The sequence below is a fragment of the Chinchilla lanigera genome, unplaced genomic scaffold (assembly GCF_000276665.1).
Source record: "Chinchilla lanigera isolate Chin_1 unplaced genomic scaffold, ChiLan1.0 scaffold00012, whole genome shotgun sequence".
NCBI lineage: Eukaryota > Metazoa > Chordata > Mammalia > Rodentia > Chinchillidae > Chinchilla > Chinchilla lanigera.
Window position 1 is genome coordinate 8303053 of NW_004955413.1, and position 72089 is coordinate 8375141.

Here is a 72089-nt window from a genome sequence, read left to right on the forward strand (position 1 = left end):
TGACCTTCCATATATTCTAAATATTTGTCCAATGTCTGAGGAGTAGCTTAAAAATTTTTTTCCCATTCTGTAGGGTATCACTTCACTGTACTATTTGATTCTTTTGCTGTACTGAAGCTTCTTAGTCTAATATAATCATATTTGATAATTCTTTTTGCTATTTCTTCTGCAATTGAGGTTCTGTTTTAAAAATCCTTCCCTACACTTTTGTTTTCAACTGTTTTACATATCTTATCTTCCAGTAGGTTTAATGTTTCTGTTTCAATATTTGGATCTTTGACCCATTTTTATTTTAATTCAGTATATGGTGAGAGGAAAGGGTCACTCTTCAATCTTGTCCCCCCCCTTGAAAAGGCTGTCTTTGTTAAACATGTGCTTTTGGCCCCTTTGTTGAAGATCAGATAGCTGAATACGTCAGGGAAAGTTCCCACATCCTCAGCTCTGTTCCGTTGGTCTAGGTATCTGTTTTTGTTCCAATACTGTGCAGTTGTTATCACTATGGATTTGCAGTATAAATTGATATCTGTTGTTATGCTTCATTGATCACAAAACTATTGCTCCACTTTTTCCTAGAAGTATTACCTTTTCTACCACCTTAAATAATTTTTGAATAGTATAAAGAATTGAAGTTCATTCTTCTACACTGTCATTCAGTTTTTCAGAATCTTTCTTTGAAAAGAATTTCATTAATAATCAAATGCTTATGGTTTCTTTGATGAAAGTGAACTCAAGAGACATAACTAGATAATTTTTTCTACCTATTGATCAATTTGTATATTCAAACAGAATTAAAGAAAGTATTATGATGTTACAGTCTTGAAATCAGGGAAAATTTTTAAATTCAGTACAATTTATTTTACTAGTCTTTAAACTTTATGCATATATATTTGATATCATATCTAACAGGCTAGCCTAATGCAAGATCAAAAATGTTCCCCTTTTGTTCTAAACCTTTTATAGTTTTAATCCTTACATCTAGGTCAAATATTAATTGTGGCTTAATATCATGGGTAGTCTGAAGTATGGGTATCAACTCATGTCTATGTATGTGGATATTAAGGTTTCCCAAGTGCATTCATGATGAAAAATCATTACTTCTTCCTAAACTGCCCTGGTACCTTTGTCAAAGCCAATGAAACATGAATGCAAGTACTAATTTCTGGACTCTCAGTGGTGTTTCTTGGTTTATAGTTGTATTGCTTGTGCTTAGATGTACCTCTAGAGCCTTCTGCAGTCATAGATGGGGCTTTTGTGGGGTTGGCTGGATCTAGAGTGTGTGACACTGGAATTGATTCACAGTGCAATGCTAGCTTCAGGGCACTAGGATTAAGGGTGTGAGTGCTACCCACCCTAAGCAGGCTGGATGAGATCAACGAATAGAAAGATGCTATTAAGGCCCTTTGTTGCTATGGCTACCTAGTGGCTCCCCTGAACTCACACGGGTTGTCTCCTCTGTGACACCCCTCTGTCATTTGCCGCTCGGCCTTGGAGCCAGACAACTCTGGATTAAAACCTCTACAAACTGTGAAATAAATAAACCTTTCCTCCTAAACTTTGGGTGTTGAGTATTTTGTCTTACAAACAAGAGAAAAGTAACAAAACAGTATGTCTGTTTTATGAATACCACACTATCTTTATTAATATATCTTTGTAGCAAGATTTAAAATCATAAACAATAGCGCTCCAGCTTTGTTCTTTTTTCTTTTGACAGTTGAACACTTTGCATTTCTGTATATACATTTAGAAAAAAAGTGCTTACTTTCTTTAAAAATCAAGCAAAAACCCAATTTTGATTTGATAGAGACTTTTTAATGTATGTATGTCCACCTAGAAAGATTTAGTTCCATTTCAGTTCAGCTGCTGTTTATTCCTTGCAACTATCCCTGACAGATTAGAAGGGTACCTTTAGCCATTTATTTCTTTTGTCTGAGTTGTTGCAGAATGATAACTTTCTTTTACCTCTTATCTTACCTAGTATATTTTATGTGTCCATGGAAGTCCTCGTCGGTAGCTTCTTCTTTTGAGATTTTGAGGATTGAACCCAGAACATACAACATCTCAGGCAAGCACTCTACTACTGAGCTACATATCAGCTCTCATCAATAACTTTTAAATATAAATAACACAAGGTCTAATGACTAATTAATACTTCATTCTGCCTTATACTTCACAGGAAAAGTTAGAAACACCTCCTATAGTTATTATGCATAGTCCTATTAGAGATCACTCAAAGAGGATGTCACTTTACTCCATCTTTTATTAATGATAATAATGAAGGAGAGAGTAGTTGTAAAACCAAATCCAAGATCAAAGCTGTATCACTGGAGAAAAGGGTTTTCTCTTCCGGCAGTCTGACTCCACACACCTCTCATAAACAGTCACACTATAAAAACAGAAGAAATAAAATTCATAACAAGGTAAATGTTAGCACCTATTAATTTTAAAAGTTAAACCATCAAAAATGAATTAGGACAAATGAAATGAGTATTTACCTATGGAGAAAGCTTGAGTTTACCATGAAAAATACATTTTTTAGATAAGTATTAGTTAAGAAAATTTTATTATTAAATTAAAAATAGTAACACCTCCATTTACAATTATTTTATTTCACTAATAATTTATTTTGCTAACAGAAGCATTCTACAAAATTTTCTTCTGTTAAACTACTCTATAATGAGTAATGAACAAAAATGCAGCCATCCTCCCCAAAATTGTGGAAAGAATTAAGTTCATGAACAGAGGTACCACGGTAATTAATATTGAAATACTTATGAGTTTTAAGAGACTAAGGCTACCAAAGATCTAAAAACGGGAGATTGGGCTGGGGATTTAGCTCAGCGCCACAGCGCCTGCCCGGCAAGCACAAGGTCGTGAGTTTGATCCCCAGTACCGGAAAAAAAAAAAAAAAAGTAAAAGTAAGAGAGAATGCGGTTCTGCTGAGCTTAACCCCCAGGTCCCCATGGGCAGACGTTGAGGCCAAGAAAAGAAGCAAAAAAAAAAAAAAAAGATAAAAACGGGAGATTATGTTTGAATAATAACAATGGCCTAAAAATTTAGAAAGGGAAAAATGGGCTTCTTAACCCTACATGGCCTACATGAAATTGATATTATGGAATAATAATTCCTCTCCTCTGTGAGAGATGTGTGTGTGTGTGTGTGTGCGTGTGTGTGTGTGTGTGTGTGTGTGTGTGTGCCTTTCCTCAACTGTCAGTCTACCCATCTGTATGTCTACATAATTTTATGTCTTCATGCATGTGATTAAATCATTTAAAGCATAAAGTTATACATAGGTACTAGATATTAGTTGTCAGGTTTTAAGGTGTTTTGACTTTCTGAGGGTGCCCAAAACAAACTTTCAGGGTTTGGATCCTATTGGACTCTTTGTGCATGAGTCTGGCATCAGAAAGACAAATCTACAGTGCTGCTGCTTCATCAAGTGATGTAGATGCTCTGCATAGCTCAGATCTTGAGATCTAGAGTTTTACTCAGAGGCAACTCTAGCAGACAAACACAAGTATAGAGAGGTGAAGTAATGAACATTTTTCATAAGAAAGAAAGAAAATTGTCTCTATTTACATTCTAACAAGTGAGAATGCAGCTTTCACTCTAACATCAGTTATGATATATGCCAACCATGGCAAGCTGTATGAATAAGAGTCAATTTGAGCCATTTGGAAAAACAACCGTTTTCCATAAAGGGAGCATTGAACTCTTCCACTAGCATTCTATGCTGTTTATTTCCTTGACAGTGGTATTAGAAGAAACGAGAACCTAACTGCCCATCCTCAAGTCAAGAGTGCACAGAATTCAAAGGCAAGTTGCAAAGGAAGCATAAACAGGATATTAGGACTGTCTTTTTTTCCTGTATATTCACATATAGCAAGTGTACTACAAAACATTCTAACTCTCATTATTGGCAGAATTTGTTACTGGAAACTTTTACAATGTCTTCATAACATTGGTGAACTTTACTGACTGGATTAAGAGAAAAAGAACCACCTTGTGAAAGGAAAAGAACCTGCTCAAAAAGAAAGAACAACTGGGATGCGTGAAAGGAGAAAAGAAAGAAGGGAAAAGAAAATAGATATATACATAAGATAGATAAGATAGCTGTACTACTGACTTCTTTTAGTTCATTAAAAAAACACTTTGTGCATGTATTGCTTGATCAATTATGTACGCTTATGTCTTCAAATCTGAGCACCTAATGTGAAGATAACAATGTGTGATATATTAGCCATTGTTAATCTCTTATTATCTTGTTTTGAAACTCTGTTTTTTTTTCTTTTTTTTCTCTTTAAAATAAAATTTAAAAACAGAATCACCTCAGTTCGTGGGATTCTCACTGCTCTGGCTGTCTCTAGCATTTCATTCTTTGGGTAGTTTTCCTAAGTTGGTTTTTAACTTTGTTTATTGCAGATATACATAGTACTCCAATAAGAGTTATTCTTCTCATTGCCTGGATAATAGCCAACCATTTAGCTCTTTGTGTGCCACTAGCCTCAGCAAACTTTATTTGCTTAATAGCCAATTTCTATACTTTATTTTTCTTCAGCTAAAGAGGAAAGTTAACAGTTTCATTTTACTGATATTGTTGGGAAGTTTGGTGCTGTTGCTTTCAAATCTTTTGATGATACCTGTTACCAAGACAATGAAGATGAAAGAATGTGAAGGAAATGTAACTTGGAAGACAAAACTCAGTGATGCTGAAGACCTTTTCTGTGTGACTGTATTTATGCTAGTGAAATCCATCTGCTTTCTTACACCCCTCGTGTTTTCTACTTTTACTCTAGTCCCTGTGCAAGCAACTAAGGAAGATGCAACTCCATGGCAAAAGATCCCAGGATTCCCGCACCAAATCCTTGCAAAAGCTGTGCAAACTGTGGTCTCCTTTCTTTTGTTATTTGTTGTATACTCCGTGTCTCCAATATTAACAAGCTGGGTCTCTAGGTTTATGTTAACGGAAGATAACAGAATGTAATACAGCTATTGCTCATTTCTTATCACTTTGTCTGAAATTCTGTATTATTTTTATTATTTTTATGTTATTTCATTTATGTCTGTGTGTTTGTTAATATGTTTTGGTTCTTCTATCTTTAAAACTAAAATTTTTAAAAATATTAGCAAGATAGAGTCTTAATTGGTTCCAAAATTAACTGATCTACTTGCTTTACCAGACCACTCAAATATTATATTCCTTGAGCTATTGACTTATCCTGATTTTGGGAAACAAGAAGCTAATGAAGAAATTTCTTTTGGTGGTGTTGGAGGTGATGTTCTGGCTGGACAAACAGAAACCTTCCAGGTCGGGGCTGGGGATTTAGCTCAGCGGCAAAAGCGCCTGCCTGGCAAGCACAAGGTCGTGAGTTCGGTTCCTGGTACCGGAGAAAAACCACAAAAAAAAAAAAAAAAAAAAAAAGAAACCTTCCAGGTGATTTATCAACGGAGACATAGTATCACTTTTACCAGAAACCCAAGTGATGGAGTCTTTAACATTTAGTATGTTATTCCACTTTTTCAGTAGTGCATTTGAGTAATTTCCAAAGACATTTCTAGGAAGTGTTTTATGTATACTTATTAAATAAAAACATATATGTGTTTTAGTTTCAGAATTCCTGCTCAGAATACAAAAGAAACATTGTCAGTAGCATACCCTTGTCCATAATAATTTATCAGAATTGTGAAATCCAGTACAGTCCACATGTTACTCTATGTCACTGATGCTGAATGTTTTAGAGTTTCAGTGATACAAACAACCCACTGTGGTATGTGTGTCATATGTCTGCCACTGCCATTGTATGTTGTCTTCACTTAATTAATTTATGTTCGCTATTATGCTTTATAATTAATTGTTAGCTCATGTACTAGGCAAATCATTGCAATTTTCTATTGTCCTTTGTTAAACAGAGAGATAAGATAAGGACAGAGTTATAGAGAGAAGAATAGAGATAGAAGTAGAGATAGAGGTGGAACTGGAGGTGAAGATGGAGATGGAGACAGAGACAGAGATAGATATATACATGCTCAACACACACTAAAATATAATTTGAACCTCCATCTCTTGTGAATGTCAAGATCATTAAATTTTAAATCACATGTCTAAGATATATATTTCATGCAGATTTTCTTTCTTCAGACATTATTTCTCTTATTTTACATAGTGAAAAGATAATTACTATAACATGCACATAATATAATACTAGATTTATATTTATAATAATTGTGGTATGCAGCTATTCATAAACAGCATAGAGGAGTATTATATTTGATACAAGTAGGTGACAAGCTTAGAAAAATTACATATCTATAATAAGAGGAAGGCAGGATCATAATAATGATTCAATTTTACTAAGATGTGTTCCCTGTACTTCTTGAAAAAAACAAAGACCTGTTTTGAACCTGAGACCTCATTTTATATTTTTAATATCCATATATTGGACTCTGAATTGTCAGTCATTTCCTTTATTTTTCATTTTTTAAATAGATTTAAAACTTAGTATGTGAAGGTTCTAACTTTCCCCATTGCAAATATTTGCTCACTATAGCAGTAGTAGAAAAATCCTCAGACAAAATTCAGAAAACATTCTTTGATCAATAAAATAGCATTTATTAAATACTTCTATGCTTCATAGGGAATTCCATGAAGATCATGCTTAGCGTAATCTTGTATAAAATGTGGAAATGAATGCCTATCGACAATCATTAATGGCAAGTTCCACTTTAAGAATACAATACATAAGCTTGTACAATACCTGAACTCTATCTAAGGAAGTTATGATATTATAAAATTTGAAATTATAAAACTACATGATCATTATACAAAAATTAATATAAATCACTCCAAAGATCTATATGTTGACAGATTTATTTATGTGTTTATTATCTTTCTTACCAGTACATTAGAAGCACCACGAAGCTGAGATCATGTGTGTCTTGTTTAATGTTCACTCCAGAAATTAGTATCTGGAACATGGAATATTTGTCAAAAGTGATATTTTATTGAGTAAAGAAATAGATGCATCAATGAGTGGTCTACATGAGCATTGGTAAACCACCAATAATAAACCAATCACAGAATGAGCAAGTTGCATGGATTTCCTAGTTTGACTCCATGTAGAGGTTGCAATCTGTTCAAACCAAAGCATTTCTGACAGTAAAATACTGGCTATTCCATAATTCTACAAAGAAAATCACCAGAGAATTGCCTTGATGCAACTATGTCAGGAGTTACAAGTTCAGACAATTTGGAACACCAAAACAAGATGGCACTTATGATAACATAAGTAAAAAACACAAGATATCTTGGTAAATTTACATGTATTTTAATTGGGAATAATGTATGATTATGATATTTTCTAGTGCCTATATTTTACTCAAGTTTAGCAAATCCTATGAAACAACCTACGTTGAGGAAGAACCTGGAGTAACATTGTAAGACACTATACAGGCACAAGTAATAACTAACACTTATGAACACTGACATGCACACATAGCCCGAAGACAAATACAAAAAGAACTACCTCCCCACAAAAAATATGGTACAGCATTGTTCCTTATGGTGTTATTTATACTGGAGTCAATTGTTGGATGCTACTTGATAAAAGGAGGATTACAACAAACTCTTATTTTTTCAACCCAGAGTTCTCCACCTCTATCCTGCTGTGATAAGTGTAGGCAGGACACTGAGCTCTGACTCTTTGTGGTCATGGGTGGTAGTGAAGTAAGTCTGCCAATCTCAGACTGGATCTCTCCTTCCAGCTTAAGGTCTTCTGTACCTGGGAAACACGGGTTAGAAACTTTGCAATGGCCACAAATATGTCACTGGCATGGTCCGTGTATAGGTTCAGAGTGTGGATCAAAGCTCTATGAGTTTGTGAACTGCCCTTTGGAGGAATAGTTGGACAATGTCAATGCACTGCTGTATTCACTCTGAATACCTCTCATCAGATGGGAGTGGCTTAAGGTGTACACAGTATTAGAGAACATGGGTACCTCTTGCCCTATTCCTTGAAAGAACACTCAGCCTCAGACACCTTCCCTCCAAAAGTCCCCACAAGGCTGAATTTAGCTTCTCCTCTATTTAAACCAGTATAATTTTGCGCTATTTTTCTAACCCACCAATATTCTCCCCAACCAGAGTTAAATCTTGCACATAGTGGAGGCTGATGTCTTTGCCCCTATCCTACGAATTTAATTTTACCATGTCGCAGTCACCTGTTTTCCCAGCTTTAGATATTAGGTTGGGTGTCCACTTCCTCTCAGTAGCACAGAAAATTAAGGGATTTCCTATGCCTAGGGAGAAGAAGTTACTCAACAGTGCATCCCATCCCACTTCTTCCCTTGTCCTTCTCCTGCTTGTTCTCTAAAGATAAAAGTGGGGGGCTCTGACCCTGTCTACTTGTGGTGTTTTGGATGAATGAATAGTCCAGAGCGACATGTGAGTGCAGCCTGCCTATCACCTGTAAAGATGTTTGCTATTATTTTTTCAAAGCTATTTGTAACACACTTTTCTTGCTATTCTATGCAACATATACTTATTAAGACACAGTATGTGACACTTCTATTTCTAGTACATTTCAGTTGCATCACTGTCTCCTTTCAATCTTATCAGATGGCTTGTTGCGTTTTGAAATCTCTGTGCACTGATCACCATTGGCAATACATGCAGGTAATTTAGTTGAATAAACACCTTTATTCAAGACGGACTTGTGTACAAGAAAATATAATATCTCTGAGTGTATAGTACATTTCATGTAAAATCTTGGGGAAAAAGTTTGTTTTCAACAAAAATTGCACTATAAACAATTTATTTGAAATCAATGATTATGTTTTCAGCATATTGAACATTTCATTTCCTAAATATTTCTTTCTTAAAAATCTCTATTTTATTAATGTGCACAAGCTTGTATACCAAATACCACAGTCTGAGTGTTTAAGCACAAAAATGTATTTCCTCACAAATCTAGAGTGAAAGTCCAAGGTCCAGGCTCCAACAGGATTGGATTCTGGAGAGGCCCCTCTTGCTTGTGTGTGGAAAGCCACCTTCTCACAGGCCCTGTTCTCTGTGAGTTCACACGATTTCCTTTGTACCTGTAGGCTTTTACTCCTCCTGAAGACAAAAGGCTTACTGCACTAGTGCCTCCACTTAGAACTCCTTTTAACATTAAGAATATCCATAAGTGCTCTGTCTCCAAATATAGTCTCCTTTGGGGTTAGGGCTTAAACATTTGGCTTTTGAACCAAATGATTCAGTCTTTAATAGTCTTTGTAAGTAGGTCCATGAGCAGTATTTTCAGGGATGAAGTGTGTAGAGGACATAGTGCCAAACTTTTTATGTAATAAAACATATTCATTAATTTAATGTGAGAGGACAAATTTTGTTCCATAAATATGCAATTATACTAATTATACTTGCATTCCTCAGCACTTTCAAAGTATGAATCAATCACCTTCTACCACATGAGCTTTTAAAAACATTTTTCATATAATTGGAATAGACTTTTCCTGTTTCAAAGATTACCCATTATTACTCTGTGGGTATATTTTGAATTTCACTTTGCCTCTGATGATTTCAAATTTCTCATATTAATACATCAATGTGATTACTTACCAGTGATTTCATTCAATATAGGACACACAGCTTGATAACAGCTCATTATTAAGTGCATGACTATTAACATATTCTTTTAATTGAGAAGAGGAAATATGTAATTATTTTCAGGAGTAACAATACACAGTAGGTACTCTTTTGAAAAAGTTTCATCAGAAAAGAGAAGAGAAATATTGTCTCTGAAGTTAACTGTGAAAGAATTAATGTCAAGATAAAATCAGACCAATGCTTCCTGGTGAAATACTAGCAAACTACATACAAATGGGAGGCCAGTATCACTACAATTAATTAACATTTTCATTATTCCAGCATTCCATTATGGTGCCAGCAGTAGAAGAGAATTATATACAAGGAGAAGTATAGTAATCCTTATAAATAACCAAATGCAGATAATATCATTACAGAGATGATACTAGAACCTCCAAATATAATATAAGGGAAATATTATAAATCTCAGCCTGTTAGATGTCTGATATGCTGAATTCCTGTTCTCTAAAAATTGAAGGATAACCGGTAGAAACAAGTTAAGAGTAAGAAGATATTTATTGAGAGGGAGAGATATAGTTCCTGCGAGGCAGGAGAAGACTTGAATAGATTGCCGAAAACCCTATGTTATGTGGAAATTTTATAGTACGATACCCACACTGGCATGATGTGAGCTACAGCTATGATCAACCAATAAAGGTACAAGTATATTCACTTAGATAGTAAAGATCCAATGGGGAAACAAGTCATGTAATAAGGGTGTATGGGAAGAACAAAGACTTTGTCTAGGAAATTATGGGTCAGCAGGGCTTGGTCACCTACTATGGTGACTGATGTCTATCAAGGTTTCATCAGGCCTAGTGTTTGTCCTTTGAGGAACTGTATGGACCTGGTCATTTTGTCTTTATATCTTGAAACCAGGTCTCCAGCAGATGTGTCTCTGGCCACAGTTGAGATGTGTTTTGCCTTTGTCCTGGCTCTCTTAAAGGTCCAGCCCTATCTCACTACCTATAATATTTATGCATAGTTTACCTGCCTGTAATAATATTTTCTACCTGCAACAGGCAAGAGAGTGAACTTAAAACACAAGGCACACTTAATAGCTTAGTAAGACATCATGCTCTCCTTTCACTATAAAGTTAAAGGAATATAATTACTATATATTTCTTGTACACATTGGCCATTGTGTACATTGTCACAAATACTATAAAAAATTTAAAAATGCTTAAGCTTAAGAATCAATATTCAAAAGTCTGTTATATTTTTTAAACCAGGCTTTTAGTATAGCTATGAGTAGTCTCTTCCTATTGATATTTCATGTGCATTTAGGGCAGAACCTCTGTCTGCAGGGGCTATGTATTACTAAAGCTCACTGCTGACAGCTGCATGCACTGCTAGGTAAGTATTTAACACTGTGGAGCCTCAGTCTTTTCACATGGAAAATATTACTACACGTATGTAAGTACTAAAAGATCTGAGATAAAGGGCTGACCTGCTAGCAAATGTTACAACATCCTCTTTTAATGACTAAATAACAAATGTCCACTTTTTATTTTACAGAGAAAATATTTCTCAATAAAATATTACAAAATGACCTTCAGAAAAAATGTTCAAATGTTTTCAACAAATAAGTGAATTAATGAACTACACTAGAAAAAAAATCTACTCCAAATTCAATCCTAACAGTTTGAAGGAGTTTCTTTGTAAAAATAAACCTGAAGAACTTTTCATTCATAACCATAAAGTAAACTGTATGTAGTTGAAGATTTATCATCACTGGACACAGGACATAGACCCATGTTTTCCTCCCTTTATCATACCTCTAAACCTCTTTCATTATAAATGTCGCTCATTTCATAAATTCACTTCATTATATTTATCTTCCTCTTCTGCCATACAATCAGTACAGGAAATATAGAAACACAACAAGCTTTACCTTGACTATTGCCCATTCATAAGTTACTCTAATATTCTGTTCCTATGACCACCTGCTTGTTTTCCACCTGGGTAATATGCAGTTTAATGATGAGAGAAAGTATAAAAACCCTCCATTTCCATTTAATGTTCAATCAAAAGACTATCATAATGATGCTAAATATTCCTATGCATTAAAATTAAAATAAACTGTGATATACATATACACCTACATGAGAGAATACAAAGTATTTCCTAACACAAAGTATAAATTCCTAATTGTAACATTATAAGAATTCTTAAATTAAAACTAATGAAATAAATAGGAGATTGGAATAAAATGGTCTAATGATTCTGAGGAATTTTTTAAATTCAAATATAACAGATTGGTATATTTTGTGTAAAGATAACAGCTTTGGTATATTTGATTTCAAACTATCTGTATTTTATTCTTAATTTTTATGCTATATTTTGAACCCATATATTGAAAACATTTTATGTATATAAAATTATAAAGTTCTGTTTCCTAGGGACTGGCTCACATGCACACATATATTACACATTATAGGTTTCATGACTGAAAATGTTAAGATTAACAATTGAAAAATATTAACATTCTTTTTTGTTATGATGAAGTTTTCTTACACTTACATGGTGTGCACTGACACACTACCATGTAGAAATATATTAATATGTACATACCTGTATTTGTACAGTTACGATAATAATGTTTTGATAGTGATTACACCAAACATACATTTGTAAAATTTACAAAATTGTATACAGTAGAATATTTGTGAAGTACAAAATTATAAAAGCAAGAATGTTCTGTGAACTTTGAATATGCCACGGGATTCCCAAATGATCTATACACTTGAAGAATTAACATCTTTGGACCAACACCTCAGCCACCTCAACATTAGAAGATAAGCCTGTTTCAGCTTACTGTTTGCCAGGAGTAGGACAAATGAGTGGACTGAAGGAAAAGAAATTTCAGCAATCTGACTAAAGAGAAAATGGAGAATGCTTGGAAACTCAAATCTCCAAAACTGTATAAAAATCGACAGAAAGAAAATTGTGTACAGTAGGAGAAAGACAACCACAGATGGCAAGGCCTTTATGTGGACTGTGGTGCCAGCATCTCCGGACCCTCTGACACTGTGCTTCATCCTCTTCAGATGTTTCCACAGGGAGAAGATGAGGAGGAGAAAAGTTGTCAGAGACAGAGCAAAGGCTGTGAATGTGAACAAAGTGCTGCTGAATAAAAGAAGTTTTGAAAGTTCAGGAAAGTCACATAAACTGGAGCTGTAAGATATGTTTCTTTTACTCTCATCAAGAAGGACATCCATGTGTCTATTTGACTGAAAAAGTTGTAAAAACAAGAAAACAAGAGACACCAGCAATGTTAATGAAACTACCTTTTTAACTCTCCACTTAAAATAAAGAAAAATACAATTGGAAAAATTGGCTACCTTGAGACAATAAAAGATGCTGAGGCATGTGGCAAGCCACATGCTAAAATGACAAGTCACAATCCAAATAATGTATATGACTTTTACCTTTATTGTATTCATCCAGAAAGTTGGATAAAACACATACGTCCACCATCTTGTGAATAATAACCAGAGCAGACCAGTCCTGGAGATTGCCAAAGCAGTGAGCAGGTGATCAGCTACAGAGATCTTTCTTCTCTTGATTAGGTCCATGCTGTTCACCAGGATTATGAATCCATTTCCTAAATTTCCCATTAGGAACTCAACAGTAAAAATGATAGCAAATATGCTCAATGTCACATGACTCATTATTGCTAAGCGACTGGCTCAATGTGCAATATCACTGTTAAAGATGTATTAATGCATTAATTTAAATTTTATATGTATCTAAATTTTAAAAATTCTACTCATACTTCTGTTAAATGAAAACTCCTATCTAGAGTACCACACCAAAAAAAATCAACATTTGCCAATGAGTTTGTTCATCACAGTCTTCATGAAAACCTTGCATTTTCCTGACATATCAGCTGAGTTTCATCCAAGAACTGTGTGTCTCACACACAGGAGGCTGGAGATCACTGTAATTAGTGATGAAGGAAACATAAAACAAAAACAAAAATGTGTTTATTTACATCCTTGTTCACATCTTGACTTCACTGTGTATTTTAATCTGAGTACTTGAGATTAGGGCAAATAACATTATAACTTCCAACTCATATACAGAACAACAAAATCTAAACTAACACTTGGAATTTCTTTTTATATTTTAAAAAGAGTAGTAAATGAGAAACAAACAAACAAACAAATAGAACAGTAGCAGCATCCCAGTATCATGAACATAAACAAATCAAAGCAAGAACATTTAAAGTGATACAGGGTCTTATGACAAACTAAGCACCAATATTCTTTAAACCCTTCAAAATTCAATCTGTACAGGGACCTATGCATGTTATACAAATTTCTTTACAGAAATTATGAGGTAACTATTAATCTCATGGAGATCATTATTCAGTACTGACATAATATGTATTTATCATTTTTACAGAGACACTCAGGCACACCCATATGCTCTCATGCTCACATTTAAAAAGTTTTATGAAGACAAATCTCCCTTTTTCTTACTTTATTAATTCATATTTTTCACTTATTAAACATTTATTATGTGGCAAGGACATGATTAATATTTGCATAACTTCTAAGTCATTATTTAGAAATGTTTTCAAATACATACTCTATAGTATTAATGTAAGTATTCAGAAAGATTTAGAACAGTCATTTCTGTGCATGTGAAAAGTTACAAATCTATCTGTGGCCCAGTGAAGCACACACTGAGATGAACAACTTCACCTGCAGAGCAGGATCCTCCTGCTTCTCTGCCTCTCTCCCTTATACAAGATGGCTGTTTCCTCCAGCCACCTGAATACCTCCAAACTGTGTCTTCCTTCCCTCAACACCTAGCTGTATCAGCTTCATAATCCTCTCTACAGGCACCGAGGCAAGTGAAGTATGCGATATTGCCTGAGCTGATGGAAAAAAGAAGCGCAACACAATTATTCTTCAATAGCTAAAAAGTAAACAAGGTGCCAATGGAGAAATTCAGCAGCAACTATGAAAACAGCCAATATGTATCATCAGCCTTAGAGTTGGCAGAAAAAGACAGAGGTATGCACTGCAACAAGGTGATACCATCTTCATTTCCTTCAATCAGTAGTGAGCAAACAAATAAGAAAATTTCAAGAGAAAAGGTCCATAGAATAAAAGCACAGACATACCATCGGAATAGAGGCAGGAAGATTCCTGTGTGAGTCAGCTTTCTGTTACTGTCTCAAAGTATCTGCTATAATCAACTTTTAAATGGAGGAAAGGCTTAATTTGGCCTATGGTCTCAGAACTTGGCTTTACTGTGTGCCACTTGCAGCAAGACAGAACATTTTGCCAGGGAGCATGTGGTAGAGCAAAACTAATCACTCATAATAACTAGAAGCAAAGAGTGGATCATGGAATAAGGTCCCAATATCCCCTTTGAGAGCCTTCCCCAGTGACCTAACTGCCTTCCTCTAGACCCCATCCCATAATGGTTCCATACCTCTCAATACTTCCACAGCCTTTAGTAAAGGCACTTGCAGGCCATTTAACAACAAATGATAACAACCTTTCTTGCTTTTCTCCTTCCAAGTGACATACATGAGCTCTGGAAAGAGGACAAAGAGATACGCAAACAACCATATGTGGTGTTCTGTGGAGTGGGAGTTGCTACAGAAATTTGGCACCTTTTTAAAAAACAGAGAAAACTTGGGTTCCTGGCAAGGATTATACTTACCCCTGAGGAGCTCTTCCTGAGCTCCACTCCTGCTTCTTCCACTCTGGATGGAAATAGTGTATGTTCTGCCTCACCAAGAGCCACCTGGGAAACACAGCATTTTCCAGAAAAGATGAGAATGGAATCAAGGATAATTTCCACACATTACAGCCAGAAGGCAGAAAAACAGTTCAGTACTTCAGAACAGGAGAGACATTAGGGCCAGGCATATAACTCAGTGGTACAAGTGCCTGCCTGGCAAGCACAAGGTCCTGAATTTGATTCCTGGTACCAAACAAAAAAGAGAGAAGGAGCGAAAAAATAGTAGGGATTTTAATCATATCATTACCAATATCAGATTATAGTATATACAGAACTCAAAATACTTCATGTTAATTTTATTGTTGGTATCAAATTTTACATACTAGTCTATCAAATGCAAATCATTGGAGATATCTCCTTACTTAAGTTCTTATATTTATAAGAATAATCCCTGACTTAAAAATCTATCCATACTTATTTTGTTATTCATAAACACAAATAAAATACTACATCATAATTATTATGTACACAAATTGGAACAAAGTGACTATTGAAGCTGTTTGCTTCTCCCCCAGATATAGTATCATAAGAATAAAATATACCTTATACATATGAAGAAAACCTGTTTTCCTCTGTGAAGTGTGTGTGCATACACATATGCTCATAGACACTTAGATATAGCTAGATCTGGATAATCAGACTTATTTATCTCTGGAGCTATGCAAATATGTTCTCAGTGAGGTGACTCTGAGATCACTCCCAAAGTCAGCATAGCTGATTATTAGTTGAAGAAATGATTCTCAAAGTTGCTTGATACTTTCTAGTTAGAAGGGAAAGGCATTTTGAAAGAAGCTGAAAACAGGAATTAATGAGCAGGGTAACACCCAAGAGAAGGCAGTGGGCAGGAAGGCAGATGAGTCCCTTCCATGCTGCTCACCTGTCCTGCAGGACCAAGACTGACCATTGGCAGCAGCATCTCACTGATGATGTTTGGAAAGGCAGATACAGGAAGTGGGGAGATCAACAGCTTTATTGAGTGGGTTCATAAAATGGCCCTTCATTAGGCTCTGTGTCTGAGAAATACTACAAACTAAGAGCAAGTGAAAGCTGAAAAACTGATTCCTGAGGTTAACCTTTGAAGTGTCAACCCAGTTCCTAGCACTGAGTCAATTTGGTTAACCAGAGTCCTGTGATTCATGGAATTCTAAGTCTTTTTCACACACGTCCTTCAACATACAAACAGGAATGTTCAGGATGGGTTCATGTGCTTTTTTCCAAAGACCTGTAATCATTTGCCTGATACCAGTCCCTAGAAGAAAGGACACCTGTTCACATTCTTTGGGGAGTTTAAATTTAGAGTCTGAACTAGAGTTTATATTTAGAATAAATGGGAAGAGAAGCAGACCTTGTGTTGTACTGCATGGAGTGGAAGCTTGAGAACGGAAATGCTTTCTAGAGATTTGACTCTTACTCATCCCAAGGTGGTGCCATGTGTTGGTATCTTGAATTATCAGGAATGCATAATTGCAATGGACAGAGTCCACAGCTGGAACAATGCTCATATTGTTCCTGCCCTGTGGAGTAAGGGATATTCTTGTTTGCAGGATTAAGTTGGAAGCCTGTGAAAGTCTCTTTTTCCTGACAGACAAGAAATAAGAAAACAATCACATTCTCCAGGGAATGAATTGATTACTACTAATAAAACATCTTTGAAATTTTGAGGAAGCGATATTTCTTTCATATTTCTGTTGAATTAAAATATTTGGACTCTGCCATAGTCAGCTGGGCTATTGAGGTTGAGTGCAGATTCCATATAGTTTCATCACTGTATCTGATGCTCTCCAGGAAACAACCTTTCCTGAGCACTGTATCTGATCTTGTTCTTTGTATGTGGCTGTTGACTTGGTGAATGTGTTTTATTAATGCTCATTTTCTAGGGAAATCAAAGCGATTTAATGTTATTGTTTTGAGAACCTGCAGCCAGAGGGCCCTGAGACTCCAGGCATTTCTGGGCTCATTGCTGCCCACTGCTGAAGTTCTGGTCTGGGTTGGGTTTGTTCCTGAGTCTGAGAGGTCCACAAGAGCTGGCCCTGCAGGCTTTGGAGCTGGTGATACTCATGTTGTGGGGTCCATGTGTAGGTGGAGCTTGGAATGCCAGATCCCGTATATCATTTTTAGTTATATTTAAACATTTTTATTATCCCTTGATTTGTTAAGCAATAAAAATGTGTGTGTGTGTGTGTGTGTGTGTGTGTGTAACTCCACATCTCTGGGAGATTCAAAATATTAGTAGAGCCCAACTGCCCACTTGCTATCCCATTGGTGAAGCCTTCTTTAAAAGGCAAAGTAGGAAAATCAGATAAGATGGTATCTTGGAAAAGAAGGAAGATTGAGATATCACAGGTCTCATCTCACATAAGAGGCATCTCCTGAAAATGCCCTTTATGCTTGATCCCAGGCCCTAGCTCATGCTAGACACACACTATAGATGAGCTATACACTTTGATCTTGTTATGCCTTGTACATAGAGGTCCCCCAAAGCCTCGTGCACTTTTAGATGGGGCTTGTTTGAATGTAGCTGAATCTAGAGTTTGTGATTGTTGCATGGTACAATGCCGAGATTAAGAATGCTGATATTAATTGTGAGTGATATCTGGATCAGCCCACTGATTGAATTGGCACCACCCTAATCCCAGCAGCCTGTATAAGATAAAAGGGGCAGAAGGAGGCTTGCCTTCTCTCTGCCTTTGTTGCTTTTGCTATTGTCCTCCACAATGAATTGTTGTCCCCCTCACATAAACTCTGACTTGAAGCCAGCCAATTGTGTACTCAAACATCTGCAAACTATGAGATAAATAAATCTTTCCTCCCTTAATTTGTGGTTGTTGGGTATTTTCCTCAGTGATGATAAAAGTAAGTAGGACAACTCTGTTCTCAGTTTAACCCACATTTTCCAAAAATATCATGTTACTACAAAATGTTAGATATATATTAATTTATATTTGTAAGCATAAAGTGGCAAAATTCTTATATAACAAAATAATAAAAAATAAATCCTGAGAAACAGATTAACATAAGACTCATATATGTAAAAATGTTCAAGGACTAATACTGTGAGTGATGTACAATAATCTGAACTACACGTACAAACATCCATCCTAAAGCAAATGAGATGTTTTCATATGCTATATTTTCTATCACAAAATGTTCAACAATGTCTTTTGGTCTCTTTAGATTTTGGAACCAACATATGCGACATTTAGTTATAGAGATCTGACCCATTTATGAAGTTTCCCTAAAGGCTACTGGTTTCCAGTGGACCTCAGAGCAAGAGAGGTCACTAAGCTGGTGCAGGCTGCAGCCCAAGCTGCTCTATTATTAAGCAGATGCTTGTGCAGATACAAAGCTAGACACATGCATATACCACTGATTGCATCACTCCTCCTTACTTCCAAGTATCCAATAATTTAGACACCCCTACTTCCTTATTCCATGAGTACATCTGAAGCTTATCCACAAGGAGACAGATGGCAGAACAGGGTCTTCCATCTCCAGATGCTCATCTGCCTTGTAATAAAATCTTTCTCTTTGTAAAACACATTTTAGTGACTGACAGAATGCATGGAGTTAAAAACAAGCTTAGGTAACAGGGTACACTGAGAACACATAAAAAGGGGATGCCAAACCTCTACAGAACTATAGCAAGGTCATCCATCCCCTCCAGAGAGTAGTTCCCTGTGTCTAAGAAAATAACAAGAGCAGAGCATTAAACCAAACCAGCAATGGAGAGAACAAAGACAGTAAGACTTGAATCAGTTGGGGGGTTATTTTTGTCTCTTGAGCCAGTCAACTCACCAGGGCTGTGAAGACTTGTCAAAATTTTTAGAAACACACTGGCCATTACACCTATGGCATGTGGTCAATGTACTCAGGAGCTGACTGGAATGCAATGTGATATGCTTACAGACAATGAGTGCATGGCTAACAGCAAGTAGGAGACCCACAGTTCACAAGGCCTTACATGAACCTTGGGGCTGAGATCTTGCGTTCATTTGCCACGGGGCAGCATCTTCCTGAGATGTGCACAGAGGGAGCAGAGTAACATTAGAAAACAGCTCATTGATGTAATTAAGAATGGAGTCATGATTCACTGGAGTGAATACAATCATATTGGAGGACCTCCATTTGGTCTTTGCAGTCACACTTTGTTCATATTCTCAACCCTATTTGGTCTCATTTATGGGAAACATGCAAAGATGAAAAGAATGACTAAAACTCCAGTGGTGTCAGTCTAATGACACTTTGATCTCTCCTCTTTAGCTAAAGAAAAACCAAGTTGGGCAAATTGACTATGTTGCAAATAAAATATCTCAGATAAATAGTCAACCAAGAGCCAAAATAGTTGGTCACTGTCCAAACAAAGAGAATAATTATTATTCATTCACTCTGTGAAATTGGATAAATCATCATTGAATATCAGTGTATTAACCTCCCTAAAGGAAAACAACCCAGAAGATGACTACTGTGGTAAGAATTTGATCATCTGGGGGCATATTTTGTCTCTGATTCAGTCAATGGGGTTCACCAGTGCTACAGAAGAATGTGGCAAGACTTCCAAAACCAATATTTCATTGCTTATATAGAAATGACGTTAGTTAAGTGTAGAAAATATGATACCCCTTGGCATTGTTTCTTGATCTCCTGACCCAGAGTTCTACCAACACCTGTTTTCTCTATGTATAGTAAATTTCTTTCTATTACATTTTGTGAACAATATCATGCAGGAAAGCAACACAGTATACTAAAAGATCAATTAAAGGATATTCTTAGAGAAAATAGTTGTTCCTAGAAATGTTCAAAATAAACCCAATTCATATCTATAAGTCTTTACCAAACTGGAATCTTTCACAGATGCTGGGTTGAAAGCTGAATACTCCTTTGCTAGCATGCAAATGAAGGGATATTCTCTTCCACTGTTTTGCAGAGTTTTGCTTATCTAACATGATTTGGCTTCATCAAGTTTAGATATTAGCTAGTAAAATTCTAAAGCCTGATATATATTGAACATGCAGACATATGCAAACTGACCCATGAATCTCAACCTTAAAGACCTGATCATAAGTGTTCATTAGCATCAAGGATTTATTTGACAAAAATATTAGATTCATGTAGAAAGATTTAAAGAAACAGATCTATAGGTTTCTTGTTCAAAATTTTCCTAGTTTTGTAGGAATTCTTAAAAACCACACTTTGTTGTCTATAACTCATAAACAAGAAATACACACATCACTGCCAAAAACCACCAAGCACTTTCCTTTATGTGAAAAGATTTTAAGTATCAGTGACGCATGAATTGTTATTTTCTCATATCCAAAATAAAATGAGTCACTGAGGATTTTGGGGATTCCATCCTCTCCTTTCACACACAGCCATAATATATCTTAGCCATAATATATCTCAAATGTATCTCTCATGCTTAGAAATTGGTTACAAAGGCTTCTCTCCTGGCTGCATCTTAAATTTCACTGTTCATTATTTACTGAAAATGTTTAAGAACTGTATAGATATTTCTGAAATCTGCTGTGATTTTCATTAAAATTGTATTAGCCCTATGATTTGGGGAATTGATTCTGTCAGTTCAAGAACAAGGACATTATCTACACTTAGTCAGATCTTCTTTTATGTTCTTTAACATAATTTAATAAATATTACAATGAAATATGATGTTAAAACTTATTTTCAGACCTCTTCTAGTTTGTCTTGCTACTGTGAAAGAAGTACAGCTACAAATATCATATCCTAAATAAACTTTATGGCTGAATAGTTTTACCTTAATATGATATTTCATAATGTTGCTAAACCTACCAATTCTAATTGGTAAATTCATGACTTCTTTGCAAATTATGTGTATTATACCTAATCTGTTTTGTCATTCTCATTCAACTTTTCACTTTTTAAAAATGTCTTCTCATAAAAAGTCTCCTGAGTTGGTTAATAATTCTAATACAAAGCTACAGTAAATATTGGTACTAGTGTAAAAGTGCCTACATCTCACAATTAGAAATAATGTTCCTGTATTTGTTTAACACACAATTTTCATTAGACCATTATTATTTCCCTCCACATATTCACTGAAAATGTAATTAAAACATATCTCAGTGTCTGTCAATAGTATTTAATCAAGATACAAACCACATAGGAACTTCACTGGGAAGTATTTAACATAAAAATTACTAAATGTAATAGGGTGGAATAATGAAGATTCATTAGAAATAAGTAAAGATGATTCTACAGAATATAGAAACAGCAGAAATAATTTAACTAAGACTATTATTTGGCATAAAAAAGGATCCTGCGCACGCGCACGTGCACACACACGCGCACTTGCACATTTTTCTCTCTCCAGCCAAGGCTGAGAAGACCTCACTGAAAATAATACAGCCATGGTTTTCAGATCTGAAAAATCAGAAATGTCCAGAAGCCCACAGGAGAGGCTGGGCTGAAATATTCCATCTGAGTCTGGGGAAAGTGCCTCACAGACAGTTGTCTTGCCTGGTGCTCTGTGTAAAGCTATTGGAGAGGCTGCTGGGAAAAACTTCTAACACCCAGGTGCTATGATCCACCACATACCTTGGGAGCCAGGCATGGAAAAACTGCCAGCGCTACTGATGCAAGTACTGAAACTGTTTAATTTATTCTGAGACTATCTTGGTGGGGTGGGTAGGATAGATAAGAGGCTATTTTAGAAGCCTGAATTCTGCTGATGTGTCTAGGGATTTCTGATAGCAGTTTTTTCTTTCTTGGTTAGTGAGAGAACACTAATGTTATCATATGAATGCTACTGTCCAAACTACTAAACTCTGAACACTTTTTAAAGGTAAGAGATAGCTAAATTTCATCTAATCAAGTTACCACATTTAATCATTTAATTAGCTTAATTAAATCATTTAATTAGCTCATAAAAATGAAGGTAAATTCTAAAACAACAACAACCAGATAAAAGCTTATGGAACAATACTAATCTCAAAAAAATAGTCTCTGAGTTAAAATGTATCAATATTTAAAGAGCTATTTAAACAAATAAAGAAAAAAATTAGAAAATGATAATAAATAGGACCATGAATTCTTTCAAAACTAATAGTATCTGCTGAGTGTGGTGGCTCATCTTTGTAATCTCACCACTCTGGGAAACTCAGGCAGAAGGATCAAAATTTTGAGCTCTGGGTAACATATTGTCTTATCCAGATTCTCTGTCTAAAAAAAGAAGAAAACAAAAAGAAAAAAGAGAAAGGATAAAAATATGAGAGTGTAGCTCATTGTGAAGAACTTGTGTTCCATCCCCAGGACCAAAATGGTAGTATCTAATTAATGAATCAAATTATTAAAAACTTACAAAATCCTGAAGAAGTAAATATTTCACAGTGATTATTTCATAATCAATGGACAAAAAACTGAAAACTTTCACTCTAAAATGAGGAACCAGACAAGATGTCCACTATCACCACTCTGATTCAATACTGTTCTGGAAATCCTAGCCATAGCAATTAGAAAAGAGAAAGAAATAAAAGAAATAAGGATAGGAAAGAAAGAAGTAAATTATCATTATCTGTAGATGACATACATGCTACAAATAAGATCCCCAAAGCTTCACCAAAAGACTGCTACAATTAATAACTGAATTCAACTTTGTAGCTGAATACAAAGTCAGCACTCAAAAATCAATAGTATTCCTGTACACAAGTGACAAACACTGGGAGACAAATTAGGGAAACCACACACTTACCAAGAGTATCCAAAAAAATGAAATACATAGAAATCATTCTAACAAAGCAAATAAAAGATGTATATATTGAAAATTACAGTACTCTGGAAAAGGAGATTGAAGAAGATATCAGAAAATGAAAAGATATCCCTTACTCATTAATACAAAGAACCAATATAGTGAAAATGGCCATACTCCCAAAATTGTTACACATATTTAATGCAATCCCATCAAAATACCATTAGCATACCTCACAGTTATAGAGAAACCATTCCTAAAATTCATCTGGAACCACAAGAGATCTACAGTAGCAAAGGCAATCCTGAGCAACAAAGGCGAGGCAAGAGGCATCACAATCCCTGACTTTAAATTATGCTACAAAACTATTGTGATAAAATCAGCACAGTACAGGCCAAAAAGACAGTCCTAAGGACAATGGAACAGATTAGAAGATGCTGACCCAACTACAACCCCACTCAACCACCTTATCTTTGACAGAGGGGACAAATATGTTCATTGGAAGAAAGATAGCCTCTTTAATAATGATACTGGAAAAACTGGCTTTCTACATGCTGAAGACTAAAACTAGACCCATGTCTACCACCATGAACTAAACTAAAGTCAAAATGGATCAAAGACCTAAATATTAAAACAGAAACACTAAATCTACTGGAAGAGAAAGTATGTAGAAATCTTGAAGGTATAGGGATAGGAAGGGAGTTCAGGAAAAAAACCCAGACTACATGGGAAATACTTCAAAGTATCATCAACTGGAATCTCATCATATTAAAGTTTTTCACACCAAAATAAATCACCATGGGCCAGGCTCAGTAGCACAAGTGCCTGCCTGGCAAGCATAAGGTCCTGAGTTTGATTCCTGGTACCAAAAAATAAGAAAGAAAAAAAAAAAAAAGAAATCACCAACAAAGTGAAGACAACCCACAGAGTTGGAAAAAAAATTAGCCACTTGTCTTTCTGACAAAGGTCTCCTATCTAGAACATATAAAGAACTGAAAAGCATCAGACCCTCCAAATTCAAAGACCCAATCAAAAAAATGGGGATCTGAGATGAATATACACTTTTCAGATGAAAAAATACAAATGGCAAATATATATATGAAAAATGTTCAACATCATTGGTCATCGGAGAGATGTAAATTAAAACAACACTGAAATTCCCTCCGACCCAAGAAAGAATGGCTATCATTAAGAAATCAATGAATAACTAATGCTGGAGGAGTTCTGGGGGGGAAAGGAACCCTTCTCCACTATTGGTGGGCATGTAGTCTGGTACAACCACTGTGGAAATCAGTGTGGAGATTTCTCAGAAAACTAGGATTAGAGATCCCATTTCACTTAGTTATTCTCCTTCTGGGTATCTTTCCAGAAGAATTAAAAACATCATACCACAGCAATATATGTACACCCATGTTTATAGCAGCATACTTTGTAATAGCAAAATCTTGGAAAGAACTCAAATGCCCATCAACCCAGAAACGGATTTTTAAAATGTGGTATTTTTATACAATTACTATTCAGCCATAGCAAAGGGTAACCTTGAGAGTCTTATAGGTAAATAGATGCAACTTGAGACAATACTCGTAAGTGAAATAAATCAGACTCATGCATCTAAACATCATATTGTCTCCCTAGTGTGAGAAAATGAAAGAGTAAATAAAATCTAAAATGTACAACAGATATAGTGAAATGAGAAGAAATTGTTCAAAAGGAAAAAGGAACTAGAATTTGGTAAAGTGGAAAAGACAGTAGGGACAGTAGGGAAAATAATACAAGTCAATTGTAATATTAGTGTCTCTTAGTTCATTAAAAAGGAAGGTTTGTGTCTTCCTTCGATTGGAGAAATTTTCATGCCCATATCTTATACTCTGAACAACTACTTTAAACATAACATGTAATGTGTTAACTATAGTTATTATCTTATTATTTTATGAAATTTTATTTTAACTTTTTTCCATAAAATAAAAAATACAACTTCAAATTCTACAAACTATTACTACATTGTATAAAATCTTACATAACATTACATATATATGTTTAATAATTATAACAATAGAAAGCTTTTAAAAATAGACTTATTGAGCTAAAATTTGCATATCACACAATGAATACTGAATTTATATGAAATTGACTGATGTATTTTGACTCATTTTTATGTCCTATTTATGGTTAACAGTCATACTTCTAGTGCTTCCACTTTCCTTATCTCCTTTACCTTGAATTCATGGAATTGCTACCATTTTTTATCCTATACTCTATTAAGTAGTGTGTTTACTTTTATTTATTTATTAAGTAATACACAATATACAGCACTTCTCTTTCTAATCATTTCTGAATTAAATCAGTCTCCTTTCAGTTCATTCCTTTGCACTAGTCACATTTTTCAGTACATATTATGTAAATATTTTTGTTAATTTTATTTTATATAATTTATAAGATTCCCTATTACTGAGTATTAATAAAACTGAACACAGACTACATGATCTTTCCTTCTCTTTATCTCATCTCTTGAACTCTATTTTAAATTTTTTAACTATTTCATTAAATTGTTCTAATTTTATTTATTTATCACTTTTGCAGTATAATCAACATAACAACATGTATATTTAAGAAGAGGTCATCTTAATTATGTATTGGACACTCATACATTAATATAAATTTTTGTTTCTGTGACAACCTAGATGTTACCCATCCTAGTAAACTATTAATTCATGATGACAGAAAAACCAGAATAAAATGACCAATTTTCCTATATACCATTTGATTAAAACAGTATTATAAGCATAGATCTGATATTCTTGAAAATTATAATAGATTGCAGTAAATATCTAAAAACTACATTTAAAAATGTAATTCCAAATATAAACTATATACCCCTAATAAAGATAGCCTAAGAATTCTTGATTAGAAACTAATAAAATAATTAGAAGGAATTAGCCTCCCTACTGAGGAAATTCTCAAAAACAATTTTAGGTTAGGTGTTATATTTGACACAATGGTTTTATTGCCACTGATTACTGATTGATTATGAAGTCTATATTAATTTCTTTATTCCTTCTCTGAAATTTTAGGCACTTCTTGTAGATTAGGAAATTTTTTGTATATATAATTACATATTTTTATTTTTACTATATCCCACATCCATACATACACCTTGGTACTATATAACCAATGTATTACACATTAATCATTTTAAAATCTCAAAAAAATTAATGATCAACATGAAAACATTATATTACAGGACCATAAGGAGTTTCTCATATTTATGTGTTATACATACATATCCTTCTCTGAAAAAGTATATGATTATGGATATTATAGTTATTCTGCTAAAGTTGTGATGGTTCATAGTACTTAAACATAACTTTTGATAAATTCATAAACTGAGAATAAAAAATATTGTTAAAGTGTACCTTGATAATATACAATTTTTAATTAACTAACCTTTCTCTAGAATATGTAAAAACGATCCCTAAATGTTTTCAGGACTGAAGGGTTCCACATCTTTGAATTTGGACCTCAGCTCTGACAGCACCAAATGATAGGCCTGTCTCAACTTACAACCACAAAATCAGAATATATGAGTGGCCTGAGGAAAAGCAGTTCTAGCAGTCTGGTAAAACAAAATGAAAGGATTGTTCTCCAGAAACCCAGAGCTCCCAACTTGCATGAGACTCAGGGGGGAAAAAAGAAAAAAATGGAGAAGGAAGAGGAAGAGGAAGAAGAAGGAAAAGGAAGAGAAGGAAGAGGAGGAGGAAAAGGAGGAGCAGGAGGAGGAGAAGAAGCCATTTAGTTGGAAGAAGTTGATACAAGTTTGCAATGTTTTTCTGCAGCCTATGATGCTGACCTGTCTGAATCCTCTGGCGAAGAGCTGCACCTTCTGATATTTTCTCGAGGACAAAGTAGCAGAACAAAAGTTGTCAGCGACACAGTGAAGAACATGAAAAGGAAAATGCTATTAATGATTAGAAGCTAGCAGAAATGTGCAGGCTTCCTTGAACTGGAACTAGAATACATGCTTCTGTTATTACCATCAATAAAGATATTAATTTGTGTTTTCATAAGTAAAATATTTAAAAGCAAGAAGTACAGAAAATGCTAGCAATGTCACTGAAGCATCTTTTAAACTCTTCACATTAGATAAAGAAAAAGAACATTTAAAAGATTGGTTATCTTGAGAGAAAAAAAAAAGGTTCAAGGCTTATGGAAAGCCAGATGCTAAAATGACTGCTCACTGTCAGGGAAATATTTAGCATTGTTATTTCTTATCATTTTTCCAGCCATCAATAAATTTGGATGAAGCCCAGATGTCAATATACTTATTGCACTGGTAGGGACAGATCAATTCTGGAGACCACCAAAAGAATGAGGATCCTATCAACTGAAAAGAGCTTTCTTCTCTTCTCACAGTCCATGCAGTTCACCAAGGCTATGAATCAGTTTCCTAAATCTGCCATTATAAATTCCATGCATAAAACAACTATGGATATGCTCTTTATGATGCCCCCCATTGTAGGTAATATATACAATAACAGAGAAAGCAAACACTAAGATTTGCAAATGACTGGGTTCATAACTTTCTTCAAGAAAATGTTGCATTTTTCCAGACAACCCAGGTGAATTTCATCTGGAACATAGGTGTCTTACATATAAAAACCTCAAGTCTTCTGCAGTCTATGATGAAGGAAACACTGAAATTCATGTCCAACATGAAAGAGAGATGTATTTATTTGCATTATTATGCTGATTTTACCTTATCTGTGTATTTTAATATGGCTTCTTGAATTCTGAACAAATAGCATTTCAAATTCTCACAGATAGAAGGCAGCGAAAATATCAACTAGCACATGCTTTAAAACCCTTTAAAATTTGGTCTGGTACAGAAACTCATTCAAAGATTGTGCAAATTCTTCCTATACAGTACCAGAGTTGTCTCTTATTTTGTACATACCATTATTCCTCAAACATTCAACATTAATAATAATACATCTATCATCTACTTTTTTGCAAGGTCATACATGCCTACATACACACACACACACACACACACACACACACACACACACACACTTACTTGGATCCAATTCCCCTTTTTGCAGGTTCAATAAGTCAGGTTTTTCATTTACTCAATATTTTGGAGTATATAACTTATGTTTACTTTTGTAAGAGTTGTTAAGGGATTGTGTAAAGAATAATCTCATTCTCTATTATTCAATATTAATGTAAATATCCAGTAAAATGTGGAAATTTTATTTGCAATTGAAAAGATATACATACCTGTTGTCCAGTGAAGCAGTCACTGAAGTAAGTTCATCCACACATCAAGAATTCTCCTCTAAAAAAATTGTGGTACTTTTATATAATGGAATATTACTCAGCTATAAAGAAAGGTAAACTCGAGGCTTTTATAGGTAAATGGTCACAACTAGAGACCATACTCATAAGTGAAATAAATCAGACCTGCATGTGTAAGAATCATATTGTCTCAGCAGTGTAAGACCTGAAAGAGTGAATAAAAACTAGGAAGTATGACAGACATTGTGAAACAAAAGGAAAATGCTCAAAAGAAAAGGACAATTGGGGTTTGGGAAAAAAGAAGGGAAAGAAGGGGGAATTATGTATGTATGTATATATAGGATAGCTAACATAGTTATACTCCTGTCTTCTATTGCTCTACAGAGAGGAATAGTTAATGATTACTTGTTTGATCAGTTTTGTATGTCTGTATTTGTTTTCTTGAGAAACCACTTTGAAGACATCAATAAATAATACAACAACCATTGTTAATTTCCTACAACTTTGTCTGTAACTCTGTTTTGTTTGTATTATTCTTATGTTATTTTGTAAATGGATGTCTGCTTGTTAATATGTTTTCCTTCTTTCATTTCTTAAAATAAAAAAATTTTTTAAAAAGAATTGTCCTCTTTGTCTGCCTCTCCTTTGCCCAGTAAGGGCATATTCCTCCATCAGCACCAAATGCTCTCAGATTTCATCCTCTTTCTAACATTTCCCACCAACTTCTACTCCATGAGACTCACAAGAAACTTCAAAATAGATAAAGGATGATATATTGCCTGGGAAAAATGGCTAATAGTCAGTAGCATTACACAACTGTTGAGGACCTGCTTGATGTGGTACAGAGCAGGCAATAATTAATATCAATAAATTGGCACAAATATAAATTGAGAGTCTGTCTTAGGCCTACATAACTTGTGGCAAGACCTGTGGCTGGCTTAAAGACAGATTAATCTTTAAGCCAATGACCAGAGCTGAGACTAACAACACTCTGTGAAGTTCTGGTTCCTCAAAGCAAGATAATGTAGCTGCTAAGGATTTGACTCACGCAAATTCCTTCCAGCTCAGTAGTCACAGTCAGCAGAAAATCAGGTCACCAGTTAGCCCTGATCTGTTTCTGTGTGCTTTTCCAAAAATGCATTGTTTCTCAGTTCTTGAACCTTCATCTTGTCAGTGGTTCACCCCTACCACATCCTGCAGCTTACCAGTACACCCCTGCAGTCAAGCTGTGCACCTAATAAACATGAAGGACACTGTGCCTTGGGGTTTAGCCCATCATTGGACTTTGACTATCCTGGTACTCCTTGTAACTAAAATATATTTTGTTTGTGTTTTATTCTATTGTAGCACTCCTGAGCAGGAGATTGGTGGTCCTAGGCCAGGCCCCTGATACACAATCATTCATTAATAACTAAAGAGTAATCAGCACACCAAACAAACAAATTCAGCAACATCAGATTAACACAGACATGGTAGAGAAGAACATAAAATATTCATGCTAAAGGACTGACCCTACACACACACACCCATGAAGCAGTTCTGAGCAGTAAACTAATCCAATATATCTTGAAAATTCTCACAAATACCCAACATTTATAAAAGAAACATCGATGAGGCAAAATAAATCAGAACAGGTAAATTACAAGGAAAGAATACTAAGAATTAAAGAAAAGCATATCATTAATGCAGAGGTAATAAACCCTTGGGCTTGTCTCCTTTCAACTAACAATGATGCAACAAAGATGCAAAGATATCTGGAAAGACAAAGAAAAACACAAACATGGGGTTATGTGGATTAGGAGCTCGTACTGGAAGTTTATGGGCTTTTACAGAAGAGACAGATCTGAGATTATCAGCAAGGGCTATACTAACCCATGAGGAGCTCTCCTTAAGTCCTTGGCTATACCTTTTACTGTGACTGGAAACACTTTAATTCCACACTTGAATAAGTCAAATCTGAGAGTGGAACATCTTTGTGTATTTCGGTATCAAGTTTACCCTTAGTTGTATTAAGAAGACATTAGTTTGTTCCACATCAATTTTTTCCTTCATGACAAGTTTCACAAACTGATTATACCAAATGCCAATTATCAAAATTAGTTAATACAAAGAATGAGAATTTTAAAACGAATGATAATCCAGTGACTGAGGAAAATCTAAGCCTCCTAATAAAGAACCCAAAAGGACTTTCAGGAATATTCATGGTGTGTTCATTTGCTATCTCCCAAAGCCTTGTTTTTCAGATGAGAGTGCCCAAACAAGAATGTACATATTTACATCCCCTAAGACTTTAAGAAACAGGCTCTGAAGTGACTCTAATATTGGGGACCCAAGGAGATCTGATGATCCACTGTATGGATTAGGTGTTTCTGAATTCCAAATGCTCCCCAGTTAAAGCTAATGAGCTTATTATTACTTAACTATTCCTGAATGTAGAAGTGAAATGCACAGATTGGCAACCAGCAAAATTCTCATTGCTGCCTGATATGTTGGACATTATCACAAGTAGAACCAAGGGAAAGCCTCTGAAATTATCCCTTCCTATCAGACAATGAGTACATGTAAAAGCTCCATTCTCCAAGGTATGAAATTTATTGTACAACTACACAAATGGCAAGGAATAGTCTTTCTTCTCATATCAGTACTAAGTTTATGTGTCTGGATGCTATCATAACAAAATAGAATACAGAATGCATGTACATTACCATAGACTTGCATTGCCCCAGAAGCTGATCTCCAAGAGGCAGTATTCTTACTCAATATAATTTGATTATAACTTTGGATTTTGTAAATAATTTTCACCATAGCTATCATTAGGTAAAAATAAAACAATTGAAGCTTTGTGTAATAAGAAGTATAATCACTTTTTGTCAAGAACATATCTCTTCTGCTCTTGGTTTCAGTGAATTTTCTAAGCACTAAAGTCATACTCTATAGGATATTAATTGGTTCCTATGAGTAGGAAATGGTAAGTTCCTGAAAACTTATAAAATATAACATTAGAAAAGCATAAAACTTGAACTGAGAAAATCCCAGGGCCTTCTCCATCAATAATGTTTTAGGAGTCTACTATTCTTACCTACATATGCAAACACACCTTTAAAGTACAAGTATGCTATCCTACCTTATATTTTCTATTACTAAAGTAGTGCCACAATGTATGTTGAGACTCTTTCTATTTTGGAGCCAATATGTATCACATTCTTAGATATCACACTGATTGATTTCTGAAATTTCGTTAAAGGCTCCTCGTTTCAAGTGGACCCAGAATGAGAGTGAGGCTCTATAGTTGGTGCATGCTGTTCTTCAAGCTGTTCTGACCATCCTAAGATGACTCAACAGATTCAAACCTGCTGGAGGTCTTTTTAGTGTTTAGGGACATTGTACATTTCTCAGATCTGATTCATATTAAAAGGAGTGACCATGGGGCTGGGGATTTAGCTCAGCGGCATAGCGCCTGCCTGGCAAGTGCAAGGTCGTGAGTTCTGTTCCTGGTACCAGAAACCCACCACGTCCCCAAAAAAAAGGAGTGACCAAAACCCAAATGAATCAGTGCAAGAATTTTCCCTCTTCAACAGTGGAGTATCTTATCTCTGAGAAACAAAACATCAAGAGCAAAGCATTAAAACAAGTACAAAGTCCTTCTAAGCACAAGGCCCCCACAACTACTCAAATCATACATTTTCAAACCTATGAATGCATTCAAGTGGCATACTGGGTGGATTGTGCTAGTCACAAAAATGTGTGCATTCTCAGATGTAGGTTGTGTTTTGTGTAAACCCAGACCAATAGAAAAGAAAAGACAGAAAGGAGCTGAGATCAATTGCCACTCACTTGCCTCTTCCATGGACTGACACTAGATCTAGATTGCTTCTGGGCCCTCCTGTAAAGTTAATAGGGGACAAGTGCACACATGTGCTGATCATCCTGCTCAGCTCATTGTGTTTGCGAGCAAAACCACGCATCACATCACATTGTTTCACATCATCTCTTGGCTCAATTTCCATATCTTTACCTGATATCTATCTACCCTGAAACTCACTTCCTAAACAAATATTGCTACTTTAATCCCTGACATTGTATCTGGTTTCAAAAGCCCTGGGATAAGATATTCATTGGGTTTTACAATTTCTGTTTCTTTGTTTTTATTTTAGTTTACAATATACTAATTAAAAGTGTATTTAGAAGTTCACTAAAAATTACCAAAGTAACATTTTAGACAGGAATTATTAGGCTGGCTAGGTGTCAGCTCAATAGGAGTGTGTGCAGTTCACATATGCAAAGCCCTAAGTTTATTTCTCTTCACTGAAACAAAAAATAAAATAAAGAATAAAGAACACTTGGTCCTAGTTAGATGTTTAAATACCACTTTTGTATTAAAGAGGCAACTAGAAAATATAATAATATCACTCACAATACAAAAACTATATACAAACATAAAAAATTCATATATTTTTAAAACTACTCCATTGTCACAAGTGCCATCTAATTTTGGTGTTTTTACCTCATGTTGTAACACAGTTGCATCAAGGCTATATACTAGAGATATTTTACTTAGAATTGTGGAATTCTAGTGATATTCTCACTAGAATTGTGGAATAGCCAATCATTTTCTCTGAGAAATGATCCTGTATGGATAAGCCTAAGCCTCAACATGACACCAGACCCATGAAATCTGAAGATTTTGAGAAAGGTTTTATTTTTGTTGCTTTATCAGTCTTCACATAGTTCATTCATTTGTCCATTTATTTATTCAATAAAATATCATTTTAACAACTATCTATCGCCAATATTTAGAAGCTAGGAATAAAGAGTAAATAAGATGCGTGGTATCTCAGCTTCAGCTTTCCCTGCTCATAATATACCAGGGAAAAGACTTGTAATAAACACACAAATAAATAAATTAGTTAGCAAGAAGATATATGTTGTCTTAGGTAATAATGCTAACATTCCATAATTCTAAGTGCTAATTTAGTCATGTAGAATTCAGTTATTGTACAAGGTTATACATTTCTTTCCTCCTGTCATTAACAATTGTGTCAATACACTTTCTTTCATTTCCACATTTTACACCAGATTATACTAAACTTTAACAATTCCCTGTAATTAGAAAGCACACTTTGGGTTTAACACTTTAATGGTTGAAGAAATTTCATGAAATTATGCATAACCATTTCTATACTACTTTTACAGTGAGCATATTTTTAGAATTAGAAAAGTTAGAAACTTCATGTGTTAAATTTTAAACAAATTTTAAGAGTGGAAAATGAAGAAAATGATGGTTGATTCAGAAGCCCAAACGTGGCTTAGGGGAAAAAAGTAAAATACTTAAGTTCGGATATCAATTTCAAAAATATTGTCCTTACTTTAAAAATAAGAAATGAGCCAGAGATGGTGGTGCATGCCTGTGATCCTGCAATGTGAGGAAGAGGCAAGAGGATCATGAGTTCGAGGCCAGCCTAAACTGTGCACTAAGGCATTGTTTAAAAAAAAAAAAAAGAAAAGAGAAGAAAAAAGCTGCAAAATGACTGCAAGATGAGCTTCATGATTGCATATAGAAACAGCGTTAAAATCAAGTCATGAACACGGATCTCTCTTCTTCATCCCGTTTATAGATATAATCATCATCTAAGCCTTTCACATACTTATATTAAATCTAATACTATTCTGTACTACTTATGGAAGTACTAAATTTATGTTTATGTGCATATGCTATACTAAAATTTCCATTTATTTTTAATTAAACATGAAGTAAGAATTTCTGAGAAATAAATTACACCTCAAGTATATAACTTTTTTTAGAATTAGGTAGTTTGCAGAAAAAATGATTATAGCATATTTTGACAGTTTTTCTTATGTTTTCTACACAGGCACACTAACACACAAACACATATGTACTTTAATAAGCTTAGCCAAAAGATTTCCTAGGAATATTTCTAGATATTACTCAGATATACGATGGAAGAAGTAATCAGTGTGAAGTACAAAATGTCACAGACTCCATTACTTCAGTTTTGGTCGGAAGTCACACCATGTCCCTGCTTTTGCGATGGTTTTTAATGTTTTTGTTCTCTCAGCCAGCACTTTACCTGCCCAAGAACTGACAGAAATGCCTGTTTCAGCTTCCTGTTCCCCCAAATCAGGACATACGCATGGCATGAAGGATACAAGGTCCCAATAACCTGGGAAAAAAAAAAGGCTCCCTTCTTCAAACCCATAGAAAGCCAAACGGACATAATTACAAACAAAGAGTATATAGCAAATAACAAGAGAAAGGAGATCACTGTTTGCAGAGCCGTCACATGTGCCTTGGTGCTGGGGTCTTGGGATCCTTTGCTATAGGCCTGCATCTTCCTGAGATGTTTGCAAAGGGAGTAGATTAACAACAGAAAACAGATCAAGGATGTAAAAAATGGTACAAGTATCACTAGATGAAGTACAGCTACATTTGAAATGGTATATACAGTGTCCCTTGGTTCAGTCTTCCAAGTGACATTTTCTTCACATTCTTTCACCCTCATTTTCTCATGTCCAGCTATCAGTGCAATCTGAAGAAGCAATAGCATCAAAGTCCCCAGCAGTACCCCTAAAATGACACTCTTCACTCTTCTCTTCAAGCGAAGAAAAACAAGGTTGGAGAAATTTGCTATTCTGAGCAAATAAAATATGCTCAGGCCAGCAGCAAGCCAGGTACTAAAATGGTTGGTTATTAACCAGGCAGTTAGAAAAAAATTTTCTTTACCACTTTGCAAAACTGGATTAAGCACAGTTACAAACAAATTTATTATTATTACCCAAAGCAAGCCAATCCTGGAGACAGCCAGAGCGGTGAGAATTTGATCAGCAAAGGAGAACTTTCCTTTTCTGACCCAGTCAATGTAGTTCACCAGTACTATGAAAATATTGGCAAAATTTCCAACAACAAATTCTGCCGTGACTAAGACCAAAATGCTCCATACTAAATTTATCATATCTGAAAAATCAGAAAATACAGGCCTATTACTGGTCTTGATTTCTCTAATAACTGACTTTGACTTTTAAGTGCTGTTGACTTCTGGATGGACAGTTCAGTTGTTTCTTTTAAATCCTGTGACCACTGTCAAATAGGAAAGCAACAGGGTATGCTTGTGGATTAATTCAATCCTGCCTTTATAGAAAACAGTTTTTTCCCAGAGAGCCAAAATTAGCTCTTATTCATACACCTTGCCACAGATCAGCATATTTCATAGCTAATCTTAGAGGGAAAGTTGCATTCTAATTTGCAAGAATGCAAATAAAGAGATATTCTATTTCAGTATTAAGAAGTTTTTCCTTGTTTTACCTCTCTATAATTTGTGTAAGTCTACTTTAGTTTCTTAAAAGTAAAATTTTAGATTTTAAAACAGCAACCATACAGTGAATATCTAAATCATTTGATGAAGCTTTGTTTGATTTAGAATCATCAACACTACCGATTCATTTTTAATGCTAAATTTATATAGAAAAAAATTCCAAAATTTTGTAATCAAAAGCAGCAAGGTCTTTCTTGTGAAACCAAGAAGACCAACTGTATTACTTACTTTTCTCTTGTCCCTGAGAAAAAATACCCAATGCCCAAAATGAAGGAAGGAAAGGTTTATTCAGCTCACAATTTGTGGAGATTTCAGTCCATAATCAGTTGGTTCCAAGGCAGAGTGGCTTGACTGATGGGCAACTGTTCATGGTAACAGAAAACAGCAAAAGCAGCAAGAGCAAAACAGGGAGAGAACAAGCCTCTTTTTCTCCCTTATATTGTATGCAAGGTACCCACCCTCAGGTGGGTGTAGCACTCATAATATTTCTGTGCCCTGCTCTTGCACAGGGTGAGGATGTTTAAAAAGTGAGGACCCTGGCCCCCTGCTGAACCACTTAGTCAAACTTGTAAACTCCTTAAATTGACACAATGAACAACATCCTAGAGCACTAAGGGTATGTCCTCCATGTGCTAGGATGTAGAACTAGTAAGTTAACATAGTTAAACTTCCAGACTTCTCAAGTTGACACAATGTATCAACCATTACACCTATTCTCTTTAAAATCTGGTAACTGATAACTAATTCATATGTATTACTTTATTCTTTAGAATCTGAAAAGCATACCTGTTATAGTCTGGGGTATTGCAAGGGGAGCAATACAATACAGGACACATATTTTATAAGATTATTTATAATAGTCACCTAAAGAATCATATACAAAGAAAGTACAGGAAATCTGTCCACACACTAAAGGCCAAAGAACCAGCTGAGGGCCTGGGTCCCAAGGTAATATCCTGCATGAGTCCAGCTGGAGACTTAGAGCCCATAACAATGCTTCCCACGAATCCAACTGGAGGCCTAGAGCCCATGACAATATTTCATGCAGACATGTTTTATGGATCTGCACTGGGAAGGCCCAAGGATCAGTGTTGGAAATTAGAAAGTCTATACCAGTGGGATGAAGGATCTGTGCTAGCGGGCTAAAGGATCTGAACTGGAGGCAGGAAGTGATGTTTAAATTAAGAACCAGAGCACACCCTGAAAAGTACCATACAGTACTCATCTACAGCAAGAGTGAGGTCCTGAGCTCCTCTGATGAGGACAGCCAAGTTCCTATCAGGAAAGCCAATGTGACAAGCTTCTCCAGAAAACTGAGCAGTGTACCACTTTCCCCTCCAGAGCCAGGAAAGGATGATGATCAAAGTTAGGACCAGAGCTCCCCCAAAGTGAACCATAGCTATTCTCAATGACAGTAAGGTCCCAAGCTCCTTGAGAACAGCCAAGTTCATCCAGAAAGCCAGCATAACAAGCTCCTCCAGGAAAACCAACAGCTCCTTACAGCCTCTAACAGCACCCAACAGCTTCGAAACTTCTTCCTCTCCATTTCTGCCGCTTAAGCTGCTGGCAATAATCCACAGGTAGACCTCCCACACCCAGCACCATGTTGGTTCAGTTCAGGTGGGTGTTACAAGTTGACCACCAGTTGTTAATCTACCACAGTACATATATATGTGCACAAGTACACACACAAGCATGCAGGCACATATCTCTTATGGACTGAAGAAATTATTGTCCTGTAACCTTCAAAGTGAAAAATGTGTTTCAGGGGGCTGTATATGTTTAAATAATGCTTTCTCCTTCAGACTTTTTAGCGCTTTAATATTTACAAACATATCTCTCATGTCTAGGCCTTTGATAAAGCTAATCTCTTATGTTCAGTTAATATTTAAATATTAATTATTTATTTGAAATAATCAGCAATTTTCTTAGTACTTCTTATTTAATATATGTTCTTCATTGTAGAACCAAGACTTCTCCATATGTAAGTGTTCAGTTTTATCTTTCTCTAGTTGGTTCACTTTGATGATTTACATTTTTAAGATTCATAGATGTTAAATTAGCCCCAAGTTACAGATTTTGTTCCTTCTAAGTGTTTATAGTTAACTGTTTTTATGAGAGGAGGCTGATGTCACATTGCCATAAAAAATTAGATTCTCTGCTTATACAAGCTTGATCTTAGACTCTGCTTTAAAATTTCTCTCAGCTTCAGGACAATCACCTGTAAAACACAGAGAAGTAATAACCAATTTGGCTTCAATTCAGGTAGCGTTCATATGCTAATTGAATGAAGTACTTCCAGTTTGCTCTATCTGATTTAGGGTAGGAGCCAGAGACTGTTCAGTATTCACTTGATCCTGTGTAATCTAGACTTAAAATTTACCTGTGAAGGTGTGGACATGTAATTCAGCAGTGATCTCCAGAACTGGGAAGAATTAAAGTAATTTCATGCAAGGATTTCCTCTTATGCATAACATATGAAGTAAAAGAAAGATATCTTCCTGCAATGACTTGCATAAGAAAATAAGTGGTTGAAATTATATTTGAAATTCACCAGAGACCTGCGCAAGCAAAGAAGAGCAGCTACACTGAAATCCTGTTGAAGAGAGTCTGTATGAAGAGCCAATTTATATATCCATGAAATCACTATCAAATCCAAACATGATTTCTTCTTTTTGCAGAAAATTAAAAATTATTCCTAGGAGTATACATGTAAATGCAAACCTTTCAAATGCCAAACAGTTTTGTAAATCAGAACAGAGCTGGATGATTATAATTAGTGGTTTCAAAGCTTTTTACAATGTCATAATATTTAATATAGTCTGATAATCACATGTAGATTGATAAAGGAAACAAAGAAACACAACTTAGAGTCCAGAAATTAACAATTGTGTTCTTGGCACAATGATTTTTTAAAAGGTATCACAGAAATTCAATGAGAAAGTATTACTTTTGTAAACAAATGATACTAATAAACCTGAGTAATGATGAACTTAGGCTATTACTTCAGACCATACACAAAAATTAACTCAAAATTGACCTCCAACTTAAATATAAAAACTAATGCAGTAAAGCATTTAGAAGAGACAAAAGAAGAAAAGTTGTTTTTTAACTTTGATTAGGCAGACTTCTTAGATACCTCAAAACCATGGCGCATACATTTAAAAATTAATAACATGGACTGTAATATTTAAAGGTTTCCCCTGATATCAAGATTATAGAGAAAAATTCATCAAACTACACAGATCAACAGAATGCAACAAGAAACATAGTCTACCAATATGCTAACACAAAAAAGAAATTCATAGACTAAAAATCAAAAGATGGAAAACAATATCCCATACAACAGGAACCTGAAAACAAGCAGGACTTTCAGAGAGTGTACTTCAGGCCAAAGCTGGTCAAATGAGGCAAAGAACAGCATTACATAGTGGCTCACAGAACTAACTATTCAACTTAAAGAGATAACAGTTATAAATATATATGCACTAAACCACGGTGCACCCAACTTTATAAAATGAAGACTAATAGACAAAAAAGCAGAAACAGCAATACAGTTATAATGGGGGACCTTAGAGTAACTCACTACTGCAAGTAGACCAACTGTATCTCACGTTGAAAAAATCTGAAAAAGGATTTGATGTGAGTAGCTATTCTTGGATAACAGCTTACCTGTTGTTGAATCCTCACCACAGGCCCTGACTAGGGGAAAATTTAACAAGAAGAATTTGATCTCAAAGTAGCATTCCAATAAATCGAATGCGAAACTGCGGTTTACATTTTAAGCTATTTACATAGTTTAACTCCTAAGTAAATCCTGTTATTCTCCACATATTTTTATAAATGAGCCTTTTTGCCTAAGAACCCTATCATTATCCAATTGTGATACAGAAGATGTACAGTTTACTTTTATTTGTCCATTGATTCCTAAAATTCTTTCTTTAGAAATAGGAGCTTGTTTATAAAATATATCATTTATTTTATCTTTCTTATGAGAAGAATTTTACATGTACTAAATCTTCTTGTAGTTATCCTCTGATGAGTTTAAGATTGTTTATGAATCATTTGTTTGAGCAATGCAACATAAATTAAAAATATGCTCAATTTCTAAATCTCAAAGTATTCAGGTTGACTTGACCTTTGTTGTTGGCTAATGTGCCTTATTACCCACAATAACAGTCTTTACAAAATTACTTAGACATTGTCCAAAAAAGCATTAAGTGAGATACATGAAAATGACAATGATGGAAGCTAAAAGAAAGAAATTTAAATGGTACGTATGATCAGAGTCCAGCATGCTGAGTGGAAGACTTCAGGGTGGCAGAAGAACACTAATATCCTGCTCCATGGCTTCTAAGAATACATTTGCCTCCTGCTTCATCAAGACTAACCTAAAATCAACATACTTCTTATGAATTTATTTGCTATTTTTTCCTTTGCTGCATTCTAAAAATTATGGCAAAAATAACCCCCAAAAATAAAGCTCTGGAATTTTTGTTTGCTTATGGGAGTTTTTATATAGATGTTTCCATTATCATCTATACAATACTACAATACATCATCTTTATTTCATTCAAAAAGCTAGGAGTTTGAATGTTTTCATTATAAAGGAATGATAAATACTTTAGGAAATCTGAGCATGGTGGCACATGCCTTTAATCCCAGCACTCAGGAGGAATCCTGGGGCAGGAGGATTGTCATGAATTGAAGGCCAACCTGGGTATGTAAAGAGATCAAGGCCAGCCTGAACTGCATAGCAAGACCTTGTCTCAAAAAATAAAACAAAGAAACAAACAAAAAAATGACCAAAATACTTTCGGAGCTAAATACATATAAGCTTATTTAAGCATTACACAATGTATGTATGTATTCAAATGTCACATGGTGGGACCCTATTAATGTAAAATTTTTATATTTTTATGAATAATTAAAATGAATTCAATTTTTTAAAAGACTTAAAAGGGAAAAAATTTTATTTCATAGTTTAATACCGTCATTACCAATAAAATTTCCTCAACAGCTTACTTACATGCCCAACCATTGAATTCTCGGGGGTTTTTTTCACAGTGAAATTAGCACTCATATATACGAATATATACAAACATTACATTAAATATACATCATACTTCAACAAAATTACTTTGCCATCTGTCTTTTGTTCTTCAACAAAGTACAAAACAAATTCATGATAACAAAATATTTGCCCAAGTGACAAGTGTACATGTGCATAGTCACACACATACAAACATTTTTAGTATATGCTTGCGATTAGGATCTTCAGAAGTAACAATATGAATATAATTATTATTCAAAGTATATGATATCTGTACTAAAATTCATTGGAAATTCACTAATTCCTTCTTTTTTGAAATGTGTATTGTAAGTAATTACATTAAAAAGTTTTTTAAGTATCTAGGAAAATCTAGACATTTAATATTTGGGGGTTTGTATCAAGATTAGCACTAAAAGTGTGGAGTTATAGTTCCTGTTTACCTCTCCTTTTTCCAAATAGTTTTCTTTAAAAGGGCTTTTTTAAACTTTTAACTTGGATTTCCTAATAACGTAATTTCCTTTCCTCTTTATTCAGCAAGAATCAAAATACAGTGGTATTGGGGCTGGGGATTTAGCTCAGTGGCACAGCGCCTGCCTGACAAGCATGAGGTCGTGAGTTTGATTCCTGGTACCAGAAATAAAACAAAACAAAACAAAAAAATACAATGGTATCTATGAGAATGTCATTACAGTTTAATTTTATATTTCACTAAATTACTATTTCTGCTTTTAAAACAATTTTATGTTTAAATATGACACAGATGTAGAACTGAAATCCACCATAAAAGAAACAATTATACCATGTTACCACATCTTGTCAAAAAATGGAATTTGTAGCTAACCAATTTGCCAGCTAACCAGACATTCTGCCATCCATTCTTTCCTATTGATACTAATTCCCTTCCCTCTCCCTTCTTTAGTATCCCAATTGTTACAATAAAGGTTAACTTGTTTCACCTTAGTTGTGTCATCAATTTAATGAATTTTGAAATATTTTATTAGCGTATGTTTGTAATGCGTAATAATTACATTCGTCTTGGGGAAATGGTCATATAAATATTTAATCTTGCTCATTTTTACTCCTTCACCTCATCCCACCTTCCCCACCTTTCTGTCCCCATCCTTCCTTCTCATTCCCTTTCCCTCTCCAAAGAGTTTACCTGTCCATTTCTACCACCTCTCTTCAAATTATTTATAGTTTCGGTTCCTCCTAGTAATGAAACCATGCAATATTTAAACTGCCACAATAAAATTGAAAACTAATGTAATAAATTTTAAAACTAATTTTACCAATTTTTGAACTTTGACTCTCTGAAACTGCTGAATTTTTTATAGTATCTAGATGGTTCCTTTCTATTTTCTACATTAATAATTATATACAAAGCTCAAATTTGTTCCATTTCTTTGTTAGATAGGTTCTGTTGTAAAACTTACACATATGCCTTTCTGTTCTGGGTTGTCAAAAACGGAGATGAATCCAAGATAATCTTGGAAGCCATATGTTAAAGATAGCCAAACTTTGAGGATATTGTATTTGCTACTAAGTGCTGCATGTAACTTAATAAAATCTGTAATATTAAAATGGCTTTCTGGCTCCCACTTGGACTGTCTTGAGATGTAAATTCTCCAGGAGTATACCTTACCCATAATCCAATTCAGCAATAGTCAAGGGAGATAATAATGAAGAACATGAAAAAGGTAGAGCATGAAGCCACAGGGAATGCTGGGTAAGGGAGCTCCTCCCTGAGATCAGGCACAGGGACTAATCAGGTATTTCCAAGTTAAGTCACTGTAAGTGGTTCCACAGAGCCCACTTAGGTTCTACCGCTGCTGTGGACCATTCTCTTTTAATGTTTCTCCCATTGTCTTGTGAATGAGAGTGTTGGTATTCTTTCCAAGTACTCTGACCTCAATTATCCATTTTATACTTGAAGATAGGGAAAGAAGGAGGGTATTCATTCTGAGTTTATTTATCTCCAGATCATGAGGAACTACATCCAAAAGTGGTAAGAACTACCTATTATCCAGAAACTCTGCGCTTGAAACTGAAGTTTTTGTTTTGAAATAGAGACTGCCTCATAGGACCGTGGGTTGTATTCACAGGGAGGTACAGATGTGTTCTATGTGTGCGGTGAAGAGTACAGTTGGTGATTTAAGAATAGACATAAAAATGTGGCAGATAGTAGGCAGCTCACCAAAATTCTTATTCTCCTCTTCTCCCTGACCACACATGACACTGCACCTCCTAGTCTCTTGTGCAGTTAAGTGTGATCAAGTGACTGGGTTCTAGCCAATAGACTATGCGGATTGATGGGTTAAAACTCTGTGTCCCCCTAAAAGATAAAATTCTAATGAATTTCAGAGAAAAAAATTACTGAACATCGTGCTATTAAAAAATTAGAGATTATCCCTTACTCTTTGAAGGTGAAAAATAATTTACCATTCTTCAGATGAAACTCTATATCCCCTTTAAGTACTTCTCAGCTCCCCTAACATACACACACACACACACACACACACAAACACACACACTTGCAAATAACCCCTGAGAAGCTATGAGATGTGTTGAAGGTGCTATCTATAGCCTGAATCAATGAATAACTGCAAAAAAAAAGGATGAATGGAGTACTATTCAGCTGTAAAAAGGAATGCAAAAGATTGCTATGTATTGTGATGGAGTCATTCCTCGTTATACTTTTACAAAGAAAAATAGACAGTACACATAGAATGCTATATATTAGCTAAGAAAAGGTAAACGTTCTAATCCATAGGAAAGGAAAGCAATGAAAGGAAAGAAACTAGGCTTCTCTGAACACATTGTTTTGAAGTTTTTATTTTAGTACCAAGAAAATTCATTAAACAGTCATAAACAAAATTACAAAATGAAATACTAATCTGCAAAAATCAAAATCAAAAAAGGCACTTATGTGATGGATAGTTTAACTAAAAAGTAAACTTGGTTCAAACGATCTTAAGACATAATTTTTCCTCATTAGGATATACCTTAGTAGAAATCTTAAAGCTGTTGTCAAATATTGCTAGAAAGTAACCCAAGTATTATTAATTTAAAAGTGCTATACACAGAGATGTACACAAAAATATGTAAATGTACTCTTAGAGGCCAAACTTTTCAGCATGAGAAAAAAAGAAATAGACATTAAAATTTGAATTGGAAGTACCATTATAAACTCACTAGAAATTTTTAAAAGAAGCTCTTCTGGTTAAGAGCATGATAATATTTACTTCAGAATTTATTGTACCTATGTAAATAAACGTGCCAACCACCAGCCACTGGTAAGAGAAAGGAATGGCTAAGAGGTTGGAATTAGGCTTAAAATGTATCAAGCAGGGTATATAGCTCAGCAGCACAGTGCCTGCCTGGTAAGGTCCTCAGTTTGATTCTCAGTACTAAAAAAAAAAAAAACAGAAAACAAATAGGTATCAAAAAGTCATCACAAGGTGTAATGAAGCAAATTCAAAACTAAGCATCTATACACAATGTATACATTTAATATTTTTAGATGCTCTCTGCCATCCCCAAGTTTCAAAGTTGGGGTACTGCTAGGCTTAGCAGTACATTTAACTTTTGTTTTAAAACAATAGAACTGCTATCCAAAGAGCCTAGGCCAGTGTTATCCCCACCTGTAATGCATGAAGACAATGAGTACTCTCAGTGTTTCCAATGTGCCTTCCCCATCTCTCCCTTTTCTTTCAATTTTCTTGTTTTCAGCTCAGGTATCTTCTATTAACTTACCTTCACTGATCACTGATTGTCTGTACTGTGCTCAAACTATTAATAAGCTAGCAAATGAGTCACTCATCTCCAACATCAAATTTTTCTTGTCCAGTGTTTTCATGTGAATTCTTCGTATAACCATCTTTCCAAAATTTCTCACCTTTTTTAGCAATAATCGTGACTGTGTGCACGTGTGAGTGTGTGTGTGTGTGTGTGTACACATGCGTATACACACATGAGAAATTGAACCCAGGGCCTTCACACTATGCTACAACCCCAGCCCTTTTTAGTTTTTCTTTGAAATAGAGACTCTCTAAATTACTAAGGCTGGACTCTAAACTGAGCCTCCTGCCTCAGCCTCCCCACATGCTGGAATTACAGGCATTCACTGCCAGGACCTGCTTAGTCTTGATAAAAGACTGATAATTCCAACCTCTTAGCCATTGTTTTCCCTTACCGGTGGCAGGTGGTTGGCATGTTTGTTTGCATATGTACAATAAATTCTGAAGTAAATATTACCATGCAGAAATGGACATGATTTCTATTCTGTCAGGCCATTCCTATGTGAAACTTAGGTGATTCCGTGTGTTATCTGCATTTGGATTCAAAGTACTACAACAATAGAATGCTACGACCTTGTATTCCTTATAAGGGCTGAAGTGCAAAGGAGATTTTGGGACTCATGTTCAGCTTCGGGAGTTCATCCACACACTACAAAAAAGACCCACTTTCCACATTCCTGTTCCTCAGTGCAGTTTCATGGTGGAGCAGTGGGGTGTTTTTCTTCTCCCCCAGCAATTGCCTTTATCACCAGCTATGTATTTTTCACTCAAATGTGGGGTTTCTTAGTGTTCCCATCACTCCCACAGTAACAAACTACTACCAATCCATGTAGCATCCTGGTTAAAAGTGGCTTTCCTCCTCCCACCCCAGTGGCAACACATGGCTTTTACCTCGTGTCCGTACAGGAATCTGCGGCAGGCACCCTTCCTGGCCTCCCTGAGTACCAATCAATGTCTCTTATCAGTGCAAAGTCTATCATGAGATTAACCGGTCCCCTTCTAGCAGCAAATGGCCTTTGCCTGGTATTCATGAACAATCCATTATAGATAGTTGTTTGCCTTTTCTCAGTGGCAGGTGGCTTCTGCCTCGTGTCCATATGGGACCCAGAGAAAATTTTCTGTCCATCTGTAGCAGCAGACCTCCAACATATGTCATTGCAGGTCCAGAGGAAGTTTCTTACTCGATTTGGTTCCAGAGCTTTTTGCTTGTTATCAGTAGGGTCCAAATTACAGTGGATAGTGCTCCTCAGTCGGCAGTGGCAGATCTTGCTTATTGAAGCACTCAGTACATAAGCTGTTCTCTTGCTTGCCCCCCAACAGTAGCCAATGACCACCTTTCAATTCTATGGGGTCTAAAATGCAGGCAGCCTTCTCTAGTATTTTTTTTTTTTTTTGGTACCTTGTGCTTGCCAGGCAGTCACTGTGCCACTGAGGTATATCCCCATCCCCTTCTCTAGTGCTTAGTTCAAACTTAAGTGGACCACATTCCCATGTACTTTAGATTCTGCTGCTGCTATAATAAATTATCACAAATTCAGTAACTTAAACACCACAATTTTACAGTTTTATACATCAGAATTCTAACACAGGACTCAGCTAAAATTCAAGTTGTCAGCAGGGTTGCACTGCTATCTGGAGGCCATAAGAGAAAATCAATTTCCTTGCTATTTCCAGCTACTAGAAAACATTTATAATCTACTTCTTTTGGCTTTTCTCCTCTCCTCTCCCTTCTTTCCTCTCTCTAGCTAAGACAAAGGCTCTACATTTAAGGAAGCCTTTAATTAGAGCTTCCTAAATAATCCAGGTGCATATCCTTGATCACATGTGCGAAGTTCTCACACCAAGTGAGGTCCCAGGATTAAAATATAAACAGATTTTGAGGGTCATTATTCTGCCTACCATGCCATGTATAAGAATCTTTCCTGGATCTCCTGACCTGTCTCCAGTCCTTCTTGCAAACCCTTAACAGCAGCCCAGAGAAAAGTGGCAGCGATTACAAATCACACTGTACCTGGGGATTCCACGGATCCTAAACTGAATTTATAACCTACTATTAAACAATATAATAATTGGTTAAAGTTGGACCCATTTTTTTCTGACATACGTTTATGGTAGATACTTCTCTCTCAGTCCTACCAAGATGAAACAACTTTAGCTGGAAGGGCTCATCATCTTTTGTAATTCGGTTTACCTGCTTACCTTGCAATCTCAGCTCTGAGTTCAAAGTAAACGACTTTGTGGCCCAGTAGTTTATCCTCCTTGTTAGAGTAGAAGCAATTTCTCCCCTACCTCTAGAGGAATTCTCAAATTATTTCCCATAATACATGCATGAATATATACATATACATCACACTCTTCCATACACATGGTTTACAAACATCAATTTTTTTCAATTTTTAATGGAAGATCAATAGTAGATGATGTCTCATGAAACATCGTTGGCCTCTGTAACCAAGAATACAACAGATTTTATTTATTTTTTTATTTTAAAGAGAATAAAAAATAATTTTAAAAAAATTTGAAACGATACAGAATTTCAAAAAACAAGATATGAATTCAACAATGGTTTTTAGATTGCATATTGTTGTCTTCAAAGTAGTTGTTCACATCAGCAGATATAAGCATGCAAAATTGGTCAAAAAAATTTAAGCATTAACTACGCCTTTCAATAAACCAATAGAAACTAGTAGTACAATTATCTTAACTATCGTGTGTGTGTGTGTGTGTGTGTGTGTGTGTGTATTTTTTTTCCTTTCTTTCTTTGCTTTCTCCTTTCCCTCATTCCACTTGTTCTTTCCTTTTGAGCAGTTTCTTTCCTTTCCACAGCATCTATTGTACCTTTCAGATTTTATTTACTCTTTCAGGCTCTTACAACAGATTTTAATAATTTGACAATTATGTTCCATTATCTAAAAGAAGTAGAGAAGGGAAAGGAGAAAAAAATCTAGAAATGAGTACACATTTAGCTATGAGAATATTCTATATAAATGCGTCAGATTTGGTATAAAATTTTTTTAATACTAGGATCAACAGAAAAATGAGAAATTATAGCTTTCAAGGTCTCAGTGTTTTTTTATAGTGACAGGTCTTCAGAAAACGCTGAATTTGTTTGAAATGCTGACAGACCAAAGACTCCATCAGAATCATAATTATATGATTAATTCTATACTTCATCCTGAGAAAAATTAGCTGCCTTCACTTTAAAAATATTATTTGGTAGAAAGCAAAACAGAGAGTTTTAAGTAACTGATCAATGACTAAAGGCAAAATTGGTTTGTTTTTTTGTTTTGTTTTGTTTTTTTTCTAAGCTAATCAGGAACAGGCATGAGAAGGGATTGGCACAAGGAAGAAATGGAAGACAGAATAAGAACACATAGTCTTATATAGTTGGAGATAAAAGATGCAGGGACTTAATGATTTCTCTGTGAATGCTGAATAGCTCTATGAATTGTTTCAGTTTTAAGATAGAAAAGATTTTAATTGTGTATTGAAACTATACCCATTCTCCTGGTCATTCATTTTGCACTGCTCTTCAGCTCTATACCAGTATTTTAGAGGCTGTCATAAGTAATCAGTTCCTCTAGCTTCTGGGGTGCCACTGGTACCATAAAATATCAGACGAAATTGTATCTGGGAACACACAATTAAGCTTTACAAATTTCAAAATGATCTGGTATTTCTGTCAGTTATGTCATTAGAATATACAGAAACAGAAGTACACTAGCCTACAATAATTATAATTTGAATAGCTACTATAGATAATCAGTACTGGGGAGATATGGGAGTGTGAACAAAGATTTTCAGACCTAGACTGTAATAGAAGGTTATGATTGCAAACCACGCAGGTGCAATAATCCATGAATGTAGGTTTTATTGATGACAACTACAGTGCTTTCTAGTTAAAATGGAAGCTTAGTGAAGGTGATGAAATGTGTATCATTTAAACATCAGAAAAGCAATGTGGCTATGGGAGACGGATTATGTTAATTTAAGGGTTTTAAGGGTATGGAAGTACTTCAAATGTTAGCAGTATTTCAAGCTTTGCAGCCTAGCCCAGGTTTCTCATGTGCACTTGCATGTTGAAATAAAACTGCAAATTTGATACTTAATCTGATCTCATTTGTGGGAATATGATTTTGTATATATGCAATGCAAAATCAAAAGGTAGCAGGGGTGTTATTGTTTGATTTGCTTTAGAAATTTGCTACCTGCAAGCTAAATAGTCCTAGTAAGTATACAGGAAGACCCATAGCCTATGACTATGCCCTAACAGTACAATTAAATACATCAAAAAGAGAGCAATCACATAGCACACAAACAGGAGTTTTAACCCGATCTAGACCTTACAAGCTGTGTGCCCTTGAGAAAATTACATAATTTCACTTAGCCTTTTCACTTGAAAGTGAAAATACTGGTGCGACATTCCGTACACGTTATATAACACGCCGGTGGCCGCTCTTCCACTGGTTAACTCTGAATACCACTGCAAGCTGACAGGAAGGGGCGGAGCGCCGTAGCAGCGAGCGCCGTCGCAGCGAGCGGGGACTGCAGGACGCGCAGGTGTGCGCTCGGCGGCCGCTTTACCCTCGGGTGCTGGCTGTGGCAGAGGTCTGCGGAGACTGCAGGGGCCTCCGGCTTCAGGCGCTGGGCGGACGGTGACAGCTGCTCCATGGCCCCTGCGGCGCCTCCCTCCTCCTTGGCCATCCGGGCCTCAAGCCCAGCAGCGGCCCCCTCTTCATACGGGGTCTTTTGCAAGGGGCTCTCCCGTACCCTGCTCGCCTTCTTCGAGCTGGCCTGGCAGCTGCGCATCAACTTCCCCTATTTCTACGTCGCGGGCTCTGTGATCCTGAACATCCGCTTACAGGTACACATATAAAGCCGCGAGCAAGCTGCGGGCCTCCGGAGGCCACCAGGATGGCGGACTCCCAGGAGGACTCGGGGCACTGTGAACCACTCAGTCTCGCGAGAGTTCTCGGGGGCCGTCTGCGCGTGCGCTGTTCACTCCTCGCGCTGTCTCTGGGCAGTGGCGGAAATCCTGTTGACACTAGGTAAGGGAGAGATGCGGTTCCGGGAAAGGAAGCATTTCATCTAAGGCCCACGAAAATGTTAAGAAGCCACGTATCTTTAAACTGGACTCCAGACAGATTTCAGGACAAGACAAAAGCCACAGAATACATTATGAAAAAGGAAGGCCAATTTTTTTTTCAGAAAAAAAAGTGACGTGAATAACAAATTTACGGTGTAAATTAAAATTAAGCAGTCAGTGAACTTCAGAAATAGCGGACTGGATTGTAAGCCAGACACTGAAGAAGAAAGCCATGGTGTTAAAGGTATGAAGTGGAAGGCGTGTATTTCTTCACCCCACAAGAAAAACATTGGAATTCTCAGTAAAAAACAAAACTATGCAAAAACACATCTTCCAAAAATACTGGACCTGAAACGCTACGAGATTTTGAACAAATGGTGGAAGCGTGAGAAAATGGAGTCTAACTTCGTGTGAACAGCGCTTGGATTAGGACCTTGGGGGCAGAGAAAAGGAAATGTAGTCATAGCGTAAAACTTGGATATTTTGTGAATAACATTTAAATAATTACAATGCAAATGTGTATGATTTTCATCTTTAAAGGAATACTTAATCATGACTATAAAGAAGAATATAAATATTATTAGCCATGATGTACAAATACATAGACAAGTGGCAGTGTTGGAAAAGGGGGAGGAGGTAAATAAAATGGTTTAATGTACTAAAAATTGTGAAGTTGAGAGCAATCTGTTGTGGAGGAGAAAGAAAATATTATTAGTCATAATGTTTCTAAAACAGTAATATAACTGTATTAAAGGGAAAACTTGATAGGGCAAAAGACTATGATGTCAACAGAAAGTGCTGAAAGATGGGGAGTTCAGTGGGATTTCTCAAAAAGTACTGTTAAAAGCACCCGGTATATTTGAGTATATTGGAGATGTTTCATTTTTTCAAAGTCCAGGAATGGATTAGTAATGTGCAGATACTTCAAATTTAAGAAAACCAAACTGTGGTAATAATAAACACCAGGAAAAATAAAAAGTTCAAAACCTATACTGTGTATCTCAACTGTGGTACTAGTCATATAAAATCCCTCAATTATTTCAATATTGGCCACTGATTTAACAAAAAAATGACTAGCTTTAAGAAGATGAGAGAGAAGGGAGATGTGTGAATAATGGTGGAAAGGTGATCAAAAATCTAACATAGAAGGCTGGGCATGTTTGTCCAGCATACAGGAGGCCCTGGCTTTAATCTTTAGTCCTGAAAATAATAATCTAAGAAAGTTTACAAAAAGAAGTATAAATTATTTGCTTTTGGTGAGGGAGTTGGGCTTTTTGTTTTGTTTTGTTTTGTTTTGCAGTATTGGGATTAAACTCAAGGCCCTTACATTGAACTATACCCTCATCCCTCATCTCACACCCTCCCCCTACACATACACACTTTTCTTTTTAAAGACAGTGTTTCACTAAATTGCCCTTGCTGCTGGGCTGGAAATTCATATCCTCCTACCTCAGCCTCCCAGGGTACTCAGACTATAGATGTGCACCTCTGTGTAGACATGTATTTTTAAAAAAGAAAAACATTCAATAATAGCTAGGAGTTAGATGTGGTGGTTTCTGGAGAAAGAAAATTGGGTAGAAAAGGAAAGGCAAAGGTTTGCTAAATTACTTATTTTTAATTACGTATAATTTTATTTGATTAAAAATTAATTTAAGTAACTTTCATTTTAAAAAGTTCTTCAGGTATTTGAAATATACACCACTGGTGAGAAGCCATAGAGGAGAATAGAAATGAATTTTTAAATCACACAGACCTGGTTGGAATATATCTCTAGTTTTGTGGCCTTAGGTGAGTTCACTACTTTTCTTAAACCTGTTTCTTCAACCATTAAATGAAGGTAAGAATACCTACTTTAAATGGTTAGTCTAAGAATTAGAAATAAGCCTGCCTTAGCACCTTTTTTCTCCCTCTCTCCCTCTCCCTGTCCCATTCCCTCCATGTCTCTCTCTCACTCTGTCTCTCTCTGTCTCTCTCTGTCTCTCTCTGTCTCTCTCTCTCTCTCAGAATATCACATTAAACTGTGGACAAAGCATAAAATGGAATACAGAAGCTCTGCTTTTCCAGAGCTGGTTTTGAGTCCTAAAGGTGACAGGGTACTGACCCTGAAGGGTAGGAACGAGCCTCTAGCATGATTCTAGGTGAGATAGCTGAGCAGAAAACAAAAACAAAAACATTATTTCCTGACATAGAGGTTTAAACTGGTTATGGTGTTCTTTACTTGTGTCCAACAAACAATACATTATGATTTTAAAATAAGAAAAGTCCAAGGTCGTGAGTTCGGTTCCTGGTACCGGAGAAAAACCAAAAAAAAATAAATAAACAAATAAAATAAAATAAAATAAAATAAGAAAAATCTTGACCTGTTCAGCATCAAGTTTAGCTTTGGGTGATTTTTTTTCCCACTGTTTAGTCCTTGTCTCTAGCCAAATTTTATCTAGAACACCTTCCTCTTCCTGCTGCTTTCTTTACCATTTTTCTGCCTATATTCTTCCTGTGTCTGACGGCTAAGTTTAGATGGCATATTTTTACATTAATTTTTCACAAATTCCCCTGACCAAATAAAAGCTCTATTAATACCAACCAGTGCCATTTTCATAGGCTACCTTATTTTTTCTGAATTGTGCATTAATTTTCTAGTTTTGTTTTATATATCCAAGGAGACAGATTTTCTGGACAGTTACAGACCAGAAACCAACACATTTTCCTCTAAAATATCAAAAATACAGTTCACGGAATAAAATTAAAATCTCATGGAACTTAGAATGGTGGGCACTTACAATTTCCCAGAGACACTAATGTCACAATTTGTTACATTAAAAAAATGTGCCTGGCATTAGCAATGAAATGGTGACACAAAGTAGGTTACTTCATTTTGGTGGCAACATGAATATATGCTTCCTCTAGCTTTTTTCCTCATATCAATCATTTGCTGCATTGAAGAAATTAGGCCACTCTGTAACATACATAATTTTATCATATCCTCCAATCAGACTGGAAATTCTGAGGAGGAAAATACTGTGTCCTATCCAATTTCACATAGTATCAGCAAATATACAGTGATTCACCCTTTATTCTTCACAATTGCTCCCAAACCTTGATGTATATTTTTCTTCCCACACACTGCAATTCAGTAAAGTTTCCTAGGGAAAACACTAGATTTATGCCCTGAATAACTACTTACTATTCTAACTCACAACCTATTTTGTTCCTGTTGGCACATATAGATAACATCCATGAGGCCAATGATGTATAGGTTTCTTGCTCTATTCCCAAACCAAGCACATTGCCAGATACAAAGTGGATAATAAATGTTGCCGAATGGATAAGCCAATGCCAATATATTCAGTTATTTTATACATACTCATCAATCAGTAAAGGAAACGAAGATATTTTTCCCATTGGTATTGTCCATAAATTAACTTTTTAGGCCATCCTACATATTAGTGCAGAATTGCTCGATCATGAGAAAGCAGAAAGGTGATACAATTATCATGAATAAACAAAAAACTTGCTTATGACTATAACTGATTTTAAAATCCTGCAGATTTAAAATCTTGGGTTCTTTCACTGTAAGAAGAAAATAATGAACATAGTAATACAGTACATATAACCACAGGGCTAGAGAAGGTTTTTTTTCCAAAGTAAAACTGTGATGCCAAGAGGGGAAAGCACACACATGCACTCGCACGCATGTGCACACGCACACACACAATTGCTATCAGCATAAATTTTTAAGTTTATTAAGTTCTTAATACTGAGAATTATAAAAAGTTATTTACATACGTTATATTAATAATTTTCATATGTACATGTCTTGGTTACTTTTCTCTCATTGCTGAGACAGAGTACCTAATGCACAGAATTAAAGAAGGAAAGGTTTATTTAGCTTACAGTTAATGGAGGTTTCAGTCCATACTCAGCTGGCTCCAAGGCAGAGTGGCACATGGCAGAGGGCAACAGTTCATGGTAGTGGGAAAACACCAAAAGCAACAAGAGCAAAAGAGAGGAGAGAATGCAAGCAGCCTCTTTCGTTCCTTACACTGTATGCAAACTATCCACCTCAGGGCAAGTGTAGCACTCACACCTATAATCCCAACATTGGACCATGAATCAATCATAAACTCTACAAGCCTGCCCCATGACTTCATGAGGCTTTGGGGGACATCCAGACACAAACCATAACAGTACTCTATGAGGAAAAAATGTATTATCACTCCTCAGATAAGAGACCTAAGAGAGATACCACACCCTTCAAAATAGCATTCAAAAAAGGAAATCAATCTAACAAAGAAGTAAAAGATCTATATACTGAAAATTACAATATTCTGGAAAAGAGATCAAAGAGGACTTCAGAAAATGGAAAAATATTTCTTATTCATGGATGGGAAAAACCAACATTGTAACAATGGCCATACTTCCAAAACTGTTATAAAGATTTAATGCAATCCAAATCAAAATACACCTATTGGCACACCTTACAATTGTAGAGAAAATATTCCTAAAATTCATCTGGAAACAGAAGAGACCTAGAATAGCAAAAGCATTCCTGAGCAACAAAATCAAAACAGAAGGCATCACAATCTCTGACTTGAAATTATACTACAAAACTACTGTTATAAAATCAGCATAGTACTGGCAAAAACCAGTCCTGAGGATCAGTGGAACAGGTTAGAAGTTGCAGACACAAATACAAACTTTCTCAGCCACCTTATCTTTGACAAAAGGGCCAAATATGCTCACTCGAAGAAAGATAGACTCTTTAATAAATGGTGCTCAAAAAAACTGGCTTTCCACATGCCAAAGACTGAAACTAGACCAGTGTCTATCACCAGGCACTAAACTAAAGTCAAAATGGATCAAAAATATAAATATTAAAACAGAACACTAAGTCTATTGGAAGAAAAAGTAGGTATAAATCTTGAAGACATGGGGTAGGCAGAAAATTCATGAATAAAAACCAAACTGCATGGAAAATACTTCAAAAAATCAACAACTGGGAGGTCATATTATTGACTATTTTTGCACATTAAAAGAAATCACCATCAGAATGAAAGGACAACATACAAACTGGGAAAAAATTTTATCCAACTGTCCCTGATACAAAGAACTTTTATCTATAACATATCTATATATTTTATCTATAACAAAAATCAGACTCCAAAAATTTAAACACCCAGTCCCCAAATGGGCATCTGAGATGAAACACACTTCTCACATGAAGAAATACAAATGGCAAATGAATGTATGAAAAAATGTTCATCATCATTGGTCATTCAAAAAATGCAAATTAAAACAACACTGAGATTCCATCTCACCCCAGAAAGAATAGTTAGCACGAAAAGAAATCAGCCAATAACAAATGCTGGTGTGCTGTGTGGGAAAAGAACCTTTCTCCACTGATGGTGGGAGTGTAGACTGGTACAACCACTGTGGAAATCAGTGTGGAGATTCCTCAATAAACTAGGATTAGCAGTCCCATTTGACCCAGCTACTCCCTTTCTGGATATTTGCCCAGTGGAATTGAAGACATCATACACAGTGGTATATATGCACCCATGTTTATAACAGAGCAATAGGTAATACCTAAATATTGGAAACAACCTAAATACCCATCAACCACAGAATCGATAAAGAAAGACGTGGTATTTTTATACAATGGACTACTGCTGAGCAATAAAACTAAACTTGAGGAATTTTTAAGTAAATGGATGCAACTAGAGATTATACTCATGAATGAAATAAATAAGTCTCACATGTGTAAACATCATATTTTCTCCCCAGTGTAAGATACTACAAAAGTAAATAAGATCCACAAGGTACAATAGATATTATGAAGGGAAAAGAAACTGCTCAACAAGATAGGTAGACATAAATAGCTAAGATAATTGTACTATTAATTTCTATTAGCTCATTGAAAGAAACAGCATTTATATTGTTTGATCAATCTTACATGCCTATATCAGGTAATCTGAGCAACTACTTCGAAGATAACCATTGCAATGTAATAACCATTATTAATTTCCTATAATCTTGTTTTGAAATTCTGTATCATTTTTATTGTGTTTTAAAAATCCTCTTTAAAATAGAATGGTTTTACACCGTGGATCTCTCTACTCACTTGAACTCCCCAGATACTAATGTGTGAAGAGGAAGGTGGAACAGAACATATTAGTGGTTGTCACCTTCCTTCTTAGTGTGAACTATGGTCCATATACCCCATAATTATATGGCCCTGATGTCCCACCATAGACATGCTGCAGCTCTGTGCTGGCATGTCAACTTGCCTGCCTTATGGTACACAGGCCAGAAATTAGTCTTGTCATTTGGTACACGTAAGAGAGCTAAATCAAAATATCTCCCTGTATTAGTCAATTTTCTGTATCTGGGACAAAATATTTGACACGTACCACTTAAAGGAGAAAAGGTTTGTTTTTGGTTCATTGTTTTATTCAATTCAGTCCACGATTGGTTGGCTCCAAAGCAGCAAGACCATGGTGGAAGTGTGCAGTGGAAGAAAACAGCTCAACTTATGGAAGCCGGGAAGTAGAGAGAGACAGCACTTGGGATAAGAATGTACCCTTCCAAGTCACACCCCCAGTGACCCACCTTTTGTGATCAGGTTCCATTTCCTAATAATTCACTCAACTATGAATTCATCCAGTAATGAGCACAGCACCCCATGATTCAATCATATTACAAAAGCTCAGGGGCTGGGGATTTAGCTCAGCAGCAAAAGCGCCTGCCTGGCAAGCGCAAGGTCATGAGTTCGGTTCCCGGTACCAGAGAAAAACCCAAAAACCCAAAAACCCAAAAAAAAAAAAAAAACAAAAGCTCCACCTGTGAGCACTTTAGATTTTGAAGGACATTTTATGTCTAAACCATAGTATTCCACTCCTGGACCCCGAAAAACATGTCCATCTCATTACTTAAAATGTATTTAGTCCATCTCTAAGAGTTGCCAAAATCCTAACAGTTCCAGCACTGCTGAAACTCCAAATCCAAAGTTTCCTCTGAGACTCAAGGCAAAATCTTAATTGTAAGCCCTTGTAAAAAATCAAAAAGAAAGTTAAATATTTTCAACACACAAAAGCACAAAGTAGACATTTCCATTCCAAAAATGAAGATAGATAAATAAAAAAGGGTAAGTCCAAAGCAAAACGAGCAGGACAAATATTAAATCCTTTTGCTACTTGCACAGCACCTAGGGCAGGTTGTGGTAAGATGTGAACTTCAAACCGTTTGGGGAGCTTCACCCCTATAGCATTACTGTTTGCAGCAAACCAAATTTATACTCTAGATTCAGCCATCTCTGAAAAGCCCACCCTCCCCAAGACTACATGAGGCTTTGCAGAGGACATCTAGACACAAACCATAGCATTCCACTCCTAAACCCCCAAATACTCATGCACATCCCTTTATGCAAAAGGCATGTAGTCCATTTCTAAGAGTTGCCAAAGTCCTACAGTTTCAACGTGGCTCAAAAGTCCAAGTTCCAAGTTTCCTCTGAGATTAAAGGAAAATTCTTAGCTGTGACACACGGTAAAAGTGAAAAGAAGCTTAAACACATTCAACATTCAATGGCATAAGATAGACATTTCCATTTAAAAAGTTACAAACAGGGGGATACAAAGAAATGGGATGAATGCAAGTCCAAAATTTAGCAGGGAAAACATTAAGTCTTGTAGTTTCACATGCAGCATCTGAGGCAATCTGTGGCAAGTTGAGAGTTCCAAAGGTCTTCAATGGCTCCATGCCTGTGGTACTTCTGGTGGTTGTAGCTCCCAAGGCTTCTCTCCTGGGCCTACTTTGCACCCTCCTTACAGCTTTCCTTAGATGTCCCTCGTTCCCGCCTTTTCCAAACTTCTGAGGTGTCCACTGCCTATTTGGATTCACCTTCACAGCTTCACATACTGCCCTCTCAGGGGCACACTGCCTGGCCTTGCAGGCCTTCTAACATTGATGTGGAAACCTTCTTAGCCCCACAACTCTTGCATTCTTCATGCACCTGAAGCGGAACCACATGGATGATGCCAAGGTATGCTGTCAGTTGGAGCAGTACCCAGGAATTCCTCTCTCTTTGCTGTACGGGTTGAGTGCCTGGATCGCTGGGCATCCTGAATCCAGTTCTGAGGAACAAATTTTCTATGCTGGTGCCATTCTGGAACATGAGGCTCTAAGGCTTTCTCCTCAAAGCAAAGTCTTTCACTTTTGCAGTTTTGGTGCTTCCTGTGATCCTCTCTGGCCATTTTTTTATACTCTTGTTCCTTCTCAGCAATCAAGACCTCTTTTGTTCTATATTTGCAATCCACAGCTGTACTGGAGTTTCACTTCTAGCCCAGTTTACAACATTTTAAATCATCCTACTGGGCCCTTTGGTCTTGATTCTCAATATAGAATTGGCTAAAAGCCCCAACTTTAGCCGTGCCACAGCTTCAACATTCCACTGCCTTGAAATTTCTTCTGGAAGGTTAATTAGTTCACCACACTTAATCTCAGTCCTAAGCAAAGTCTCTGGACACCAGCAAAATGCAAACAAATCTTTTGCTAAGCCATAGCACAAATCATCTGGAGTCCAGTAGCCAATGCAATCATTCTTCCCAGCAGAAAGCTCCCAACTCTGGTTTTTACCAGCAGTATTTCTGTGAGCCTTCTGGTCTTCTGAGCTCCGACCAGAATCTCCCATACAGAACATCCTAAAGTGTTCCAGCTCTATTCTTTTAGGCAACATCTTGGAACATTTCCAATCTCTTGCCATAAGCCATTCCTAAAGCTTATTGAGCAACAAGGTCAGGTATAGTCAGAGCAATGACCTCACTCTTGGTACCAAGTTGTGCCTTAGTTACTTTTCTGTCATTGCTGGGACAAAATACTTGACACCCAAAGTCAAAGGAGGAAAGCTTTATTTAGCTCATAGTTTGTAGAGGTCTCAGTCCATAATCACTTTGTGCCAAGGCAACGTGGCATAGCAGAGTAGAAATCACAGAGTAGAAACTATACATGGCAGGCAGGAAGTAGTAAAACAAACAAAGGACCTTAGCAGCTTCTTTCTGTCCCTTTTGTACTCTATCTAGGCTACTAAGCTTAGGGAGGTGGCAAACCAATCAGTGAACTTATTTGTAATCACACACCCTTAATTTCAGCATCACACACTCTATATTCAGTCACCTGTGAAAAAGCCCCACCTATAACCACATGTGGCTTTTGGGGACATCTGGACACAAACTATAACAATATGTGTAAGTGATCTAGCTCATGTAGATTTTCTCTTATCCTTTCTTCCACATGTTTTGTAGACTGCCATTTTACATTCATTTTGTGATTCATCTTGAGTTCATTTATGTGGTATGTTTAGGACCTTCTTTTTTTCTTTTTTGTGAATAAATGTCTAGTTTTTCCTGTACTGTCCATAATTTTTTTGTCCATAAATTTTTAGAATCTGGTCCAGGTTCCAGTCCAGTCTGCATTGTACTAATAATTAGTTACATTCAACATATAAATTTGTAGTAATTGTTTCATTACCAACAGAAAACTAACACATTTACCAAGTACATAAGTTCATGTTTGATATGACCAGTGATTTATTTGATTCTTCTGTTAATTCACTTAAAATGGAGAGCTCAGTGTATTGTTACTGCCTGTGATTTTCCACTCATCTCCCTTTGACATATGCTCATCTTCTGCAGCCATCACATGTGAAGAGAATCCCAGGGACCCCAGGAATCCTGGCTCAGGCTCAAAGTGATCATTGGGTACACCAATATCATTCCTCCCAGTAAATATTACCTGGAAGAGAGTCACCCAGCCAACCCATTTGATCATAAGAGATAGTTCCTGATTATTATTTGATTACATGGTTTGTTAGGTAGTAACTACTATTATCTCAAGAGGCTTTTTCTGACCATCTTAAATAAAATGTCCTCTGGCCTTTAGGGTTAGTCTGTCCTGTTATTCTGCTTTGTCTCCCTTAAATCCCATTATCATTATCTAAAAGTTTACTTTTGTTCTTTAGTTGTTTACTTTTTGTGCCCATCAAGTAGGATAGAAACTCCACAAGATCAGGGCTTGATTTGACCTGTGTATCATGACACCTTTAGCAACTAGCACACTGCCAAGCCCTACATGCACACAGTAAATAATTGTTTACTTGCTCTACCTCTTTTCCAATAGTTTCTGTTCAGTAAGCTGAAATCTGAGTGCACAATAAATTATATGTTTAAATCTAAATTGTTCTCATAATCCATAAAATTTCTATTTTTTTCTTTGTTGATGTTCAATAGCTTGTAATTTGTGTCTATAATGACTTAATAAACCTATTTGCTAAAGATTAGGAAAGCTGTATCATAGATAATTTCTAAATTACAATTTAAACTGGTAATCTAAAATGACTCCTTAATACTTGATATAGATTATCTCATCATTTATTTCATTTTACAGACTCTACCTTGGAATTTATTTCCCTAAAATCTATCCATACACTTCAAAAATCTTGACAGTAGGTGGCACTGCTGGATCATAGCCTGTTAGATTGTAACATCTTTATTACATATTATGTTCCTTGGCAGTTCTCACAGTTTAACATAATAGCACTTCTGTGAATCCAAAGCAGTTTGTTAGGACAGCCATCCTAGTTTTGGATTTTGTAGTGTTACTCTTGATTCCAGTTCTCTAGACTCTGGGATTGGAGAGTCACCCACATTTGGAATAAGGGAAAAGGACCTCTTTTCCAATTGCTGGAAATAAAGCAGTGATCAAAGTAGACGAATAGTAATTCTCACAGTGTTTGTACTATAGAGCTGACAAGAGCAGCAAACAAAAACAAAAGTTGTATCTATGTTTGATAGTCAAGTACTAAGAGGAAAAATATCAGGTTTGGGGCCTCACTAAAGAGGTTACTTTTACATAAACACATGTTGCAGTTAGGAACTAACTATGCTAATTTGTTTCAGAGGAAATATTCCTATATGTTCTTGAGGTGAGAGGAGTGTGGGTGTTAGAGGAATAGCTCTGAGGATAACAGAGCAGTAGAGGCAAGTTTGAGTGTGACAGTGGCCCATGCTGAGATCAGACAGTGGGATGAAGATGGTAGACAGATCATATCAGACCTTGTAAGCAATGAAGACTTTGGATTTTACTCTGAATAAAGTGAGAAACCATTGGAATGTTTTGAGCAGAATACTGACATGATCTGACCTGCATATTAATGGAATCACTTTTCAGGGGCAGAGAGATCAGTAAGGTGCCTACTGCAATACTCCAGAAATGAGTATGGATTGGAACAGCCACACCCTACCAGGTAATAGTGAGGAGGTGGAATTTTGCTAAGTTTGAATATATTTTGAAGATAGAAGAAATAATTGCCTGGTGCGATAAATGTGGGATATAAAAAAATCCATTCAAAGTATGATGACTTTGCTTTATGAAAGTTATAATTTATATTTGTGCTTTATTTTTACTTTGTATACAACTAACATATGACATATGCTTAGTTTATGCTTAGGACAGCTCTTTGAGGAGGAAAATATTTTATTTTACTACTGTTCAAATAAATATTTAATAAAAGTTAAAAACTTAAACTTTTTAAAAACTTTTGTGAAGTGGATCAGGTTTCTGGCCCTTTCTCTAATCCTAACCGGAGATGCCATATGAATGGAGAGAGGATTTGGGTATCAGAAATTAAAGTAAAAAATGGCAAAATCCTAATAAAAAAAGAACATGATTGTGATACAGTGTGAGAGAAAATAGTGGCCTGAGGCTAAGATAAGCAGGAGGAAAAAAAAGCAGGAGACAAGGTTGAGGGATATCATGGTTTAGATCTAAAATGTGCCCCCAAATCTCTTGTGTTCAGAAGTGAAGCTTTTCCAGTGTGATTGGATTATGGGATGAGATACCTACCCATGGATTAACCCACTGATGGGTTCATAGCTGAATGTACTATTAGGGAGTGGGTCTTGGCAGAAGAGGGAGATATCCAGAAACATGGAAGGATGCATTCTTGCCCCCAGCTCCTCCCTTCTCTCTCTCATTTCTGACTCCCATGGGCTAAGCAGCTTTCCTTCACCATATACTTCTTCAATATTACTTCTGCCTTGCAGTCAGCCAGTAATGGACTGAGCCCACTAGTGTCATGAGCAAAAATAAAACAGTTTACCACAAGCATCACTTGGGCTGTGCATTTATGTGCTGAATATTCTGCATATCACACAGTTGGGTGTCATTTAAACCCGTTGATTCTTGTGTACAGGTGATATACTTGTTTGTATGCTTATTTATTTTATAGCAACTATTTTGGCATACTTTTTATTTAGAACCTTGTATTCACCTTTGATGTTTGTTTCTGGTTATTATCTTTTACTAATTTATGTTTTTATTTGTGAAAAATAACATAATGTTGTGCTACAATCTATAAAAACTCTATGATAAGTACATTAGATATCATTCTTCTTCTCCAGAACTCAGTGATATTCTTTTACAATACAAAACAGAAATGTCTGGGACACTGAGACCGAAGAGGAAGGAAGTACCAAAATATCTGCAAAGAAAAAGGGAGAAATGTTAGCATATCAGAGAGAAAAAGTCTATGGTATGAAAGGGAAAAACAAGAAAGATGTCTTCTTATTGTCAACTATTCATAACACAGAAATGATAGATTTGAAAGAAGAAACAAAACTAAATACATTCCAATGATGACCAATGATTATAATAATGACAAGATAAAATTGTCATTTTTGTATTTCCTGTTATATTATCTTATAAAAATTAATGAAGAAATGTAATTTTTGGTCATCCAGAGAAGCGGCGACCTAACTGTGTACAAATGACTAGATTTTGGGACAAAAAGGTTTTGTCCTTATAGGAGGCAAGAGGACTCCTGTTGATCAGTTGGGCTTATATTTTGCTGTCGATCCAAACAATGTGGAAAGTCTATCTTTGAGGCTATGATGCAGGCCTCAGCATGGATGGGTGTAAGCCAACTGGATCAAGGGAGAAGGCCACAACTAGCAGGCTTGGTGCATGCATTGTAGCCACCTACAGCAGATGACTAGGAGACAAGAACTGGTCTGCCTGAACTATCACTTTTCTTTGTGGAGTGTTTGGTAACTTGCCCTGGACTTAGGCATCTCTTTGCTTACCACCAAGAGTGTTTGTGCTTTCCTGTGTGTCACAGGCTCACAATGAGTGCTTCCTTTCCATAGGTGTTAGTAATTTTATTTCTTTGCTGATCCTCTCTCCCCTCACCCTCAGGCTTTCAGCTATCAGAGGGTTCCATTTGCTTAGGTGTTGTTTCAGGATAACTAAACAAAACTGGATTAAGAAGTACAGTATCTTCCCACATAAGGAGAGAAAAAAATTATCCCTATGCCCTCCTGTCACTGCTTCTTCATGTTGGCCTCTGGCAGCTGGCAGCTAGAAGCAGGCAGCCAGCAGCTGAGCACGTGGACTGACTCATCTCCTCTGGGTGCTGGAGTAGTTTGCAGATATTGGTTTGCTCTCCTTTTTACTCAGTGTTGCTTTCATTGTGACAATTGTGGCTTAAATTTTATGCTGCAGTCTGAAAGGATGTGTAACCCATATTTGCTGATTAAATCTACATAGTGTCTGATTTTGGAGATTTCATCACCAGGTGTATATGCCTTGTGGCTTGATCTAGCAAGTTGAGTTCTCTTTAGGTTTTTTGTTTTGTTTTGTTTTGTTTTGTTTTGTGCTGGGAATCGAACTCAAGACCTTACATTTGCCAGGTAGGCACTTGAGCCACTGAGCTATATCCCTGGCAGGTTCTCTTTAGGGATTTGTCTTATTATCTTTTTAATTGGCTAAAGGGCATCCAGGCAGTAAGGCATCCCAGTTCAGAGCTCTTCAACTGGAAGATGAGTCATGTTCATAGGGGGAACTCTAATGAGTCCAAAAGAAGTAACACTGGTGCTCACTTAAGATTGGAGACATCCAGCCCTGAAGAGTTCAGATCTGCTAAGAGACTCCTATTATGAGGGCAGGACAGACTATCAGAAGATGGTCTGTCAGGTCCCCACAATGACGGACTGACTCAGGGACAGGCCTGCTCGAATCCTAGGACCTAATTTTTACTCCTTCTATATATGCAGATGGAAACAATTTCATCTATTCCTACTGATTCCCCACTCAGATGTCTTTGTAACTATTGGAATGAATTCCACACTAAGACCCTCCAAAGAGATCATTTTATATTCATGTGTAATAAAATATGGGTTAAGTATCCACTTGGGGAAAACGAGGCATAATCACCTCTTGGCAACCTGCAATATAATGCCACTATTCAATTACATCTTTACTGCAATGAGCAAGAAAAATGATCAGAGGAACCTTGTATTCAAGCCTTTATGGCCCTTTTGCCAGAAGCTTAAACTGTGCCCAAGAACCCATCATCCTTCAGGATCTGATGCCACAGAGGATCCTTTCCTGTCACCTCCTCCTCCCCGCAGGGTACCTCTTTAGCAACCTGCTCAGTCAGCAGGAGATAAAGACCATCTCAAGTGCATCCTATAGTAGGGTGGAGTCTACTTACATAAGGCCCCAGATTCATGAAAGTCAATATCTAAGCCCACCACTACTCTACCCTTTTAAGAAGTGGGAAGCACTGATGGTACAGTCTAGGTGCTAGTTCCTATTTCAGTTACTGATATTTTCAGTGCAAAGAAATATTAGGTAGGTTTTCTGAGGATCCCATAAATTTCACTGACATGCAGTTCATCCTCATCTTTTGTTGTACAGCAGTAGAAAGAAAAAGGATTACAAAGGTTGCAAAGCATGCCAGTGATTAAGACTTTGCAGCCTCACCCTCTGACTGCTGTATTATTTGGGTCCCAAGAGGGCCTTGAGTAGGATTATAATACAAGGAGCAAAGAAGCCAAGCAAAAGTTATATTTCAAGGCCATTTTAGCTGCTGTGTGGCAAGGGATTCCCAAACCTATGAACTCTGATAAGCTCAAGTCTCTTAGTCAGGGCCTCAATGAGAACCCAGGTGCTTTTCAGCTTCAGCTTGAAGAGGCATTCTGAGGAAACTAACCTAGACACTGATCTTGAGAAGATCAGAAAATCCTAAAGCAGTACTTTATTAGCCAGTCAGCCCCAGATATTAGGGAAAAGCTCCAAAACTTCCAGATGGGCCCACAAACAAATAAGCCAATTGGTCAATGAAGCTTATCCTGTGTTTGATAACCATGATAAAGCAGAGGACAAGCAAGAACTGGATCAAGAAAGAGGGCAGGTTAAAGCCCTGATAGCCCTATTTGGTAAGGCTCATGACAAATCCCAGAACACTAGGGGAATCTGATGGAAGCAAGTCAGAATGCTTCAACTGGAAGAAAGGAGACTTCCCTTGTTCTCAGAGAGAGAGAAGAGTTCATCTGTTACCATGGTGGCCGGGGAAGAAAGCCTGGCCCATGAGTAGTGATGGTGAGTGAGGCAGCCTGCAAGGCTCCCTCACAAAAGCATCGTAGTTACTTCACAGGGTCCTTGGGTAACTTTATATACAGCAGGTACTCAAATTATATTCCTCTGTTGTACTGGTGTGATTTACTCAGTTCTAGTTTTTATTAGGATGAGTTTTCATCCCATCCTAGAGATGTGGATCTTGAGGGAGTTAACTAGACAGCCTTATTTAACCCTACTCTAAACTGCTATTTGGAAGGTTTCCTTTTCCAGGATACATTTATGGTGACACTGGAGAGCCCCATACCAATAACTGGAAGAGATATACTCTTCCTGCTCAGAACCACTTTGACATCAAACCTCTGGCAATCCATGTCCTAGTTTCTAGAGACCCAGCCAGCCCGACTCCAAGGAGCCCAAAGCCTCTCCTGGGGGTAGATCCTCAAGTATTGTATGATGGCACTCCAAGGAGAGCTATCAAGGCCACTGCAGTAGTCATTCAGCTGAAGGACCCTAACCTATACTCTCACAGAAGACAGTATTGCCTTAAGAAAAAAGCTAGCCTGGGGTTAAAGCCCATTATTGATAAGGTTTTGGCTATAGGATTACTGGTGCCAAGGCAATCAATGTGCAATTGCCAAGCCATCAGGAAACTATTGCCTAATGCAAGGTCTTACAACTCTATTAACCACTTCTTTTGTCTTGAAGACACAGGAAATAGTTCAGTCCACCTCTCCAAGGCAAAGCTCAAGCTGAGACACCAAAAAGAGGGATCATGAACCTTGTACACCTATTATCGTATAGAAGACCTTAAGTTTCTTTTCAGAATACAATACACAAACCACTTTGGTGAGCCAGATTATTAAAACAGTTTGAGGTACTTGTTCCAAGTCGTAACATAGAATCTTTGGGTCTGCCTCTAAAAGAGATAGTGAACAGTGACTACCTACATGCAACCTTAAAGCTAATCACATCTTTCTCCTATCTTCAACAGTCACCTAAGAACATTAGAGATAGCCTAGGTGAACTTGTCCAGAGTATTGCCTTCTTTCAAGATGAGATAGACTAGCTAGCATCAGTGGTGTACAACACTGGAGGGGACTAGATCTGTTAAGAGCTGAAATAAAGGGGATATATTTGTCCCTAAAAATTATACTTCCTTTGTCAATAGGTCTAAAAGAGTAAGAGACAGCACAAAACTGGCTGACTGTGCTTCGAAGATCCATGACAAACTCTTTCAGTCATGGATATCTTGACCAAACACCTGGCATTTGGGGTTTTGGTTACTGCCCTCGACATGGTCTTTATTGATGTGTCTTACATCTTTACTACTTAGGTCTTACATTTTTAATGTCTTAGATAAATTTGTTTCTCCTTGTTTGACAGTTGTCAAACTATTGGTGATGATCATAACTCAAGATCAGAATCTGCTTCCAGATCCACAGTTCAAGAAATCTTTGGAGGAAGGGCTCAGCTATTTTGAAATTACAAATCTGTCAGGATGAGAGTTTCCTGTAGGTAGGGCCAATGTCCTTATTCAGCTGGAAGTAGCTATAGAAGAGAGAACTTCCTCCATCAACTCCCCTCAAAGATTTTTGGGGATCAAGGCTCTTAGGAGGGAATAGTACAGTTAGAAACAAAGGACCTGAGAGGGTCACTCCCTTCCCTCCATTTAACTATAAACAGTACCTTATGGTTATTCATGCATCCATTATCCTAAGAGAAATACAAAATGAAATGACAAAGGCCTAAGAGATTGCCATGCCGTAGGTTGCAGAGCACTGGTACCAAGGGAGACTCATTGGAAGGCACCTAAAACCAGAGGTTTCTAGTCTTTAAGTTCTGAAAAACTGAGTTCTTGGCCCTCTTCATTTGGTTATTTCTAGATATTGCTGCTGTAGCTATTGTGATGGGGATTAATTTTTTATTTTGTTTTCAGCAGGTGCATTATTGATGCATTAAAATGCTATTGATTTGTTGTTAATTTTCATCATGCAAATTTATTGACTTAGTTTATTGATTATAACAGTTTCCAGAGGAGTCCTTAAGTTTTTCCAAACACACTTATGTCTGAGATGATTTATTTTCTTTTCCTATTTTGATGTCATCTATTTATGTCACTTTCCTTATTGTTCTGGCTAAGATTTTCAATACTAGGTTGAATAAACATGGTGAAAGTGGATGTTCTTGTTTTTCTCCTGAACTTGGAAGAAATTATTTTAGCTTTCCACATTCAATATGTTTTACCTTGTGAATTTGGCATAAACATCTTTTATCATATTGAGGTATGTCACATCTATATCTATGATATATTTATCATGAAAGAGTATGGAATTTTAGTGAATACTTTTTATTTTTATTGATATCATAAACCATGTTAATTCTGACATGTTTCACATACTTATGTACCTACACTGCATAAAAAGCAGGAAAGCAAAGGCCATGTGAATTTATAGACAAAGTAAATACAAAACACCAAAAGCAAACTTAAATACAAAATATTGTGTCTGATATGGAAACTCACTGACTGAGAACAGTAGCAGATTAAACTTCACTAAGGGAAAGATTTACAAATAAAATTCCTTAACATTTGAAATCATCTTAAATTTCACATGCAAAGGAAAACACTGAAATTTGTAAATAGAGATCAGGAAATTAAAAAGTTTTGAGCTATTCGTTCATTTAAGTACCTCAAATTTGAAAATCTCTCAAAATTTTATTTTTTAAAATTTTATTGGTACATTTTATGTGTACATAATGATAACATTCATTAAATTGAATTTTTATTTGTACAAAATATATTATTTTTCCCCAAGCCCTTATCATTAGCTTCAGTTTTGCTTCATTTCCTTATTTAAAAAAACCTTAGTTTCCATTTTTTTCTTCCACTCTTTCTTTTCCTTCCTGCTTGCCCCTTCCCCCTCCATTTTCTCCCTTCCTATTTGAATATTTTCTTACTATTTCTCAGTATCTATTAAACATTTTTGTCCTTATTTATCCTTTTGTTTTCTCACACCAGAGAGACAATGTAAAATTTAAACATGTGTGTTTAATTTATTTCACTTAAAAGTGTGCTCTCAAGGTGCATCCATTTACATAGAAATGTCTCAAGTATATCCTTTTATGGTGAATAGTACTCTGTTGTATTTTTTAAAAAAAAATCATTTCTTTATCCACTCATTTGTGGATGGGAATTTGGGCTGTTTTCCAGACTTAACTATTACAAACTTTGCTGCTATAAACATGGGTGGACATGTAGTGCTAAGGTATGATGCTTTTAACTCTTTAGGGAAGATACCAAGGGGATAGACTTCTCAAGTGGAAACTCTACCTTTAGGTTTTTTTTAAGAATCTCCATACTAATTTTCATGGTAATTGCCACAGTATACACTCCCACCAAGAATGGAAAAGTGTTCTTTTTCCCCCACAGCTCGGCTAGCAACTGTTATTGGTTGATTTCTTGATAATAACCATTCTTTCTGGAGTGAGATGGAATCTGAGTTATTTTAATTTGCATCTCACAAATGATCAATCATGTTAAATACTTCTTCATGTATTTATTTGATGTTGTGTTTCTTCATCAGACAAGTGTGTATTCATTTCAGATATTGATTTTTAGATTGGGTCTTCAAGTTTTGGGAGTCCATTTTTCTACTTCTTTATATATTGTAGATATTAGTCCCTTGTCTGTGGAACAGCTAACAAAAAAATTTTTCCCACTCTTGTGTTGTCTCTGCACTCTGTTGATGGTTACTTTTGCTGGGCAAAAGCTTTCTAATAAAATGAAATTCTGGTGGTTGATTCTTTGTGATATTTCTTCCTGTGCAATTGGGTTTTGTTCATAAACTCTTTGCCCTCACCTGCGTCTTCAAGATTTCTATGTATTCAATAGTCCAGAAGATTTAATGTTTCTGATTTTATTTATCTTTTTCAGTACCGGAATCTAATTCAGGACCTTGTGCTTGCCAGGCAAGCGCTTGTGCTGCTGGGCTATATCCTGGCCCTATTTTTATATGTAGATCTTTGATTCATTTTTATTTTAGTTAAGTATATGGTGAGAGATATGGGTCTGGTATAATCTTCTGCATGTGGAAAGCCAGTTTTTCCAGCACCATTTATTAAAGAGGCTAACCTTCTTCCAGTGAAGATGACTGGCACCTTTGTCAAAGATAAAGTGGCTACTGTGTTTGGAGCTGTCCCTGCATTTTCTAATCTGGTCCATTCATCCTTGGGTATGGTTACTTTGTTTTGTTTTGTTTAGTTTCTTGACATTTCCATGGTGTTTTTGTCATGGTAGATTTGTAGTAAAATTTCAAGTCAGCGATTGTGATGTCCCCAGCCTTGCCTGCATCACCCAGAATTGCCTTAGCTCTTCTATGTCTGCTCTGGTTCTAAATAAATTATTTTCTCTAATTTTGTAAAGTATGCTACTGGTATTTCTATCGGGGTTGCATTAAATCTATATAACAAATTTGGAAGTCTGGCTATTTTTACCATATTGGTTAATCCCAACCAAGGGCAAGGGATATCTACCCCTTTTCTGATATCTCTTTGACTTCTGTCTTAGTTACTTTTTTCCTTGTTGAGACAAAATACCTGACATCCAAAGTTAAGGAGGAAAGATTTATTTCCACTCACAGTTTGTACAGGTTTCTCTTCATAATCAACTGCCTTTGAGGCAAGGTGGAATGGTAAAGAGCATCACAAAGGAGAAACTTTTCATGGCACACACAAGACACCCAAAGCAACAAGCAATGGAAAAGACAAGCCTCTTTCTGTGCCTTATATCTTATCCAGGGTGAGTAGAAGTCATAGCATTAACCCTATGGCCTTCAAACCTAGCATCTCACCATAAATCAATCGCAGTAGCACATGCACTAGATACAGTCACTTATGAGAAGCTCCATCTATAACTGTGTGAGGCTTTGAGAGAACATCTAGACACAAGCCACAACAATCCTTTTTCAAAGTAATGTAGTTTTCTTTGTAGAGGTTATTACTTCCTTCGCTAGATTGATTCTTAATTATTTTTTTCATGCTATTGTGAAAGGTGTGGCCTCCCTAATTTCTTTCTGAGTGAGATTATTATTTGTGTATAGGAAAGATATTGAGTTTGGGTGTTGACTTTGTATCCATCTATGCTACTGAAGTTGTTTGTTAAATTCAGAATTATATTGGTGGAGTTTTGGAGATTTTCTATGTAGAGTTTCACGTAATCTGCAAATAATGAAAATTTAGTGTCTTCCTTTCCTGTTTTTATTCCCTGTATTTCATTCTCTTGTCTAATTGCTCTGGTTAATATTTACAGAACTATCATGAACAGGAGTGGTGATAGTGGACATCCATTTCTTATTCCTAATTTTAGAGTGAAAGCTTTCAGTTTTTGAGCATTTATTATGATGTTGGCTTTGGTTTTTCATTGATGGCTTTGTCAAATTGAGATTTTAAAAAGCATCTATTTCAATTTTCTGTAGAGTTCTTATTATGATGGGTGTTGAAGTTTGTCAAATGCTTTTGCTGTGTCTACTGAGTTCCTTCTATACTTAGTTTTGTTAATATGATGTATAATATTTGTAGATTTTCATATGTTGAACCGTCCCTATATCCCTGGAATGAATCCTACTTGGTCAGGTTGTATAATCTTCTTAATGATTTGCTGCATTTTGTTTGCTAGTACTTATTGAATATTTTTTACCTCTATGTTCATTAAGAAAATTAGCCTACAACACTCTTTACTGGATAGGTCCTTCTCTGGTTTTTGTATTGGGGAAATGCTTTCTTCCAAGAATGAATTTGGGAGTATTGCTTCCCATTCAATTCCATTAAAGAGTTTGAGGAGTAGTGGAATCAGATCTCTCAAGTTCTTCTAGAATTTAGCAGTGAATCCATAAGAACCTAGGTCTTAATTCACTGGCAGGTTTTAAATGCATCTTCCATTTCATTGACTGATACTAGGCTATTTAGAATATTTACATATCCTTTCAGCTTTGGTAATTCATATGTATCTAGGAATCTGTCCATTTCTTCTGTGTTTTCAATCTTACTAGCATAAAGTTTTTCAAAGTAGGTATTGATGAGCTTCTGGATTTCTCCAGTATCTATTATGATTTCAATATTTTCATTCCCAATTTCATAAATTTGAGTCTTTTCTCTCCTTTGTTCATAAGGTTACCTAATGGTTTGTCAACTTTATTTAATCTTTCAAGGAACTAACCCTCCAACTCATTGATTTATTGTATTGTTCTTTAGTCTCCATTGCATTAATTTCTTCTTGGATCTTTATAATTTTCTCCATCATATGAGCTTTGGGCTTGACTTACTCTACTTTTTTCTACAAGCTACATGTTCAAAACTAGGTTGTTTATTTGAGTTTGTTATGTTTTTCTTATGTGGGAATTCACCAATATAGATTTCCCACATACAACTGCTTTCATTGCATCCCATAAGTTCTGGCATGTTGTACTGGCATTGACATTTCATTGTAGAAACTGTCTAACTTCTTCTTTCTTTTTATCTGTGACCCACTGTTTATGTAGGAAGGTGTAGTTTATTTTCCATGTGTTTATGAAGTTTTTGCGGTTTCCTTTGGCATTGATTTCCAATTTTGTTGCACTATGGTCTGATAATATGCATCAGATAATTTAAATTCCTTTGTATTTAAGCATGCTCTATGAGATAACACATAGTGACTATTGAAGAAAGTACTACGTGCAACTAAGAAGCATCTCTATTCTGATATTGAGAGGTGGAACATTCTAGATGTCTACCAAGTCCATATGTTTACAGGTTTGGTTCAATTCTGATAATTCTTTGCTGAATTTTATCTAGTTAGTATACCTATTTGTGACAGTGGGGCATTGATTTTTGCCATTATGAGTTTAGTGATGCTTATCTGCCTCTTTGTGTGCTTTAATGTCTGTTTTATATAGTTAGGTGCACTACCATTTTGGTGCATATATTTTTATGATTTCTATCTCTCCTTCTTGGACTGTTTCTTTA

General features: G+C 36.0%; 3 protein-coding genes across 3 annotated transcripts; 1 reads left to right on the forward strand and 2 right to left on the reverse strand.

The window, feature by feature from the left end:
• Window positions 1-12375: 12375 nt before the first annotated feature.
• Window positions 12376-19886, reverse strand: LOC102027060 (taste receptor type 2 member 125-like). Its single transcript, XM_005379637.2, has 2 exons — window positions 19867-19886; window positions 12376-13291 (listed from the first exon to the last, which is right to left on the reverse strand). The coding sequence occupies exons 1-2, from the start codon at window positions 19884-19886 to the stop codon at window positions 12376-12378; spliced, it is 936 nt and encodes a 311-aa protein (XP_005379694.2).
• Window positions 19887-34474: 14588 nt separating this feature from the next.
• LOC102027396 (taste receptor type 2 member 31-like) lies at window positions 34475-49270 on the reverse strand. Its single transcript, XM_005379638.2, has 2 exons — window positions 49081-49270; window positions 34475-35391 (listed from the first exon to the last, which is right to left on the reverse strand). Exons 1-2 carry the CDS (start codon window positions 49268-49270, stop codon window positions 34475-34477), a joined length of 1107 nt encoding a protein of 368 aa, XP_005379695.2.
• On the forward strand, window positions 47428-50675 carry Smim10l1 (small integral membrane protein 10 like 1). The gene has a single exon (XM_005378947.2). The coding sequence runs from the start codon at window positions 49269-49271 to the stop codon at window positions 49473-49475; it is 207 nt and encodes a 68-aa protein (XP_005379004.1). The 5' UTR covers window positions 47428-49268; the 3' UTR covers window positions 49476-50675.
• Window positions 50676-72089: the final 21414 nt, after the last annotated feature.

Excerpts from the sequence above, each read along its gene's own strand:
- LOC102027060 (XM_005379637.2), bottom strand. The coding sequence starts at position 19,886 with ATGATCAAATTCTTACCACA. Across the intron at positions 13,292-19,866 it reads ATGATCAAATTCTTACCACA|CATATTTGCTATCATTTTTA; the intron begins GTAGTCATCTTC and ends TGTGACATTGAG.
- LOC102027396 (XM_005379638.2), bottom strand. The coding sequence starts at position 49,270 with ATGGAGCAGCTGTCACCGTCCGCCCAGCGCCTGAAGCCGGAGGCCCCT. Across the intron at positions 35,392-49,080 it reads CTTCCTGTCAGCTTGCAGTG|ATATGATAAATTTAGTATGG; the intron begins GTATTCAGAGTT and ends CTGATTTTTCAG.
- Smim10l1 (XM_005378947.2), top strand. The coding sequence starts at position 49,269 with ATGGCCCCTGCGGCGCCTCCCTCCTCCTTGGCCATCCGGGCCTCAAGC.